At 34.2% G+C, this 72,089-nt stretch overlaps 1 protein-coding gene and 1 long non-coding RNA gene across 2 annotated transcripts in view; both read right to left on the bottom strand.

The window, feature by feature from the left end:
- Positions 1-35,224: 35,224 nt before the first annotated feature.
- LOC148240481 (uncharacterized) lies at positions 35,225-50,396 on the bottom strand. Its single transcript, XR_015814127.1, has 3 exons — positions 50,234-50,396; positions 46,588-46,667; positions 35,225-35,872 (listed from the first exon to the last, which is right to left on the bottom strand). It is a non-coding gene; the product is annotated as an uncharacterized LOC148240481 (long non-coding RNA).
- Positions 50,397-69,931: 19,535 nt separating this feature from the next.
- LOC110814500 (proteasome subunit beta type-2-A) overlaps positions 69,932-72,089 on the bottom strand; it is a 4,860-nt gene continuing 2,702 nt past the window's right edge. The window contains exon 3 of the mRNA XM_022041975.2: positions 69,932-70,530. Within this exon, the coding sequence (XP_021897667.1) occupies positions 70,198-70,530 (333 nt within the window). The 3' untranslated portion in view covers positions 69,932-70,197. The remainder of the gene's footprint in view (positions 70,531-72,089) is intronic.

Genomic DNA, 72,089 nt, shown 5'->3' with positions numbered 1-72,089 from the left:
TATGTACGGGTCCGTCCACTCTTTCCCATGGTACCTAGTAAGCCTTTCCTATATATATATATATATATATATATCCATATCATCAATCAATTGTCAATTTCATACTAATATTTCATATTCACAAATCAACAGTAGGTTATACAAACAGACGATATGTACATTAAGAACATAATTGAGATATTTTATTTCAGAATAGACCAACACAGAAATGTATAGTGAGATAAACCAAACAACCGAGAAAATAATCAAAACCATTAATTAAATACGCATAATATAATAGTAGGTAATTCAAGCAGTACAGGAAAAGAAATAGTGAATAAAAAAATATGAATCGATCAATTTCGGCTCCACTACCTGTAATTATTTTCAGATTTTTTAAATTTTTACAAAACACAAGATATATGATTATTAAGCATCAATTTACTGTAATAGAGAATATGGTGAGAGATTTTTACTCAGACTGGTGTTTTGAAATATTGTGCTATCTACTACGCCTCTTGACGGTCCCCGGATTTCCTGAATTTTTCATACGAAAATTAAAATACTTGTCACGTACCCAAAAATATCCCAAAAGGTCAAAATCAGTGTTGAAAAATCTTTACAGCAAATTTTAGGGTTCCGGCAGGGCAGCACCGCCATACTCTGGTGCCAGCTCTGCAGCCCACAATGGTGGTTTGCCTCGGCTTGGCCGGTTTTACACGTATCCCTGCGAAAAAATATGTTAGGAAGGCTCAGTTGGTCGAAAAAATAAAAAAACGGCACCAACCAGCAGGGGGGTCTCTGAGTGCGGCGACTCCGCTGGTCCTCATCTGCAGTTGGAGTTCTTCTTCGGCTAACCTGCACTAAAAAGAGACGAGGAACACGATCAAAGAAGCGTGTGAAGCGAAAAACGGAAAGGAGGTCATCGGAGAGAGTATTGGATTTTGGCCGCGGCAGCTCAACCGAGCTTGGCCCACGATTTCCAGCTCACTCGCCGCCCCTTTTGCTCCGATATGGCCACAAGGAGGCTCGGAATTGAATTTTGAATGGGAGAGAGAAAGTTTTACCTTTTTTTACGGTCGGCAGTGGTCGGCCTTTTTTTTGGCATCTGGTTCTTCTTCTTCGACGAGGGCTGGTGCAGTTAGGGTTAGGGTTCCCTGGAATGAGATGCTTAAATACCCTCCTTGTGTCGATCTGGGCCGTCCATTCGGTAACACGTGACCCTCTTTCGTCCCTTGGATCTATCTTAATCGGAGAATGAATCTGGTCTGCACGATCGGATTGAATTTGACCGTTCGATTGTGTTTAAAGAGAAAATACATCTGGACCGTTCACACACGCAGGATGAGATCTAGACCGTCGAATTGCTGGTACGTGGATCGCTTGCATGGCCTCCCGCGTGGTGCCGATGTCAGGGGGGTTGCCATGCGACTTGCTCTAGTTCGCTAGGGCTGCTGACCGGGTTGTCCCACATCGCCAAACTTCTCCTTTTTACAATTTAACCTCTTGTTTTTAGATTTTCTTTCAAAAACATTCATTCATATTCAAAATTTTACCAATTTTTTTCAAAATTATTTTTAATTCCGTACATAATTCATTTTTTTTTTTCAAAAATTTAATAAAATTTAAATTAAAATAAAATAAATTAATTGTTTATAAATTTTTTTATAAATAAAAAGTTTATTTCGGACCGATTTTCGAGCATGAGTATTACGTAATTAAATAAATAAAATTTCAAACTATACAAAAATCTAATCATGCTAAAATAGTAATTATTATTTTGATAATAACTAATGACTTTATTTGAACATAAATAATAATTAACAATACTATTTTTTTTTTGTATTTTGTTAAAAAATATTTGTTTTAGATAATAAACTAATTCTATAGAGTTGATAACTCGAGTTTGAATTCTAGTTCTTATTGTGTTTGCAATTAAAATATAAAGCCCATATCCCCATTTTATCTAAACTTAAAATATAAAAAGCATAAGATAAAATTAATGTGTAATATATTGATTGGTGTATTTAAAATAATAATATATGTTATGGGAAATAATAATAATAATAATAATAATAATATATTTTGTTATGATGAGGATGATAATGATAATGATAATAATAATATAGATGAAAGGTTCTAGCAAGCAATAGGTTGCAAATTTGAATTGGATTTTTGCACTTAATTTAATAAGGTAAATTAAATTTGTTTCATATGATAGGATTTGGGTTTTTAAAATATGAAAAATTATTAGCTAAAATAACTTCTATGCACTACAAAAAGGCCATAAGAAAAAGGTTTATTCCTTTTGGGTCACATTAATAATTGTTATTAATTAACCTAATTAAATTAATTAACATAATTATCGTTAACGTTGGCCACTCATTCACTTACAAGGCCAGATTTACAATTCACATTTATTATTATTTCCTTGGTTGAATTTTTAGACTAATTATATCCAATATTTCCAATCCTACATAATTAGTTAATTAATTAATTAATTGATTAGCCTCTAAATCAATGCCTAACAATTAAGATTAACACTATCTATTTTGATAATTATAGAAAATAATTATAAAATGTGTAGGAATTATTGTTATTATATGAAGAAAAGAAAACAATGTTTGTGAATTTGGTTGCCTTTTCGTGCAAGGCATTTGGATAATTTTAAGTCTTCCAAGTGTGTAAAGAATCTTAGATTAGAGGTGATATGAGTTATGTAACCATCATCCACATTTTTGTTATTATTATAATTACTTCTGTAATCAATATATATACATATATATATATATATATGTGCAGTTTGATTAGTACAAAATTTTTATAACGTTTTTTAAAAAATAGACAAAAGTAGTCCAAATTTTTTATTACAATAACATATAACTCAATCAAATTCATTAGTTATATGTATTTATTATATATATAAAATTGAATTTGGGATTATTAAAAGAAATCAAGTTATTGCCAACCTCACTATAGATTTATATATATAATTATTTGACATGGTCAGCATTAGGCCCACCCAAATAGAATTAATCAACTTTTCTACTTGTTGTTTTCTTGATTTTTAAAAATTTTATATATTTTTTTTTATCATAAGTTCCAAATGATGACATATACCATACTTTACACTTCATAAGATAGAGGTTGCCCCACAAACTATATTATATAAGCACAAATTTTAGCCTCTAAAATTCGTGATTCTTCTAATTAATACCCGGATAAAGAAAGTATATAAGTATTAATTTACAAAAATATGTGTGTGTATATATATATATATATATATATATATATGTATAAAGAATGTGCATGGGGTAATCATTGACCATAAAGCAAGAGAGGATCAGACAATGGCTTCCAAAAGGGCCAAAAAGAAAAGCAATGAAAGATGCCTTTTAACATGATTATCATTTATATTCATTAATTATAAAACAAATTATTTCTTATAAATTAAATTAAAATTATTTATTAAAAATAATTATATATGGTGGATACTCCTGTTTTGTTGGATGACATCATATTATACTTATTTTTTATCATGAAAAAATTTATTATACAAAATAGTTTTATATAATTGAGTTGAAATAACATGGCTATAATTGACAAAGACATCAATTTATTTAAGAGCTTCAAATGTTAATCAAATTCATATTTTCTAATATTTGAAATATTGATAAAAAAATCTCGAGTTTAATATAAATATAATATAATTTAATCATATTTTTAGAAAACAAAAAATACATATTTTAAAAATTTAACATAAATATATAAGAAAATAAATGCTTAAGATAATGCTACTAAACATCATCGGTATATGGTATATATGTACATGAAATAGACTACTTTATAGTTTATTAAGTAACAATTACGACTTCAATATTAAATACGAATAAGTTTATTTGTAGGATTAGGTTTTTAACAACAAATCCATCCTTATTGAACTTAAGTCACCCATTGGGAGGTAATAGCAACTTTAATATTAAATAAAAAAATTTCTATTTATACAAAAAAAAAATATTACAAAAAAATAGTATTTAGTAATAGCAACTTTTAGTAGAAGTTATTGCTATAGTAAAAATATGTTATGTAAAAATCCGGAACTTGAAAGAAATGAATTTACATTCTAAATGCGGAAGAAAACAATAAAATTAGGGTTTACATTCTTTACACAGTAAATTAAAATGTCTAATAGAGCTACTGGAATGTCCGTTCTACAGCAGTTTATAAAAAAAAGGCAAATCAATGATTGGAAGTAAATAAATAAATGTTCTATGGGGTTAATCTATACTAGCACTTAATGGGGTCTGGGAGGTAAACTACTCAAAACCTTATTACTAATCGGGATCTGAATCTTGGTCTTCTTAATATGAAATAGTTAATAGAGGGATGAGTTACACTAGTCCAATAAGAATATCATACTAATCACTGATACGAAAAACTGAAGATTGGTAAAAATCATAAAACAACTAATGAAACTCTTATTTTATGTAAATTCATTTAATATTAAAATGTTTATTCCATATTGACCATTACGAGTTTACCAAAATCAACATAATAAGACAAATAGTCATATAACATTATGATTTTATGTACAAGTGAACGAGATCAGCAATTCTCCTTTTTACTTGCTTACTAGAACCACTGGAGATCCATAGGGATATTCCCCTATCCGTAAAACTAATATATAGATTTTTCAATTAACCCGGTCGTTTCTATATCTCGTCTGGTAATGGATGCCAAAGATTCTATCACCTTGATATCCCGTCCGGTATGAGGGTGAACTATATCTCCCAAATCCTTCCAATTTGGGACTTCTCAGTCTCGTCCGACTGAGATAATATCGACAGTAGGGTTTCCTATGTATTGGGTCTGTCTACTTTTTTTCAAGGTATCCAGTAAGTCTTTCTTACGTGGGATCACACCATAAACTGATTACCAGTTACGTGCCAATATCTTAGGTTTCTTAATTAATGATAAATCATGCAAATAGACAATATGTATATAAAGAATATAATTGAGACATTTATTGCAGGACAAATAAGAAAAAAGAAATGTGCAATGAAGTAAATCAAATAACCGAGGAAACGATCAAAACCGTCAATTTAGTACGCATAATATAACACTAAGTAATTTAAGCAGTACAGAAAAATAAACACTGAATTAGGACAAATATAAACTGATCAGTTTCAACTCCATTAGTGACCTATAATTATTTTTAGAATTTTTTTAATTTTTACAAAATACAAGATTATCGATTATTTAAGCCTTAATTTACCATAACAGGGAATAGGATGAGGGATCCTTAGCGGGATCGGTGTCCGAAATACCGTGCTATCTACTGCGCCTCTTGACGATCCCCGAATTTTTTGAATTTTTTATGTAGAGATTAAAATACTCATCATGTGCCCAAAAATACCATAAAAGCCAAAATCAGTGTTGAAAAACCTTTACAGCAAATTTTAGGGTTTCGGCATGGCGGCGGTTCGCTTCAGCCTGAACAGTTTCGGCCAGTTTAGGCCGGTTTTGGCAAGTTTTATACGTATCCCTGCGAAAAAATATGTTAGAGAGCCGTACGGCAAATTTTAGGGTTTCGGCATGGCGGCGGTTCGCTTTAGCCTGAACAGTTTCGGCCAGTTTAGGCCGGTTTTGGCAAGTTTTATACGTATCCCTGCGAAAAAACATGTTAGAGAGCCTTAGTTGATCAGAAAAGTCAAAAAACTGAAACCTATCGGTCGGGAGGTCTTGGTGCGACGGCTCCGCCGGTCATCCTTGGCGGCTGGGTTCTTCTTTGGCTAACCTGCACCAGCAAAGGATGGTGAACATGGTGGTCAAAAAATTGTGTGAAACGGGAAACAGGAATAGGCTCATCGGAGAGGGTTTTGGATTTTGACTGCGGCGGCTCGGTCGAGCTTTACCCTTAGTTTTCAGCTCACCCATTGATCCTTTGGCTCCGATATGGCCACAGGGAGGCTCGAGATGGAATTCCGAGAGGGATGAGAAAAAATACTTATTTCGGCATCGGCAGTGGCTCTAATGCGGCAGTGACGGTAGTTGATTTTGTTATTGGCTGCCCTTCTTCTTCTTCTCCAGTGAGGGCTGGTGCAGCTAGGGTTAGGGTTCCTTGTAATGCGATATTTAAATACCCTCCCCATGTCGATTCGAACCGTTTGTGCGAAAATACGTGGTCCTCTCTCATCAGTTAGATCTCTCTTATTTGGAAAATAAATATGAGTTGCATGATTGGATTGAGTCTGACCGTTCGATCGCACATGAAGAGAAAACGTACCTGAACCATCCATGCGCATGAGACGTGATCTAGACCGTCGGATCACCAGACACACAAATCGCTCACGTGGCCTCCTGTGTGGAGCCGATGTTTGCGTGTTTTTCTACGCTGTATGCTCTGGTTCGCTGTGGCCACTGACTGAATCATCCAACGTGGCTGAATTTCCCATGTTTTGAAGTTTTCTTTCAAAAACATCCCTCTTATTAAAAATTTCACATATTTTTTCTCAAAATTATTTTTAATTTCATTCCTAATTCATTTTTTCTCAAAATTTAATAATATTTAATTAAAAATAAAAATTTCATTATTTATATATTTATTGAATGAAAAAAATAATTATTTTGGGCTAAATTTTTGGGCTTGGGTATTACAACTCTCCTCCCTTTAAGAAAAAATTTGGTCTCTCAAATTTGGTACCCTCTCACTTAGTCAAACAGTTGGGGCTACTGGACCCTAAAGTCTGATTCTCGCTCCCAAGTGGTCTTTTTTGTGAGTGATTCTGCCATATGATCTTGACAAAGGGAATTTCTCTATTACAAAGTACTCTACTCTTCCGGTCTACAATGCCTACCGGTATCTTCTCATAGGATAGATACTTCTGAAGTGAAAGGTGCTCGTGAGATAGTATATATGAGGGGTTCGGGTTATACTTGCATAACATAAATACATGAAACACATTATGAACTCTAAATAGCTCTGGAGGTAGTACTAGTCTGTAGGCGGACATACCAATCCTGTCTAAGATTTCAAATGGTCCATTGAACTAGAAATTTAATTTATTTCTCTTACCAAACTTGCTGACTCCCTTGAAAGGGATGACCTTAAGAAACACCCGATCACCTTTTTTAAATTCCAAATCTCTCATCTGGGTGTCCACATAACTCTTTTGCCTACTCTGAGCTGTCTGAATGTTTTTTTTGATTTTAACTATCTTATTTGTAGTCTCCTCTACAAGATCTGGAACAATAATTTTCTATCACCCATCTCTTCCCAATAGATAGGCGACCTACAGAGTTGGCCATATAATGCCTCATATGGGACCATGCCGATACTTACTTGATAGTTGTTATTGTAGGCGAACTCTACCAAGGGTAGGTGATCATCCCAATAGCTCCCGAAGTATAGAATACAAGCTCGGAGCATATCATCTAGTGTGCGAATCGTCCTTTCTGATTGTTCATTAGTTTGAGGGTGGAATACAGTCTGAGGGACAATTTCGTTCCCATTGCTTGCTGAAAAGTAGACCAAAATTGAGAGGTGAACTTGGGGTCTCTGTTAGATACCACTATCACCGAAACTCCATGTAATCTGATTATCTCCCGGATATAAATTCTTGCTAGCTTGTCTAAGGGGTCGGTCATTTTGATTGCCAAGAAGTGATAGGACTTGGTGAGTTGGTCGACAATTACCCAAATAACATCATGTCCTGAGCGTGCTTTAGGCAACTCTCTCACAAAATCCATGGGGTTGTGTTCCTATTTCTACTATGGGATCGGTAATGGTTGAAGTAGCCCACTTGGGCGTTGATGCTCTATCTTAACCTTTTGAAATACAAGACACTTGGAGACAAAACCATCTATCTCTCTTTTCATCCCACTCCACCAAAAATGGGGTCGCATACTTTGATACATCTTAGTACTTTCAGGATGCATGGCGAATTTTGAGCTATATGCCTCTATCATGATGTCCCTTTTCAGTTCATTATCATTTAGAACACACACCCTGTCCTGAAACATGAGAAACCCATTGATAGAGACCCAGAATCTGGGATTTACTCCCTGTTCTGCATTCTTCCTGAGAGCTGCTAGGGTGAAATCAGTTAGTTAGGCTTCCTTTATTCTTTGAATCAGTTTGGGTTGGACAGTAAGATGGGCCAGACATGTAACCATCTTCAAGTCCTGAAGCCATATTTGCTGTGCAGCTCCTATTACCCTGCATTTAGAAACAATTAGGTATGCCAACATACTTACACTTTTTCTGCTGAGCACATCAGCTACCACATTACCCTTACTTGGGTGATACAAGATCTTATAATCGTAGTCCTTGAGGAGCTCTATCCAATTCCTCTTATGCATGTAGAGATCATTTTGAGTGAATATATGCTTCAAGCTCTTATGGTATGTGTAAATCTCAAAAGTCTCCCCATACAACTAATGGCGCCAGATCTTCAAGGCGTGGATGATAGGGCAAGTTCCAGGTCATGAGTGGGGTGATTCTTTTCATGACTCTTCAATTACCTAAACCCATATGTTATAACCTTTCCATGCTGCATTAGAACACAATCCAATCCCAGATAGGAGGCATCACTATACACTGTGTATCCATCCATCCTACTTGGTAGAGCCAAAATAGGTACGGTAGTTAACTGCTTCTTGAGTTCTGTAAAACTCCTTCACTCCTTGTTCTACTCAAATTTAACGTTCTTCTTTGTAAGTCGGGTCAAAGGAGTGACTATACTCGAAAATCATTCCACAAACCTGTGGTAATAACTTGTTATTCTTAGAAAGCTACGAATTTCCTTAACCGAAGTCAAGTTTTCCCAAGTACTGCCTCAATATTCTCGGGATTCACTGACACTCAATCTTTTAATATCATATACCCTAGGAAGGTAGTCTGCTCGAGTCAAAACTCACACTTACTCAAATTTGTATACAACATCTTTTTCTGAGAATCTGTAAAACCTGAGTAAGGTGATACGCTGTTCCTCTTTGCTATTTGAATAGAGTAGGAAATCATCTATAAACACAATGATGAACTGATCCATAAATTCCCTAAAAACTCAAGTTCATCAAGTTCATAAACATAGTTGGCACGTTGGTTAGTTCAAAAGGCATGACCAGAAATTTATAGTGCCCGTACCTGGTTCTAAAAGCTGTATTGGGAATGTCCTCTACTTTGATCTTCACCTGAGGTAACCCGAATGCAAGTCTATCTTAAAGAAAACCTATGCACTCTGTAACTTGTCAAAAAGGTCATCAATTCTGGGGAGTAGGTACTTGTCCTTGATTGTGACTCTATTCAATCCCCTATAGTGAATACTTAATCTCAAGGTCCTATCCCCTTATCTTGCAAACGTGACTCCAACACCCCAAGGAGATACATTGTGTTGGATGAACCCACCATCCTACAATTCTTTGATATGTTTCCTTAACTCTTCCATCTCAACATGACTCATGCGGTAAAGGGTAACTAAGATGAGTTGGGTGTCAGGCTGGAGATTTATGGTGAATTCAACTTCTCTATCCACTGAAAATCCGGGTAGTTCATCAAGGAATACTTACAAAAATTCTCAAACTACAAGGATCTCTTGAACGCAAACTTCTTTCTTAGGTTTACCTAATGTAGAAAAGACAACTGATTTAAAGTGCCATATAACCAGAAAATTTCCATTAGGGAATAATAGTTAAAACTTTTATTAACTTGTAAATGAATATTCATTAAGATGATTGAATTCAATCTTTTTGTGAAAATAATTTACGATGGCGTGATATACTGCTAACTAGTTCATTTCCAGAATTACATCAAAATCTCCCGTGTCTATCTCTATTAAATCTACACTCAATTTCTTGTATACTATGTCTACGATACAAGCTTTGTATATGACATCCTCTATTAGTGTCCTACTTCTAAGAATAGACACAAACAACACAGAATTAAGATTCTCAGGAAATACATTCAAGTTTTTTACAAAAGTATGTGAGACCAACGAATGTGAAACACCAGTATCAATCAAAACATGTGCAATGTGATTACAGATAGTGTACGTACCCTGTATCACGTCCGAGTTAGCTTCAGCATCTTGCTAGGTGAGGTTGTAAGCTCTGCCCTAGATAAGAAGTTTGGCCTAATTATGATTTCACAAGCACTCTCTCGCGTAGTGTTGGACACTCTCACATATGCAGTAGATGTTATTGAGGCAATAACATGGTTGATCCTACCGCGTTCTGTTGCTGGAGCTTGAGTCACAAGCCTATGCCTCTTGTTCTGCTGAACTAGTGTAGTGGGTGATAGTCTGCAGTGTGGAACTGGGGGTCTGGAATTTTTCACTGCTAGAGAGAAGATGTGAATGTTCCTATCTATTAGCTGTGTTTTGGTCATAACGGCTGAACAAGGACTGAGCTAGAACACATACAACTATTATCTAATTTCAAGATGGGGACCCCACTCGAACTTTCTTGCCTTTCTTTCTTCATCCATCATACTCTCGGGGGAATACCGATTCAACTCTAAGAACCTTCGGGCATACTCTAACACAGTTATATTACCTTGGACCAGGTGTATAAACTCTATTTCTTTTAAATACTGAAGGTGCTATGAGAGGTACTCTGCATTGAAGGCTATCAGGAACTGTTCCCAAGTGACTGAAATGAGCAGGGTGGCTTGCTTCAGCTACCACCAATAACCTACCTCTCCCACGAGCATGTAGGTGGCAAGTACTACCTTCTGTTTAGGAACCATTCCAAGAGTCGCAAATGCCTTCTCTGTCTCAGCTAACCAATACTCGGTCTTTTCGAAAGAGAATGCCCCTATAAAGGAAGATGAGTTTAGTCTCTTATACCTCTCAATGTAACCTATGGGTGGAATCGGGTCCTGGTGAAGAGGGACTGGATTGTGTTGAGGAGGGACTGAGTGGCCCTATGGAGGCACGTGGTTGTATGGTGGAGGTACCAGATTGTACTGTGTTAGTATCAGATGATATGGTGGTGGAGAAGGGCTGTAAGGGGATGGCACCAGATCTTTTTGCTGCAAGGGTGGCTCGAACTGTAGCAATGGTAGTGGGTGAGACAGCTCCCTCCTTTCTTTCTAAACCTGTTGGGTAGAGATAAGTCTCTCCAGCATCTCAAAGAGTTGATCGACATCCTCTCAAAATGACCCATTTGGGCTGCTCAGTTTAGTGGGAGCCTTCATCTCTTCATATCCTTATACCTGCATTTCACAAAAAAGGGTTGAGCGATAGATTGTATTTTGGTGTTTTTAAATATGTGTAAGGAATTGTTTCGAAGAACGCGGCTATGATGCCAACTATAAAAGCCCATAACTTAAAGAAAATGAATTTATATTCTAAATGTGAAAACAAACAATAAAGTTAAGGTTTACATTCCTTACGTAATAAATTAAAAATTCCAATAAGGCTATTGGAATGTCCCTTCTACAGTGGTTTATAAAACAAAAGGCAAATCAATGATTGAAAACAAATAAATAAATGTCTTAGGGGGTTAACCTCCACTAGTACTTGATAGGGTACGGGAAGTAAACTACTCACAACTCTCTTACTGATTGGAATCTGGATCTTGGTATTCTTGATCTGAAATAGTTAATAGAAGGGTAAACTACATTAGCTCAGTAAGAATATCACACTAATCACTGATATAGAAAGATAAAGGTTGGTAAAAATTACAAAAAAACTAATAGAACTCTTACTTTAAGTAAATTCATTTAACATTAAAATGTTTATTCCATACTGACCATTACGAGTTTACCAAAATCAACCTATTAAGGCAAATACTCATATAACATTATGACTTTATGTATATATGAACGAGATCAGCAATTCTCCTTTTTACATGCGTTTTGGAACCACTGGGGGTCCATAGAGATATTCTCCTACCCGTTAACCTAATATCTAGATTTATCAATTAAGCTGGTCGTTCTCATTTCCCGTTCGGTAATGGGCGCCAAAGATACTATTGCCTTGATATCCCGTCCGGTATGAGCGTGAACTATATCTCCTAAATCCTTCTAATTTGGGACTTCTCAGCCCCGTTCGACTGAAATAATGTCGACAATAGGATTCTCTATATACTGGGTCCGTCTACCTTTTCCCAAGGTATCCAGTAAGTCTTTCTTACGTGGGATCACACCATAAACTGACCAGTTATATGCCAATATCTTATGTTTCTAAATTAATGATAAATCGTGCAAATAGGCGATACATACATCAAGAACATAATTAAGACATTTATTATAGGAAAAACCAGAAAAAGGAAATGTGCAATGAAGTAAATTAAACAACCGAGAAAACAATCAAAACCATCAATTTAGTACGCATAATATAACAGTAAATAATTTAAAAAATACGAAAAAATAAACAGTGAATCAAGGCAAAAATGAACTAACCGGTTTCAACTCTACTAGTGACCCGTAATTATTTTAAATTTTTTTATAATTTTCATAAAACACAAGATTATCGATTATTTAAGTATCAATTTACCATAATAGGGAATAAAGTGCGGGATCTTTACCCCAATCTGTGTTTGAAATACTGTGCTATTTACTGCGCCTCCTGACAGTCCTCAAATTTTCTAAATTTTTCTTGTGAAAATTAAAATACCTGTCACATACCCAAAAATACCCCAAAAGGAAACAATTGGTGTTGAAAAACCTTTCAGGCAAATTTCAGGGTTCCGACATAGCAGTGCTGCCGTGCTTCGGTGCTAGCTCCATCGCGTACGGCTGCGGTTCATCTCGGGCTTGCTAGTTTCAGTCGGTTTTGGCTGGTTTTACACATATTCCTATAAAAAAATAAGTTAGGGAGACTTGGTTGGCTAGAAACTTCAAAAATCTGAAACCTACCAATGAGGGGGTCTTTGGGTGCAGCGGCTCTGCTGGTCCTCCTTCGCGATTGGAGTTCCTCTTTGGCTAATCTGCACTAGAAAAAGACGGTGAACACGATGCTAAAAAAATCCCGTGAAACAAAAAATGGGAAGGGGGTCATTGAAGAGGGTTTTGAGTTTTGGCCGCAACGGTTCAACCGAGCTTTATCCATAGTTTCTGGCTCATCCATTGATCTTTTGGCTCCAATATGGCTACAGGGAGGCTTGTGATGGAATTTCAAACGGGAGGGGAAAAAGTACATGTTTCGGTGTCGACGATGGCTCTCGTGCGGTGGTGGCTCTGGTGCGGCGGTGACGATGGTTGTTTTCTTTTTCGGTCGCCCTTTTTTTTCTTCTCCGGTGAGGGCTAGTGCGGTTGGGGTTATGGTTCCTTGGAACGCGATGCTTAAATTCCCTCATCGTGTCGATCTGGACCTTTTGTGTAGGAATATGTGACCCTCTCTCGTCTGTTGGATCTCTCATATTTGGAAAATGAATCTGGGCTGCACAATTGGATTGAGAGTGACCGTTCGATTATGCTTGAAGGAAAAATATATATGCGCCGTTTGTGCGCGCGAGATGTGATTTGGACCATCGGATTGCTAAGCACGCGGATCGCCTGTGTGGCTTCCAACGTGGTGCCAATCTCAGCGTTTTTTGCCATGCAGCGTGCCCTAGTTCGCCTTGGCCGCTAACTGGACTGTTCCACGTGGTCGAATTTCTTATGTTTTCAATTTTTTTTTTCAAAAATACCCCAATTATTCAAAATATCACCTATTTTCTTCAAAATTATTTTTAATTTCATCCTTAATTTATTTTTTCTCAAAAATTTAATAATATTCAATTAAAAATAAAATTTTTATTATTTATATATTTATTAAATAAAAAAACAATTATCTTGGGCCAAAATTTTCGGCTCGGGTATTACATACTATCTAAACAACCTATATTAAATGATATTTAAGAGGCATTTATTTCCCTTAACCAAATTTCAAAGAAGATTATCATTTCTTTGTCTCTTCAAATTCGATAATAACTTAGAACTTCATGAGTATTCCCATAACTCTTCGATATTTTCTAGGGTCTCAAAGAATATATTAAAGAGAAATTTCTAGTGCCACTTGGAGCATTTCTCATGTTAATTGTATGACTTTATTTATAGTAATTAATTCTTGGATATACTCATATGTATTATACTAACATATATGTGATAGATATACTAACATAATTAGTTATGTCATTGAACTTAGTGATAAGTTATTAACATCATATTATAATTTAGTGATAGATCAATATATATCATAATATAATAATATTAAAGAATGTTCAAATACGGGTATTCATTAGTTGGTTTATACCAGAAAGCTGGGTTGAATTAGTGTGTTTGTTTTTTACCATTCGGATTGAGTAAATGTAAAGATCCAAAATTTAATTGAATAATAATATTCAAATGTATAAGATATTAGTAGAAGTAATTAAAAATTTAGAGTTTATATTTCTTGCACAGTTTAATTAGAATGCTCAATAGGGTTACAGGAATGTCCCTTGAAGGAAATTAAAATAACAGAAAGAAAAATATAACTATAGACCTATGGGGTCGACCTCCCTTGCGCAACTCTGATGGGAAACGGGAAGCAACCTCTAATTGTTAACTTTCTTACTGCTCAAGATCCAGATCTTGGTCGTCCTAATATGAAACTGTTAATGAAAGGGGATGAGCTACACTTGACTACTGATACGGAAAATCAAAGGTTGGTAAAAATCACAAAACAACCAATGATGCTATTTTTCTCTTTAGGTAAATTAATTTAATCTTAAAAAATATTAATTTCATACTCACCTTTGAAGTTCTCAAATACTATTTATGAAGGAAAAAATTAAGTTAGCAATACATTATACACTCTAAGAACTAACAATAATCAAACTTTACCTTTGTACTTACTTAATGATGCCGCTGGGGGTCCATAGGGGTTCTCATTACATGTGGATGTAATATCCAATCTATTAATCAACCGACCGTCCCCATACCCCAATCCGATAATGGGTGGCAAACTTACCACTGCCTCAATATCCCGTTCGGTATGAGTGTGAACAAAAATACTTCGCAACCCCTTCTGGTATGGAACTTCTCAACCTCATTCGACTAGGGTAACATCCAAGGTAGGATTTGTCCTATGTATCGGGTCCATACACCCTTTCCCATGATACCAGGTAAGTCTTTTAGTTTGATAACGTTAACTAACACATACAAGTCAACATCATCATTTAGCCACCTATTACATACAACAATCTCATTTTATAATTACAGGATAAGAGGATGATAATTAAATAGACAATGTAATTTAATACACGATAATTAAAGAAGGTGAAATCAAGACATTCATTCAAATCAGTTAACTGATAGGGATAAAATGGTTGAGTAAACTAATAAGTGAGAAATCAATTAAACATAATAAATTAAAGTGGATGTAGTAGCGGTAAGCAAACAAAGTAGTATTACAATAAATAAGCAGTACAGATAAAGTAGAACAATTACACAATGACCAATTATTGGCTCAATTAGTGACTTGTATTTAACTAATCAGGGGTTGCCAATATTTATAAATTTCTCTGTTTATTATTTATTAAATTTTAATTAACCATAATAGGAGAAAGAATGAGGGATTCTTACCCCTGTTCGGTGTTAAAAACACTTTCTTTTTCACTGCACTTTTCAGTTCCTAGATTTTTTGAATTTTTTTTCGAAAATAAAAAACACGCGTCAAATATCCTGAAAATACTTGAAAAATAGCTAAAAAGGGTTTAAAATTTTTTTGAGGCCGATTTAGGGTTCTGACACGGCAGCACTACCGTGCTCTAGCACCGGCTCTGCTGCCTACAGTGGTGTCTCTTCTCAGTCTGGCCGGTTTCAGCCTGTCCTATGCGAAAACATGCAAAAATCGAGGTTAAGTGGCCTCTTGTTGGTGGAAAAAGAGAAAAAAACTAAGACTTACTGGGGGGTGGGGTTTCTGGTGTGACGGCTCCACCGTTCCTCCCTCAGAGTCGGAGTTTTTTTTTATTGCCCTGCACTAGAAACAAGTTAGAAATTCAATGGTCAAAAAATAGAACAAAATGGGAAGGGGATTCAGGCTCATTGGAGAGGTTTTAGGTCGTGTGTGCGGCAGTTCGGCCAAGCTTCGCCCTTTGTTTTTGGTTTCTCCTTTGGTTTTTCAGTGCTGATATGGGTTTAGGGTGGCTTAAAATCGAAATACGAATCCAAAGGAAAGAAAAAACTCACCTTCCGGCGTTGACAAGGGTCCGGTGTGGCAGTGACGGTGGTCGTCTTCTCTTCCGGTCGCCCTTATTCTTCTTTTCCGACGAGCTGGTTGCGACTAGGGTTAAGGTTTCGGTGAAAAAAGGAGTTTAAATTCTCCTCCATTCTTTAATTTGGGTCGTCTGTTCGAGGATGTGTGGCCCAATCTCCGCCGTTAAATCCATCTTATTTGGGAAACGAATCAGCACTGTACGATCGAATGCATCAGGATTGTATGATCGCGCTTGAAGGAGAAATAAATTTGGGTCGTTTATGCGCGTAGGAGTGAATTTGAGCCATTGGATCGGTTGGCACACGGATTGACTGTGTGGCTTCCTGCATGGACACATCTGCGTGTCTACCATGGGGTGCACGACGATTGGCCGTGTTGCTGATGTGACGGTCCTACGTGGCTGCTTTTATATTTTTTTCATTTTTGCCACAGTTTTTGAATTTTCTTCTTTAAATAGGTCATTTTTTATTTCCAGTTTGGACCTGACTTTTGAAAATTATTTTTAAATACACCCAAAATGTATATTTCTTCAAAATTTCTAATAAAAATTAAAGTTTAAAGTTTTTAATTTTATTATTAATATAATTTTAATTATCCCAGGTTCGGGTGTTATAACTCTCTCCCCTTAAGCAAATTTGGTCCCTCAAATTTGCCGCTCTCCCACTAGTTAAACAATTGAGGGTACTGGGTCTTGAAGTTTGATTCCAACTCCCAAGTAGCCTCATCCTGGGAGTGATTCTACCATATGACCTTAATAAAAAAAATTTCTTTATTGTGAAACACTATGTTTTTCCAGTCTAAAATACTAACTAGTACCTCATCGTAAGATAAATCCTCTTAGAATGAAAGTGGCCAATAAGACAAGACTTGTGAGGGGTCCGGATTGTACTTGCGTAGCATTGACAAACGAAATACGTTATAGACTCTGGTTAGTTCTAGAGGTAGTGCTAGCTTGCCGGTGGATGTCCCAATCCTGTCCAAGATCTCAAACGGTTCGATAAACCAGGAGTTCAGCTTCCTCATCTTTCCAAGCCCGGTGATACCCTTAAAGGGGGTGACCTTAAGGACTACTTGATCGCCTTTCTCAAATTTTAAATCTCTTATTCGGGTGTCCGTATAACTTTTCTGTCTACTTTGAGCCGTTTGGATGTTTCTCCTGATTTTAACTATCTTTGTTGTGGTGTCATCTAAAAGATCTAGACCAATCAATTTTTTATCACCCACCTCTTCTTAACAAATCAAAGATCGATAGGTTCGATGATACAATAACTCATACGGAGCCATGCCAATACTTGCTTAATAACTGTTATTGTAGGCGAACTGTATCAGGGTAGGTGGTCATCCCAATGTCCTCCAAAATTTAGAACATAAGCCCTGAGCATATCCTCCAGTATACGAATTGTTCGCTCTGATTGTCCATATATTTGAGGATGGAATGCTATACTAAGAGATAATTTTGTCCCCATCGCTTATTGAAAACTCGTCCAAAACTGAGAGGTGAACCTGGCGTCCCTATCTAATACCATTGTCACCAGAACTCCATATAGCCTGACTATCTCCCGAATATAGATTCTACCTAGCTTGTCCAAGGGGTCAGTCATTCTGATGGACAAAAAATGAGAGGACTTAGTGAATCGATCAATAATTACCCAGATTGCATCATACCCCGAGCGTGCCCTAAACAACCTTATTATAAAGTCCATGGTGATATATTTCCACTTTTACTCTGAGATTGGTAATGGTTGAAGTAACCCGCCTGAGCGTTGATGCTTTATCTTGACCTATTGACATACAAGGCACTTGGAGACGAAATTAGCGATTTCACTTTTCATCCTGTTCTACCAAAATCGGGGTCGCATGCTTTGATAAATCTTAGTACTTCCCGGATGCATGGTGAACTTCTCTGTCATGATATCATTTTTCAGTTAATTTCATTTGAAACACATAACCTGTCTTGGAACCTGAGCAACCCATCAACAAAGACTCATAATTCTAAGTTTAAACCCTATTTTATATCCTTTCTGATAGCTACTAGAGTGGGATCGATAAGTTGAGCTTCCTTTATTCTCTGAATTAATATGGGTTGGACTACTAGATGGGTCAAACATGTGGCCATTTTCAAATCCTAAAGCTGTATCTGCTGCGTAGCCTTTATTACCCTGCACTAAAAAACTATTATGTGAGCTAACATACTTGCATTCTTCCAACTAAGAGCATTAACCACAATATTACTCTTGCCTGGGTGATACAAGATCTTACAATTGTAGTCCTTGAGGAACTCTATCTAATGCCTCTAGTGCATGTTGAGATCTTTGTGAGTGAATATATGTTTTAAACTCTTATGGTCCATATAAATTTTAAATGTCTCCCTATATAAGTAGTGGCACCAGATCTTCATAGCGTGGATAATAGCGGTAAGTTCCAAGTCGTGGGTAGGGTAATTCTTCTCATAAGTTTTCAACTGCCGGGACCCATAAACGATGACCTTTCTGTGCTGCATCAAAACATTGTCTAGTCCTTGATAGGATGCATCCTTGTATATTGTATATCCACATCTTCCATTCGGTAGAGCCAAGACTAGCACTGTAGTTAGTCATTTCTTGAGTTCTATAAAGCTCCTTTCATATTTATCATTCCACTCAAACTTGACATTTTTCTTCATAAGTCGGGTCAGGGGAGAAGCTATGCTTGAAAACCCTTTTATAAACCTGCGGTAATAACTTGCCATACCCAAAAGAGCTTCGTACTTCCTTAACTGAAGTCAATTGGTTCCAACCCATCACAACATCAATCTTCTTGGGATTTACTGACACTCCATCTTTTGATATTATGTGCCTCAGAAAGGAAGTCTGCTCAAGCCAAAACTCACACTTACTCAATTTTGCATATAGTTTCTTTTTCCTGAGAACCTGTAAGACTTGAGTCAGATGCTGAACGTGTTCGTCCCTACTCTTCAAATAGACGAGAATATCATCAATAAATACTATGATGAACTGATCTAAGAACGGCCTAAAAACCCTGTTCATCAAGTTCATAAAGATCGTAGGTGAATTAGTTAACCCGAATGGAATAACCAAGAACTCATAATGCCCATACTGGGTTTTGAAGACTGTTTTAGGGATGTCTTCCGCCTTGATCTTTACCTAATGGTATCTCAAATGCAAGTCAATCTTAAAGAAAATCTGAGCACCCTGTAACAGGTTGAAAAGATCATCAATCCTGGTGAGGGGGTACTTGTTCTTGATTCCGACCCTATTCAATTCCTTATAGTCAATACACAACCTCAAAGACCCATTAGCTTTCCTTGCGAACGTGACTCCAGCACCTGAGGGAGATATACTATGTCGGATGAACCCATTATCCTGTAATTCTTTGATCTATTTCCTTAATTCTTCCATCTCAACACAATTCATTCAGTATGGGGCAACTGAGATGGGCTGGGTGTCAGGCTGAAGATATATGGCAAATTCAACTTCTCGATCTACTGGATGTCTTAGTAGTTCATCAGGGAATATGTATGAAAAATCTCGGACAATAGGAATTTTTTGAATGCAAATTTCTTTCTTAGGCTTGCCTAACATAGAAAAGAATAGTTGAGTTAAGACATCTGATAAATAATGCAGTTACTATGTGAATAATGTCTAAAACTTTTATTAATTTGTGAAAGACTGTTCATTAGGAATGTTGAATACAAGTTTCTTATGAAAATAGTCCACAGTGGCATGATACGCCGCTAACCAGTTTATTTTCATAATTACATCAACATCCCCTGTACCCAGTGCTATCAGATCTACACTCAATTTCCTACATGCTATTTCTATGATACAAGCTTTGTATATAATATCTCCTAATAGTGTCCCATTCCTAGGTGTAGACACAAACAGTATAAAATCAAGACTTTCAGATAACACATTTAAATTTTTAGTAAAAGCATGTGAAACAAAATAATGTGAAACACTAGTATCAATTAAAACATGTGCAAGGTGGTTGTAAATAGTGTACGTACCCTATATCACGTCCAGATTGGCTTCAACATCCTGTTGGGTGAGGGTATAAACTCTGCCCTAAACTGCAGGTTTGGCTTGATTCTGATTTTGCGGGCACTCTCTCATGTAATATTGGTCACTCTCGTATATGCAGCAGGTATTGTTAAGGCAATAGCATGGTCAGTTCTCATGGTCCTTACTACAGTGCTAACAAGTCTTGCTGCGTCTTGGGTCCATCACGGGTGGAGTTGGGTCCTGCTGAAGGGGAAGTGGATTATGCTGGGAAGGGATCGGGTGGCCCTGTGGCAACACCTGCTTGTATTGCGGGGGCACCAGATTGTGCTGTGGTGGTATTGGATGATATGGTAGAGAAGCAGAGTTGTACCGTGGTTGCACTGGATCCTCTCATTGTGGAGGTGGCTCATATTGTGGTAGTGGTGGAGGAGGATCAAATAGCTCCCTCATCTCTTCCCTAGCTTGCTGGGTAGAGATGAGTCTCTCTAACATATCGAAGAGTCGATCGACATCCTCTCGAAGTGATCCCTTCCGAGCTGCGCTATTTAGCAGGGGTCTTCCTCTCCTCATGTCCTTGTACTTATATTTACAACAAAGGGCTGATATTTGTGTTGCATTCAATTACTCTAATCTTTTGTGCAAGGAATGATTTTGAAGAACGTGACGCTGATACCAACTATAAAGGCTCAAAATTTTAATGAATAAAAATATTGAAATTTATAAGATATTAGCGAAAGTAATTAAAAATTTAGGGTTTACATTGTTTGCACAGTTTAATCAGATTGCCCAATAGGGCTACAGAAATGTCCCTTGAAGGAAATTAAAATAACAGAAAGAAAAGTGTAACAAGAAACCTATGGGGTCAATCTCCGCTATGCATCTCTGATAGGAAATGGGAGACAACCTCTAATTGCTAACTTTTTTGCCGCTCAGGATCTGGATCTTGGTCGTCCTGATCTTAGATGGTTAATAAAGAGAGCTATTTTTCTCTTTAGGTAAATTCATTTAATTTAAAAAAAGTGTTAATTTCATACTCACCTTTTAAGTTCTCAAATACTATTTATGAAGGAAAGAATCAAGGTAGCAATACATTATACATTTTAAGAACCAACAATAATCAAACTTTACCTTTTCATTTACTTACCGGTGCGCTGTGGGTCCATAGGGGTTCTCACTACACGTGGATGCAATATCCAATCTATTAATCAACCTGCCATCTCAATACCTCATCCGATAATGAGTTCCAAATGTAGCACTACCTCAATACCATGTTCGGTATGAGTGTGAACAAAAATACTTCGCAATCCTTTTCCGTATGGGACTTCTTAGCCCCATTCGACTGAGGTAACGTCCACAGTAGGGTTTGCCCTATGTACCGAGTCTATACATCCTTTCCTATGACACCTGGTAAGCCTTTTGGTTTGATAACGTCAACTAACACATCTAAGTCCATATCATCATTTAGCCACCCATTACATGCAACAATCTCATTTTATAATTACAGGATAATAAGATGATAATTAAATAGATAATATAATTTAATACATGATAATTAAAGAAAGCAAAATCAAGACATTCATTCAAAGCAATTAACTGATAGGCATAAAATGGTTGAGTAAACTAATAAATGAAAAATCAATTAAACCCAATTAATTAAAGTGCATGTAGTAAAGGTAAGAAAATAAAATAGTATAAAACTAAATAAGCAGTACAAATAAACTAGGACAATTACCCAATGATCAATTACCAGCTCCATCGATGACTTGTATTTAATTAATCAAGGGTTGCAAATATTTATAAATTTTATCGTTTATTATTTATCATACTTTAATTAATCATAACGGGAGAAAGGATGAGAGATTCTTACTTCGGTTCGGTGTTCAAAACATCGCATTTTTCACTACATTTTCCGTCGGTTCCCAGTTCTCGAATTTCTTAGGTTTTTCTGCGAAAATCAAAAACATGCATCAAATATTCCAGAAATACTCAAAAAAGGCCAAAAAAGGTTTTGGCATGGCGGCACCATCGTACTCCAACGCTGGCTCTGTTTCCTACGTGGTGCCTCCTCTTGGTTTTGCCAGTTTCGACCGATTTTGCGCAAAAACCTGCTAAACTCGAGGTTAAGTGGCATCTGTTGGCAGAAAATGAAAAAAAAAATAGAGACTTACTAGCAGGTAGGGTTTTCAGTGCAGCAGCTCCACTGTTCCTCCCTCGGGGTCGGTATTTTTTTTTCGGTTGTCCTGCACTATAAACAAATCAGGAATTCAATGGTTGAAAAATTGAAGGGAACAAGAAGGGGATTCGGGCTCACCAAAGGGGTTTTGGGTAGTGGGTGCGGTAGCTCGGTCGAGCTTCGCCCTCTGTTTCCGAGTTCTCCTTTGATTTTTCTGTGCCGATATGGGTTTGGGATGGTTTAAAATCGAAATATGAATCAAAAGAGAAGAAAACACTCACCTTCCAGTGTCAGTGAGGGTCCTGGTGTAGTAGTGACAATGGTCGGCTTCTCTTCCGGCCGCCCTTCTTCTTCTTCAGCGAGCTGGTTGTGGATAGGGTTAGGGTTTCAGTGGAAGAGGAGTTTAAATACTCATCATCCTTCAATTCGGGTCGTCTATTCGAGGATGCGTGACCCAATCTTCGTCGTTAGATCTATCTTATTTGAGAAATGAATCAGGACCACACGATCGAATGTATCTGGACCATACAATCGAGGCTGAATGGGAAACGAATATGGGCTATTCATGTGCGTGGGGGTGAATTTGGGCCATTGGATCGGTTGGCACGTGAATTGTTTTTGTGGTTTCCTGCGTGGACGCGTATCCGCGTGTCTGCCACGTGGCACACGATGACTGGCTGCGTTACTGGTGTGGCGGTCCTACGTGGCCACTTTTCCATTTTTTTAATTTTTGAAATAGTTTTCTTTTTTTTTTCAAATAAGTCCTTTCTTATTTCCAGTTTGGCCCTGATTTTTGAAAATTATTTTTAAATACACAAAAAATGTATCTTTCTTCAAAATTTCTAAGAAAAATTAAAAATTAAAGTTTTTAATTTTATTATTAATATAATTTTAATTATCTCGAGCTTAAATCCTGGGCTCGGGTGTTATAGTAAAAATTGGTTTAGGTATTCTATAATAAAGAGAAAGAAAATCATGGTATTAAAGAGGAAATAAATCAAGTTATTAAAAAGAAAGAAAACAGTGGCATTAAAGGTGCTAAAGAGGAATAAAAAACTATGATATTAAAGAGGAAGAAAATAAGTGATGTGAGCATGGAAATAGACCATAAAGAGAAGACCCTATCCAAAGGAAGAGGAAAATAAGTCCAATCCATTAACCCAAGGGCATAATGGTCTCATCAACTTACTTCAAATACATGATGGAACGAGGTAAGAAAAGTAAACAATCAACCAAGAAAACAGGGAAGACCATATTTATCATAGTTAGGAATTTAGACTTTAATTTAATTAATTTCTTTTGTAATTGTACTTAGTTAATTTTAATTAATTTCCTATGTAATCGCACTTAGTTAGGAATTTATACTTTAATTTTAATTAATTTCTTATGTAATTACAATTTTAAATTAGGAGACCTTTTAGTTTCTTTTTTTATTCACGTGACCTACCCTATAAATAGGTCATTATGTCTTCACTGTGAGCATTCGAAAATTACCTCAATAATATTAAGAGTGTTTTCTTTAAGAGAGGTTCTTCTACCTTCTTGTTGAGTAAGAGTAGATTTACTAAGCAAGGTATGACCTTGTGATGTTTTTCTATTCTATTTCTTTTATTTACAGTGACCTTAGTTCATATTACTCTTGATAACAAGTTAAGTAGAGAGAATTTCTATAGGATCAATTCATTTGATGCCTTTAAATAAAATTGTGTGAGTTCCTGATTATGCTGGTTGATGTTAGGTTCTGCATCAATCAGGATGTTAAAGAGAAAATAAATCATGATATTAAAAAAAAATAAATCAAATTAAAATTATATTATTTGTAATTAATTAATTAATTAATTTTTTCATTCCATAAAATCTGTATATGTAAAACTGTTTTGTTCAATAGAATACACATCAATCAAACCATTCTTAATATGGTACTAGAGTTTTATGTTAAGAAATCCCTAAACTCTTATATAAACTCGATTTGACCTTTACTACCGAAATAAAAAAACCTAAAAGGAGTTAGCCTTCATAATCAACCACCACCCTCTTATCCGTAGGACTGACCACCTCCACCACTAGTTAGCTTTCATAGTTAACCCTAAAATTAGCTGCTGTTCCCTGTAGCTGATAATCTCCGACAACTATCCACAAGCACATATTGTCATGCACAGCTCTCTCTATGGCCTTTATCACAACGAAACATGAACAACTTCACGCAACCATGTGTTTTGAGTAAAATCCTTCTAATAATTTTTTTCTTTTAATAATTAACTACTATCTAATTCCTAAAGGATTTTAGAGAGTATGTCTCGAGTTGTGGAAATAAATCCCAACATGACAAGTTTAGATCTTAATAAATTCAGAGTGGAGATTAAAAGATTAAGGATTCGACTTGAGTCCCTGAAGAAATAAATATGTATTGATTTATCGGCACACTTAGGTATGGCTTCTATTTTAAAGGAACTAAAGAAATCAAATAAATTATTTGAAAATTCTTAGATTATAAACTCATGAACCACATATCATATTATCAATACTTCTAAATATTTTTATACATATGTTCTGTGCTCGAGTAATAAAAAGATTATCAATATAAATGGTTTTCTCAATATTGTTGCAGGTAAAGGCAACATTAAGCTTAACCCCTTATCTTAAAAAATTTGCTATATGTTCCTAAATTACACATCAATATTGTGTCATTACGTAAATTATATCATAAGATCTGAATTGCAAAATAATATTTCATTATTCTCAATGTGTCTTTTAAGACTAGAATTTGGGAGAGATGATTTGATGTATTAAGGCCAAACACATACTTTACTACTTAGATACACCGAAGAGAAACTTTTCAACCATTACCATCAACCCTATAGCACAAAATTTGGCTTCATCATAAGACACTTGGACACCCATCATTTTTTATTTTAAAGGTTATGTTTTCTCTATTATTTACAAATTCAAAATATGAAAATTTACACTGCGATATCTATGAATTTGTATAATATAAGTGTCTAACATTTCCTAAGAAGTTCAGTTCCATTTTCATAGTAATATTTGGAAATTATATCACATGCTTAATATTTCTGGAGCTCAATGGTTTGTATTATTTATTAATGATTGCACTAGAGTCCCTCGGTTATTTTTATTCAAGGTTAAATATGATGTTAGTAACATAATACTCCGATTTTATAACATGATAAAAACTCAATTTGGAACATCCAAAAAAAAATTTCATACTGCTAATGCCAAAAAATTTTTAATCACATACTTTTATCATTTTTCCACTAAGAAGGAATTCTTCATTAATCATCATACATCCATACTCTACAACAAAATGGAGTAGTAGAATCTAAAAATAGTCACCTTTTAACCACCACAAGAACTTGTTTTTTTTTTTTCTTTCGAGAGCAATGTCCCAAAAGAATATTGAAGTGAAGCTATCCTCATTACCATCTGCATTATTAATCGCCTACCCATAAGTGTTATTGACTTTAAAAGTTGTCTTGAGATACTTCAACAATTTTGCCAGCAGTAAGTGTTGTAAACCATTTAATCCCTTGTATATTTAAGTGTGTTGCATTTCTTCATATTCGTTCTCATTAAAGAGGAAAATTAGATCTCTAGTTCCTAAAATGTGTATTTATCGAGCACTCATCGATTAAAAAAGAGTACAAATATTAAAATCTACCGCCCAAAAATTCTATGTGTTTGTGGATGTCGTATTTATTGAATAAAAATCTTACTTTACCCAATTTTATCTTCAGAGGGAGCCTGTATTAAAAGATGGATAACCTACCATCTTTGCCACATACCTCAAAACTATCACTATAAGAGAATATCTAGAGTCCACCAAAAAATTCACTAAAATAAGAGAATGTTTATAGCCCATTCAAAACTTCATCACCACAAAAAAAATTTTAAAATCCATAAACTCAAAAAATATACTAAACCTTAAATTTTATTAAGTGAATACAAGGAAGAAGAGGTTGCGTATTAAGGTAAACCTGATCCAAGAATCTAACATTCATCTTGAAAATGAGGTAAGTCATAGAAAATTTATACAATCCATGATAATGATGTATTTATTCCACATCGCAAATGTATAAAAGAATGCACTAAACATCCTATATATCATACATTGCAATTTATGTTATTTAATAAATTCTCATTTGCTCATAAAAATTTTCTCACAAATTTAAGTAATGAATATATCTTTAAAATATTATATAAGGCAATGTCCTACAAAAAATGAAAAAATGTTGAGTATGGAAATGCAGGCAAGTACTTGAAAAGGACCAGACTTGGGAAATAGTTGATCTACCAAAAGACAAAAGACCAATAAGACACAAGATGAATACCACTGGCAATTGAAAGATATAAAGTGAGACTAGTGGCAAAAAGACTATACATAAATATATGAAATATACAACTAGGAGATATTCGCAACAATAGTCAAGATAAATATTGTGCGAATCTTGATATCATTCGCTACCTATTTTGACAGGCAATTATCACAATTTGATGTAAAAATGCATTTTCGCATGGATATTTAGAGGGAGAAATCTACACGGATATTCCATTAAATTTTGATAGAGGAACATGACCATGTAAGGTATGCAAAGTAAAAAAAAAAGTGCTATATGAATTTAAACAATCACCAATAGCATAGTTTAGTAGGTTTACAAGGGTGATGATAAATATGATATTTAAGCATAGTTAAGGATACCATATTCTTTTCATCAAACACTCAAAGATAGGGGGTGTTATAGCTCTTTTAGTATACGTTGATGACATTATTGTAACATGAAATGATGAGAAGGAACAACAAACATTAAAATGATGCATAACAAAAGAATTCAAAATCAAGGAACTAAGCAAGTTGAAGTATTTTTCTGAGAATTGAAGTTGCTCGCTCTAAATTTGAAATTTTTATTTCTTAACTGAAATACACTCATGAATTGTTAAAAGACACTAGTAGGATAACATGTGAACCAAGTAACAGTTTTGTTGGTCCTAAGCACAAATTAGGAATAATAGAGGAAGATGCACTAGTAAATGAGAAAATGTTTTAGAAATTAGTTGGAAGATTGATATAACTATCTCACACAAGATCAGACATTGTTTATGTAGTAAATGTTATAAGTCAATTCATGCACAATTTGAAAGAAATGCACTTACAAACAGCTTGTAAAGTACTACGATACTTTAAAAAGTCACTAAAAAATGAATTATGTTTAAGAAAAATGAAAAATTACTTCTAAAAGCCTATACTTATGTAAATTATACACGATTGGTTATAGACAGAAGTTCTACTACATGCTATTGTACCTTCTTTGAAGACAATTCAATCATTTAAAAAAGTAAAAAACAAAATGTCGTTATAAGATCAAGTGTAGAATCAAAGTTTCAGGCAATGGTACAAGATGTATGTGAACTACTGTGGACAAAAAGAGTCTTGAAAGATCTTAATATTAAGTGAAAAATCTTATGTGCTTATATTATGATAACAAATCGGCCATAAGCATCATTCACAATCTGGTGCAATAGGACTGAACTAAATGCATTGAGATTGATAGATATTTCATTAAAGAAAAACTTGACAATGACTTAATATGTACGCTATATATGCCCATAAAATTCTCAACTAGCAGACACGTTAACTAAAAGTATATCAAACCCATGTTTGAAACTCTTATTAGCAAGGTAAGAATGAATAACATCTATTCTTTAGCTTGAGGGAAAGTGTTAATGAGGAAGAAAATTATAATATTAATGAAAGAGTGTATTAAGGTGTTAAAGAGGAAGAAATTCATGGTATTAAAGAAGAAGTAAATCAATGTACCAAAGGAGGAAGAAAATTGTAGTATTAAAGAAAAAATAAATTAATGTGTTAAAGAAGAAGAAAATTATACTATTAAAGAGAAAGTAAATCAATGTGTTAAAGAGAAAGAAGTTCATTGTATTAAAAAAGAAGTAAATCAATATATTAAAAGAGGAAAAAATCATAGTATTAAAGAGGAAAAAAATCAAAGTGTTAGAATGGAATAAATTAGGGTATTGGAAAGGAAGTGAACCAAATTAAATGGAATAATTGAAATTAACTGTTTATTTCCTTTTTCTTTATATAAAACCTGTATATATAGGGCTTTAATATTCAATTGGAATACACATCCATCAAAATCATTCTTAACATTATAAATCAAGAAATCTGGTCTAGATCGGTCAAGTTTCAATCTAAATCAATTACTTTTTTTAAGTTAAATGAGAAAAAAAGCTAAGAAGAGGATTCATGTATATAACTAACTCCTAATTTCTATTTTCCAACTTTCTAACACACCTTCCATTTTCCATTTTCCATTTTCTTTTTTCCCTTTCAACTACAAAAGAAAAACAGAAGGAAAAATCGAAAAACTAAAAACACAATGATCTATCTCCAATGCAGCCTCAACTTCAGTACTGCCTCTACTTAATATACCACCTTTGCTTCAAGTCTCCATTTCTTTTAGCTCCAATGTTGCCTCTAGTGAGCGGTGATATTTTTTTTTTCATTTTTTTTTCATTTTTGTTTGAATAATAATTTTGATGTATGATGGATTAGTTTGTAAAGGCCCACAATTAGTTAAATAATAATATTAAAATTTATTAATTTTATAGAAGTAATTTAGAATTTCGGGTTACATTCCTTACCCAGTGTAATTGAAATGCCCAATAAAGATACGACAATACCTCTTAAAAAACATTAAAAAAAAGGTGTAAATTGGAAACCTATATAATCAACCTCTACTGCATAACAGGAAACAAACTTTTTGTTAATTTTCTTGCTGTTCAGGACCTAGATCTTGGTCATCCTGATATGAAATGGTTATTAATAAGGAGGTGAGCTACATTAATTCAGTAAGAATACCAACACTTTACCACTGATATGGAAAAATTAAATTTTTGTAGAAATCGTAAAACAACCAATGGATCTTATTTTTTTTTTAAGTAAATTCATTTAACTTTAAAAACTTTATTCCTCACTCACCTTTAAGTTCCGAGATACCATTTATGAAGAAAAGTACTAGAATAGTAATTCACATCATACATTCTAAAAGACCAACAGTAATCAATATTTACATTTTTTACTTACTTATCGGTGTCGCTGGGGGTCCATAGGGGTTCTCATTATACGTGGATTAAATATCCATTCTATTACTCAACCAGCCATCCCCATACCAGGTCCAGTAATGGACACCAAACACATTATCGCTTTAATACCTCATCTGGTAATGAGCGTAATCGAATAATTTTCAACCCTTTCAGTATGAGATTTCTCAGCTCCGTTCAACTATGTACTAGGTCCGTACACCCTTTCCCATGGCACTTGATAAGCCCCTTTAATTTTTGGCACGTTGCATACACATACTAGTCCCTATTACCATTTAGCCACCAAATACATGCAATACTCACATTTCAAAATTATAGGACAATAGGACAATCCTTTAATAGGCAACATAAATTAATACTCAATAATTTAAGAAAACATAATTATGACATTCGTTCCAAACTAAATTAATAGATAAAGATAAAAATGGTTGAATAAACTAAACAAACAAGAAAAGTAATCAAAACTAATAAATTAAAGTACACAAAATTATAGTAAGCAAGTAAAGCAATATAACAATAAATAGGCAACACAGATAAGATAGGGACAATTATACACTTATCGATTATTGGTTCCATCGGTGACCTACATTGAATTAATCAAGGGATCGCCAACATTTATAATTTTTCATTTATTATTTATTAAGCTCTAATTTAATCGTAACGGGAGAAAGGATGAGGGATTCATACCCTGGGTCGATGTTTGAAACATCGCTTTTTCTACTATGCTTCTCGGTGGTTCCTGCTTCTTGGATTTATTGAGTTTTTTTGTGAAAACCAAAACATACATTAAATATCGTGGAAATACGCAAAAAAGGCCAAAAGGGTTAAAATTCTCTCGGGGGCCTATTTAGGGTTCCGACATGATGGCGGCACCGTGCTCTTGCATCAGTTCCGCTGCCTACGGTGGCTCCCCCTCTCGGTCAGGCCAGTTTTGGTTGGTTTTGGGTGAAAATCTGGGTGATTTGGGGTTAAGTGGCTTCTGTTGGTGGAAAAATGAGGAAAATTGAAACTTACTAGCAATTTGGAGTTTCTGGTATGGTAGCTCCACTGCTCCTCCCTCGCGGTCACAGTTCTTATTCAATTGTCCTGTACCGAAAATATGTTAGATAACTTATGGTCAAGAAGCGAAAGAGAATGGAAAAAGGATTCGGGCTCACCATAAGAGTTTTTTAGTTTTGGGTACAGCGACTCAACCGAGCTCTGCCCTTTGTTTCTGGCTTTTTCTTTGGTTTTCTGGCATCGATAAGGGTTTGGGATAGTTTAGAATGAAAAATGGAATAATAAAAAAAAAAATTCACTTACCGGCATCAGTTTGGGTCTCCAGTGTGGTAACGACGGTGACCGGATTCCTCTCATCCGATGACTAGTTTGCTTTTCGACCGCCCTTCTTCTTCTTCTCCGGTGGTCTCAGTGGCTAGGGTTTTGGGAAGCCAGGTAGCGAGGTTTAAATACCTCATCGGGTTCAATCTGGGTCGTCCGTGCAGGGACACGTGGAGTAGCAAGGGCCGTTTGATTGCGTCTAATGAAAAAAATGATCTAGACCGTCCAATTGGAGGCACGCAAGTCGTTCAATCAAGCCTATTCAGAGAATCGATCTCGACTGTTCATGCGTGCGGGAGAGGTCCTGAGCTGCTTGATCGCCTTGGCACGCGGATCGTCTACGTGGCTTCCCGCATGGAACTGGGCTAGTGTGTCCGACATGTGGCACACGACGATTCATCGCGCTGCTGATGTGGCTGTCCCACGTGGCTGTATTTTTTTTTTTTTACGATTTGACCAATATTTTTTAATTTTTCTTTTAAATATACCCTCCATTTATTTACAGTTTGGCTCCTAACTTTTGAAAATTATTTCAAACGCGTTCAAAATGCATATAATTTAAAAAAATTCAAAAAAAAATTAAATTTAAAATTTTTAAAATTATTATTAAAATAATTTTTATCATCTCGAGCCTAAATCCCTGGCTCGGGGTGTTACATAGTTTATCGGTGATTGTTGTTACATAGAAATGTGAGGTGGGTTTAATATATATGAGATGGTTTGATTTTATACATACACAATTTATCCATATTGCACGCTTAGATAAAATGATTAAGGGAAAAATAAAGCAAAAATAAGAATACAAAGATTAAAAAGAAAAAAGAAAATAAGCAATAAGTTGAATAAATAGAAATTTAAAAAAATGAAAACACATTACTATTCTAAATTGAAACAAGATTAAAATTTTTCGATCTAGTCTGAATAAAAAATAGTCAGGTCTCCAATTTAAATAATTTTTGTATTCGAATTTGAGATTAATACAGTACATGTAGTCCAGTTTTAAATAGATGAATATTAGTGTGTTAAAACTGAAATCATTAACCAATGTTTAAAGATCTTTTTGAAAGTCTAATTCTAATGGTAAACATCTATTCTACCAAACCTTTATTGAAGAATTTGAAGTGGTTTCAAAATAATTTTTAGATATAATATGACAAAAGGTTTCACTCACTATATATATTTTTTTTAATAACTAAGTAAGAAGAAAATCAATGTAGTAACAAAAGATGGAATCTTTACTCATGCTACAAGAGGTTGATAACTCAATACTTGCTCCAAGAAAGAGCTGAGAAAATACATTATTGAAAATTCAGAAATTTATATATAATAAGTAAAGGGTAAACTTGTAGAGCTGTATGTATTATATCAGTCACAACAAATTATTTTAATTCTTCTATGAAAATAATATTTATTAAATCTACTAGCTAGTGAATTTTCTTTAAAAAGATTTTTAGACATTAAAATTTTTTATTTAATAAAAAAATATGGAGTAAGATAATATTGATATATGCTTTATAAGATGTTTTATTAAAAAAAACGTGTGGATTTAAATTATCAAACAAAATAATTAGTGATGCAGTTTGTTACGTGTTGCAGTGGGGGTGGGGAAGAAGAAGACAAAGAGGGAAAAAGGGCAAGCAATTATGAATTTTGGATTAAAAAATAATTACATCATACAAAAAAGACACTTCTTCTATTTCTTCCTGTTTTTAGTACCCAATTGCATCATTTTTATTTTGTTGGGTTTGGAATTTATTTTCCAAAATAACAATATCAATGATGATTAAGTTTGTTCTAATCCATACTGAAAAATTAATTTCCATTTTTACTTCAAAAAAATAATTAATAAAAAGCTAATATTCTTTACTTTTTCTAATAATTTTGCTTCATACATATATATATATATATATGAATTTAAGCGAGATCCACATACTTTATGCAACTTAATATAATTAGGTATATAGTAAAGTAAAAACCTTTATTTCCAATATTACACGCAATATAGTAAAAATGATTTTTGATTATAACTTTCCCATATATGTTTATAAGTATTTCTTCCGCCTATTTTGTAGCTATTTATGAGTTATTAAGGTTCTCCGGATTAATAATTTGATATAAGAATTCATGTAGAAGGTAATTTTTACTAAAAATCCAAAATATATTTTTAATAATAAAGACGAAAATATCATAACATCTTTAATTATATAAGAAAGTACCTGAGAGAGATGTATTTATTGGCAAGAGTTGAACAGAAAGAAAATCGTTTTGGTAATGTATACTATACATTATAACTAAGTGCAATATGACATATCCACCACTATACCTATATAGTTACTTCATGCAATATCTAACGTATCGAGGAACCTTCATGGAAATTTCCAATATATCACTCCCAAAATAAAATCATCCTTTGGAGATATTTCTAAATTTTATTTGAGGTGACTACTAATTTCTTTCGTTCATATCAATTATATATATATATATATAATTGATCTTTATGTATTTTCTAATTTCTACTATTTTGTTTACGTATAATTTCAAATATATTCTATGGTAAATCGAGATGCTAATTTATTGAATTTCTATTATCACATAATAGGATATATATTCTAAATAAGTAATACACACACACACACACACGTCTATATATATATATATATACATTATTTCATTTATAAGTTATTTACTGTACGTACTAAAAGCTAATATGTATTTATATAACTGTAAATTAGTGAGAATTTTCTATGACAATAACAAAGAAATAATACAATCTGCATTAAGTTACTATTTACTTTATTCTTGATATTTTGATGATAACTGTACAATCGGATCCCGAACTTTTAGTAGTCTTTTCCTCTTTCTATATATATATATATATATATATATATGTATATCAAGATCATATAATTAAATTAAAATAATCCAAGATCTGGTATATGTGTATACATACATCATTACGTGAATGATTAAGAATATGATGAGAATGCTGCATGGGACGTGGCTCCTAATTAATTAAAACAGATATTATATATTATATATGATATATGTATGTGGGAAAATAATAAGATGTAGTAGCTAGATTGTTATATATATATATATATGTATATATTTATATATATGTTCACAAAATGGAATCCACATCAGTAGGTGAGTCATGAGTCACGGCTCACAAACAAGAGAAGAGATAAGGATACGGATTCATATAGAAGCCAAAACAAATAAAGGCATGAGGGAGGACGATTAGCAGATTAATTAGTTGATTTTATCTTCTAATTTGAATGTTAAGTGCACCTAACACTACTACTTATTATGAGAAACCCAACAAATTTCACAACATTATATATAATTGAATATGTATAGATAGAATCTTTACATCTTTAATTAATCAAAAAATTAAACAAATGTCTTTATATGTATAAACACAGCTTGACAGATGTATTACATATGAGCTAGCTAGCCCTTTGAACCCCTAATTAATTAACTAAAAATAGGATATTATTTAAAAAATAACAAATTAAGATTGCTTATCTTAATTAGTATTAGCTTAATCAATTTTGTATATCTATCTTTCTTATGCACGATTGGTGTAACGATGAGTTGATCGAAAGGATTCTATTAGTTAATTTATTTTTAAATAAATATTATCTATTTATCTAAATTATTTGTCCTAGCAACAATTCTATTATTATTAGTATTATTCTTTTTTAATAAAAATCATAATGAGATTATTGAAAAATTTTATCTAGTACATCATTTGGAATCGGACCCTTAAAACTATTCTTGCTAGCCCATTTACCTAGTATATGGGGCCTTTTCGTTGAACTCTCTAGGGATCCAACTAAAATTATAAAAATCAAATAAATTTTAGAAATCCTAGCTTTTAATATGATTTTTTCAAATTCTATGTTCTAGTAATCCATCTTCATTCATGTAAGGGATGATGATAATCTTGGAATAAAAGCAAATCTATATCTTCCCAAGGTTTTCCGCTTTGGTGAGTATTAAAACATTAAAGAATTGCTTTACTTTCTGCTATGAGTAGGTCAAAGGTATTTTCGTATTCGATCCAAATATGATTTATTTCATCATATTCTCAAACACATGATGTAATGGTATGATTAATGTTGATTATTGCATCACAAAAGATTTGAGTGCATTTTTTTGTTGTTGTCTATTTTGATATCTCTAACTGATCGTGTTTGATCCTTGTTTTAAAAGAGAGTTTTTTTTTTTTTCATAAAGTTAAAGGATGAATGCTTTGTATTTGCCAACTGTTTTGTTTTCATCTTCCTCTAAGTATGCTTGTTGAGTCTAGGTATTTTTCTCCATTTCCATACTTGATTGATAAGAATAAAAGATTATAATAAAACTTCCCACCTATTTATTTATTGGCTTTGTGTTACTACTAAAAAAAAAAAAAAGGAATCATCTAATGTACGTGGGTTGAAGACATCAATTCTTAGCTCCATTTAATGCTTAACCATAAAGCTTTTATAACATGACAATTTAGGAAAAAATGTTCATAGGATTCTTCACATGTTTCATAAAGTAAACAGAGTTGACTATTAGGGACATTTTATATACTTGGTAGACTATAGTTAAAAAGTATTCAACAAAAGATTTTGTGCCTTTCCCAAGTCTAAGCTTTTCAGAGTTATTTGAGGAGTGTTAGTTCAAGTTCTGCTCTAATAAGAGAAGAGGCTTGCTTTCATTTTCTTATGGGCTTCCTTGCTTGATCGAAGCCTTTCTTCCTTTCTTATCCATTCTTGAACAAAGAGTGAAAAGATTTGTTTGAGTCTTTTAACTATTCTTTTTGTAATAAACTCATTTAACATCATAATACTCTTCCCAAGTGGTCCAAGTTCATCTAAATTACTTGGATTTTATCTTAACACTCATGGCCATATGCCTTTTCTCTTGAATGGACTTGCCGCATGCTTTCTTCTTTTTGTTGCCCATGAAGTCCTCTTGGCTGCCAATATCTTTCTCTGATTGACTTGAATTATATTTAGGATGACTTATGCCATCCATGTTCAGATTATTCCCTTATTCCTCGAAAAGATTTGTCCTTGAATCTGGACCTAAATCAAAATGAGAAAGATTAGAAACGTTAAATATAGCAGAGATAACATATTCACCTGACAAGTTTATTTTGTAGGTATTGTCATTAATATGCTTAAAAACTTGAAAACGACCATCTCTTGTAGGATCCGACTTAGATTTTCTTTGTTTTGGAAATATTTCATTTCTCATATGTACTAGACCTAATCACTAAGTCGAAATATGACTTGTTTTCTTCCTTTATTGGTGTTACAAGTATATGACTCGTTTTCTTTTCTAAATGTTATCGCACATTTTCATATATAGCCTTAACTAATTACGCACTCTATTGCCCATCAGTATTAGAAAGTTCCTACAATAGTAAAGGCGTTAAATCAAGACGGGTCAAATGATTAAAACTTACACAATTTCAAAAGGTGCTAAACTTATGGAAAAGTGAATATTCATATTATAAGCAAATTCAACTAAAGGTAAACAATCCTCCCAAGTTTTTAAATTTCACCTACCAACAAGATTTATCACTTTTATTTGTCCATCTATTTGCAGATTACAAGTAGTAAAAAATAGTAATTTAATATCTAACTTGTTCCGTAAGATACACTAGAAGTGACCCCAAAACTTGACATCTTTATCCTTGATAATAGTCCTACAGATAACATGTAAATGAACAACATCCTTAAAGAATAAATTAGTGATATTTATTGTGTCGTCTATTTTATGACACGTAATGAAATGTACTATTTTATTGAATCGATCCATTACAATAAATACCCTGTTACTCCCTCTTCTAGTCCTTAATAGCCTTAAAATTAAATCCATAAAAATACTTGTCTAAGTTGCAGTAAGAATAGGTAGAATATTATATAAACCATGAGGTACAGACCTAGATCTGGCTTGCCTACATGTGATGAATCTTTTAAAAATTCTCTCTACGTCCTTTCATATATTAGGTAATAAAATGCTTATGCAAGATGTCTACAGTTTTAACTATCCCAAATTGTCTCATAAGTCCCCTATCATGTGCCTTATAAATTAGTAATTCCCTTAAAAAGCAGATATGCACACATAATTTTTCATCCTTAAGTAGAAAATCATTATCTATAAAACTTTTAGAATGCATCATGTTCATATGCCTTATAGAAATTAGCAAAATATTATCCTTTAGCACATAAATCCTTAATGTACTCTAAACCTAGCAATTTTGAACTAAATGTTGAGATTTAACATACCTTCTCAACAAAGCATTTGCTAGGACATTGTCTTTACCCTTCTTATATTTTAATCACATAGGAAAATGACTCGATAAATTCTACCCACATACTATGTAACGCCCCATCCTAAAGATGGGACATTACCACCACTAATCATCCCAATTTGAGAACATTCTCCGTCATGCTGCAAATATCTACCATTTCATTCTTCAGAAGTAACAATCACTCCCTATCAATTAAACTTCTATAGAGTACATGGTCAATTCACATAGTTCGATGTTATAACAATTATAATCTCAAGGTTGATATAGTGTGTGCACTCATATGTATCAAACAAGCATCTTATACTAGCGTGCGTCCATTCCTTAAGTGTGGGGCTCCATCGCTAAGCCTTCCGATTTCGACTTCGAATCTAACACATCTGAAAACAATAGTAATGAGCATCAATAGGCCCAGTAAGAAAATATAGAACTTAAGATTATAGTATGGAAACCAAGAAATTTCTCACCCCAACACTCCTCACTGAGACCCTCACTCCCACCTATCCACTCTCCTATCTCTACCCTAAAATGGCCACTTCCCCCGAACTTCGTTACATATAGCTACTCAATTGCACCTACTGTTTACTCCTACTAACACCAAAATACTCCTACACCCCACACTCATAGCTGCAGTCCTGAAGACCTATACATACTCACAGTTCACCTATGTTCACCACTCAACCTTAGTATCGGAACTAATTAGTCCTTACCGACCACACATCCACCCCTTCCACTCATCCGACCTAGAGAGGCCACCCACACACATCACTTAGTCAGTTATCCCTTAATCACCATGGGGCAACGACCTGTAAAGACCCCACCTACACACCCCCGCCCACACTAACACCAGCAACTACCTAGCCTAGAAAGACCACACACACCTAGTCCACTTCCATCTCAATAACCACCAACGGCCTGTATAGGCCACCCCTACACATGAGGTACCATACAACATGGCTTCCTCCTACACAACTCTCGGCCAGTGAAGGCCCTCCACATATTCAGCACCCAACCTGCCACCACAACCATAGGGGCCATGCACACTCATACACATACCCGATCACGTAAACTCACCTACTCAGTCCCTACCATGCTCAGCTTGTAATGGCCACAAACACACACACCAGATGCCACACTAGAATGCTCACTTACACTGTCACACTTGGCCTGTAATGGCCACACACACACACACCATATGCCATACTAGAATGCTCACTTACATTGTCACACTTGGCCTGTATTGGCCACACACACACACCGGCCGCGTCACAGCTCTTTTGGAGCCACACACTCACACACGCACCCTAAACCGCCTACATTCAACAACTCAATACTTATAATCCTCGGCTAGTGTCTACCATACATGCACATACCAGACGCCAGCCTGAGCCACTCGCTCACACAGTCACACGTGGCTTGTAATGGCCACACACACACATCGACCACATTACGGCTTCTTCCTCACTCCAAAACACTCAATCTGCCTCTTTTACTCAGATCCTATGACCTTACCTAGCCTACACAACTTCCACTCAACCTATACTCTCATCGGACCGCTTATACTTTATCTACAACAAACCTCTTCACAATAGAGATTATTACATCCACACTCATCTTAATCACCTCATCCGCACTGCTCCTCCCTTACTCCCGATCACCTCATTCGACCAATTTTCAGGAAAAAAGAAAATACTGATAGAATCGATCTTGCTTTACCATACTGAGTCAGAAACCCTAAATTCCCTTACCTCTTACCTCTGTTTCCTCTCCCTTAGCCACAGCTCACTCAACTCCTCCGGTCTTTCGAATTCTCCCTGCGATTTCACTCTCCCTCGTTGTCTTCTTCACTTCTCCCCTGTATCTCCCTCGGTCGTTCTCCTATCATTTTTCTCTCTTTTTTTTTCTTTTATATTTCCTCAACCTATTTATACTTACCTTAAGGCTCATCCTAATCGTCCCTTTCTTTTCCCCTAATATAATCTACACCATCCATTTCACTATTCCCTCTCTCTGTTATTTTATTTATTTATTTTAATATGCTTGAGATGATCATTTAATGACTCACTATATATAAGTATATCATCAAAATAAACAATTTACCAAGATACTTTCATATAACATGATTCATTAATCGCATAAAAGTGCTAGGGGCATTAGTTAGCCGAAAAGGCATAATCAACCACTCATACATACCATAAATAGTTTTAAAGGTAATTTTTCACTCACTTTTAGCTTTTATCTTGATTTGAAGGTAACCACTCTTTAAATATATCTTAATGAAGAAGCTAGCTCCATTCAACTGATCAAATATGTTATCATCAAGTTATTTTGTTTACTGCTCGACAGTTTATGCACATCCTTTACAACTCGTTGACATTAGGACTTAAGCTTTCCTCTACATGGCCCTTCTCCAACAACTCCACCCCTTTTCTCTGAAGTTCTTTCGTCTCTTTAGAGTTACTTTGGCATCCTAGTTAGTTGGGAATTGATAAATTAAGGATAAAGTCAATCAAGTGCTCAATTCATTATAACAGTGGTAATCCTTCAGGTATATCTTCTGGAAACATGTGTTCCAACTCCTACAAAAGAGACACGACAACACTGGGTAAAGAGGGGTTAACATTAGTTAAGTTTAAGTAAGTCTTTTTATATCAAAGTATAATTAAACTCTTTTTTTTCACACAAAGAACTATTTAACTCTCTCTCTCTCTCTCTCTCTCTCTCTCTCTTTTTTTCTCTCTTTCTCTCTCTCTCTTTTTCTTTCTTTCCTACTGAGCCTTTATTTTTCTTTTGGGCTTATTTCTTGCTCATTATGCCTTCGTTTATCTTGATGGCATCTTTTCCACTCATTAAGTCTTCACTTTTCTTTTAGGACTCTTTGTCATTGGCCCTTCACTTTTCTTTTTGGCCTATTTTATTTCTTTTTATTTGAAAATTTAGAATAACTTTTAAGAGAGTTAAATTTTGAATTGATCATCGAACACTTCTTTAGTTGTTAATGAGATAAAAGTATGATTCCTAAAATTGTCATGGGTAACACACCTGTTGTATTGCCATGGCCTCCCATGTAAAATATGAATTTCATGTATGGGTATGACATCACAGCAGATTTCATCCTAATATCTCCCTATAGCGAAGGATACCATCACTTATTTGTTGACCTTCACTTCTCTACATTTATTTAGTCACTATAACTTGTAGGGGTTAGGATATTTAGTGCATGTTAAGCCCAATTTCTCCACGAGTGTAGTGTTGGCTATATTGGTGCAGTTTCCTCCATCAATGATCATACTGCACATTTTTTCATTCACATAATAACATGTATGGAATATGTTCTCTCTTTAATAATTGTCTTTTTCTTTAGCTGGGATATTGAATGCTCTTCGAATGACAAGAAATTCTCTCTTCACGATATACTCATGTTCTTCATTGACGTCCTCCAGTGGTGGTATACTATCATTTTCTTTGCTTTGATAGTCACCATCACTATCAATCTTGTCATTATTATTTAGGCATTGAGAAACAATATATCTGATGCTAGGAACTTAAAGCATTTTATTTTACTATGCTTTTGAGATAGGTTAGGTGTCTTACCTTTAGGATCAATAGGTTTTGAGTTATCATTTTTCATGCTAGCTCCCTTTTTTTTTCCTTATTTGGCCACTTCGAGTTTTAGGAAGGGGAAGCGTGTGACATGCCTTTTTTTTATACTTGAACTATCTTTCTATTTTTGTGACCATATGCACCATGTTATCTAACTTTAAGTAGTGTTACAACTCCATGATATTGACGATTTCTATATTTAGACTTCCTAAGAATCTTGCCAGGGTAGCCTCGAGATTTTCTTCTGTGTTGGCCCTAATTATGGCCATCATCTCCATATAATAGTTCTCGACGGGCATAGATACCTATGTTAAAACATCATTATTTCTGGTGCACTTCTCTATAATTATAAGAGGATACAAACTTTTTTCTCATGATGGCTTTCATTTTCCTCAATGTGGAGATATGTTGTTCTCCTATATGTTATTTAGTGAAGATTAAGTGGTTCCACTAGACTACAACATAATCAATGAACTTTATAATTACTAGTTTTATCTTCATCTCACTATAGTTATGCCAATCAAACACTAGCTCTACTTTTCTTTCCCATTCAATGTTTGGCATGATTCATTCTATTGAATGATGGGATCTTTATTTTATCAAGCTGATGTTGTTGTCTCTTCGATCTTCCTCCCAGTCATTGTTAAAGAACCCAGTCTCATCTTCTTGGACTCAATTTATAGGTCATGGGGCATTAGGGGGTCTCGTGTCCGTCTTCATCACGCCCCATTCTAAGTCCGTCCATTGCTCTACTAATCCAGATAATCTTTTCTTGCATTGTTTCTATGAAGAGTCTTATATTAATGGGTATTAAATTTTCACTTGGTTGTGACATTTTAAGAAAGATTCATGCAAGAATATTAGTAAAAGAAATTCACCTCTCTTACCGATTCTCTACCTTAGCTCAAATTCTTTTTCACCCTTTTTTGAGTTCACCCGCTCTTGTCTTTTACTTCTTAATCTTCTTCCCATAAGTTGAGTTTATGATAGAATCCTCTTAAATCAAGGTACTCAAGTTTTATTTTAAGACACCCTGAGAAACCCTAAGGAAAAATGTTAACACAATTTAAGTAAGAGTTTAACATACAAATTATAAGTAAAGTGCGTTTATATTTTAATTTAAGTAATTAGAATTAGTTATCTAGTAATGTCTTAGAACTAAAGCACAATGAAGGAAACAAACTTAAGGTGCAAGAAACCATAAGTTTGAATATGATGTATGGACTCGATTTAGTCCCTAAGGAGGAAACAAAAAATGTCCCTATAGTCTAATCCCAATGAACGTTACACTCTAAGATGATGATGAAGTCTAGTGTTAATTAAATGCCTATGTATAGATACACATTGATTTGAGATGAAAACAAAAGAGGAAAACTTTTTTTGAGGTGGTAAAATTTTGGCCTTGCACAAATATAAAAAAAAAAAAAGTTTACTTTTTGACAAGTAGTTGAACAAGCGCAAGTATGAATCGATTCAAGTGAATAAAATAAGATGATGATGTTGATGATAATGCCCAATTGTAAATTAACAAATAAAGAAAACTTCAAGTGATTTGCTTCTTGCTTGGATATCTTTTTTTTCCTACAATGGATGATGAAGAATGAAAGTGCAAGGATAAAAAAAAGACAAAGATAGTAAGGTTTATTTCGAGTCTAAGCTCTGACACTAAATGATGTGAAATCTAGATCAACAATGCAATCCAAAACTCACACAATTTTAATTAGCACCAAACACTTATTTCTTAAATAAACTCTTCCCACTTAACCCGCTATCAATAAATATAGGAATAAGGTAATTAAAAAATTAAAGAATTGATAAAATGCCACAAGAGTTACCTTGATAAGTTGAACCAATTTCTTGCTCAACGAGAATAATGAAGAATACCTCACAAGTTAAAAGCTAAAATTTTGTAATTTTATTGTTTTGAAATTTGATGCTCCCAACCATGAATTGAAGGTTTAGTTATAGTTGTAGGCCATGTGCATTATAAAAAAATAAATCTTATAAACTAATTGTAAAACTTACATAAGAAATCAAATTAAAAGTATAATAGAAATGATATTACAATTAAGAAAATTACAACCATAATAGTGTAGATATGCCATCCTTTTGAGGAAACCTGTTACATGGTGAAGATCTCTCATTAGCTATAGAGATTTTTTGGTGTGAAAAACATGAAAACTTAGGGCTAGCTGGGGGGAATTAAACTTGCCGCCAATTATTTCTAAACCTATGAGGTTTAGGATCCTTTAAAGCTTTAGATTTGGTCTCCTTTTCCTTAGCTTGTGAGGTCAATTTTAGGAGAATTAAAGTGATTATCAATTCTTTTTAAAGGAATCTAATTGGTCGCAATTTTAAGAAAATATGGGGAAAGAAAAAGTAAAATTCCCTTTAAGAAAACATTTCTCTCGAGTTAGGAAGGATCTTCGCACATGGAAAGATTATCTTTCCTTCTTCCCACGTTTCCTTTTTTTACTTGGAGTAACATTTATGTTCCATCATTCCGTTGGCTGAATGGGCTTACTCTCATCTTCTTATGGGCTTTCTTGCTTGATCTAATCTATTTTTCCTCACTTATCCATTCTCAAATAAAGAGTTAAAAGACTTGTTTAAGTCTTTGGCCCTTGCTCTTGTAATAGGCCGACTTGGTATTATAATACTCTTTTTAAGTGATCCAAGTCCATCTAAATTGCTTGGATCTTATCTTGAACCCTTATGGCCCCATGTTTTCTCTCTTGAATGGACCTTACCACATGCTTTATTCCCTTGGCCGCTCATGAAGTCCTATTGGCTATCCATGAAGTCCTTTTGGTTACCCATATCTTTCTCTCATTGGCTTGAATTGTGTTTGGGATGGCTTATGTCATCATGCTCACATCACTTTTATTTAATATGGTTGAGGAAGGTTAAAGATATCGTATGAGAAGTCTTTTGAGGTATCTGTTGGGGGGAGGGAGGCTTTGACAAAATCATAATCTTTAAATTTTTAAATGACAAATTATATTTTTGTGATTTGAATAAGGGAGAAAGATACAATTTAAAAAGGTTTTTTAGATGTCTTTATCCCGTTTGAAGCCTTAAAGTCAACTTCATCAGTTTTTTGATAAGTTTAGGTATTAAAGAGAATAAAATGTCATTCTTGACAAATTAATATTAAATGTGAAGTCTCTAACATATCAATGTTTTACCTTTTCTTCTTAATCCTTAGGAGAAAATACAGACTTCACAACAATTTGATAGAAATTTTTTTATAAATTATCCTCTAACTTATCCACCTATAAGTTTAAGGCATTTTCTATTGGGGCTTAGGTTATTCTAATTCATTTAACCCTATTAGCCTTAGTGTTTTACATGTCTCACTCAAAATGCTTATGCGTATTGCAAAAATGATAAGGGAATTCTAAGGAAATTTCTATTAGGAGGTTGTGAAAATAATATGAAATTATTATTATGTCAATTAGTAAAGGTTTATAGGAGCAAAGAATTAGTAAATCCAGGTTTAAGTAGCATTTCTAGAATGAAAGAGGACATTCATTGAAATAAATGTTGAAATTTAGTTAGGATGTAGAGTTCCCTTGATAGGAAGTGATTTGTCATATCTATGATCATTATTCATTATTTTTGTATCTATTTAGCTCACTTCAAAGACGTGCTTCTCATATATGGAAAAACATCATAGAAGGTCATGAGTTTGAAGACTCTTTAGATAAATTTGCCAAGGAGTTTATTGGCCTATATACGGGTGATAGGAAAAAAAAAAATTCTTTTAAGAATTCTTCATATAGCTTAATTGCAAGATGTAACTATTTAAAATTTAACTCATGGAAAAAGTTATATATTGATTATCAAAAAGTGTTAAAGATCAATGATTATATTGGCTCTAGAAATCCTACTTTAAATGGTTCTAATAAAGTTAATTACAAGTTCAAAGGGCTCAAAATTGTTGAGAGCAATTTGCTTTTAATGAAGCTAAGCTTTTCCAATATGCCTTATCCCATTTCATGTCAATTTTTAGAGGAAAATATGTTTTTTTTTTATTTAAGGAGACCTAACCTAACTTTTTCTTATGTTAATAGGCTAATACAAATGTTGATATCTTAAACCAAGAATTACATAATCCTTTTTTAGCTATGTAATACTAAATCTTTAAATACTATTTTATCTAATGTCTTTTCAATGTCATTATAGTTGCAAAACATTTTAATAATATGATCATTGTGGCTATAGAAATTAGTCATTTCCCTGATACTTTACTAGTACTAAATCATAAAATATGAAAGCTTGATATGTTTTTCGAAGTTTGTTCCATTAGTTTGTGTAATTTCAGTTCAAAATCTTGTCCAAGGTATTTGAGGCCTGGATTAGGCCAATTTTACATTGTATTATAGGTCATAATAGTGAAGTTTCATTCCTATGATGAACACATTTGACGATATCATTTTTACTCAAGAAATCATTCACTTTACTAGGATAATATGAACTTTTTTTCTGTAAAGTTTGATTTGATAAGAGCTTATGATTGTTTAATTGGGGGTTTCTCAAGTAAGCTCTTATTACTATGAGTTTCTCTACTGTCCAATTAAGCCTATGGTGTAATCAGTGGAGTTTATGAGCTTTTTGCTTGTTTTGAATATTATGAAGCTTCTAAAACTTTTAAATTAGTTGTGACCTTAGACAAAGGAATGTTCCTTATTCTTTTTTTTTTAATCTATATGGGGCCTTTATACTTGCTTATATATGATAAGTTAAAATCTCAAGTAAAAACCATTTAAAGTTGGCAATGGTGGTGCACCCTTATTTCATTTTTATTTTTGTTGATGAACTGATTCTGTTTAGAAACGATTTTAAGGTCGCACTGATGGTGGAAACTTTGAACAATTTTTATATCGTGTTTAGTTAGAATCTTAATTATCACAAGTTAGAAATTTCTTTTCCTTCACTATAATAGTGTTGTTGGGGATTTGTAAGGTTAATAATATTCAAACTACTTTGGATTTGAAAAAAGTACCTCGTTGTTCAAGTGATTTACACAATAATTACTAAAGCCACATTCCAAGAAATTATTGATATAGTGAGTTTAAGGTTAACTAGTGAAAAATAAAAATTATTGAATTTTGCAGCACAATCTACCATTATCAATAGGGTTATATGACCATTCTTTCATATATTATGTAAACCATTTTTATTCCCAGTACCATGAAAACTTGATGATGCTATAAATAAAAAACATTCTCTAAGTTGCTTCTAATAGCAAGGGCTTAAATCATATTAGCTGAACATAATATGCTCTCCAATTATAGAGGTTTGGATATTCGAACTACTAGATACCATATTAGTCTCTCTTATAAAATTATTTTTTGAAGTGATCATATACCCTAACTTTTTTCTGATATAAGCTTTGAGTGGGATATACTTTAAGATAAGCTCTATCTTACAAAAAAAAAAAAAAACCTTCAGATTCTTTTATAATAAAGAGCATTATAAAAATTGTTAAACATATATTGGCAAGCTTGAAATGACATATTGGAAATGGTAACAATGTTTCTATACAAACTTGGATGGCTTAATAAGGGACTCCTCTATTTGGATAATATGAACATTCAAATCGTGGAGGAAAATCAACGAGTCATGATCATGTTAGCACTTATAATATATGGAATTTAATAATTTTATTAGTTTACCTCTTTATTTATAGGAGTAGGTCCCGATCATTCCTATAAATTTTTATATTGACGATAAAAGGAGTTGTTGATGTTTGTTTATGGAAAATTTCTATTGGCATTGTATTAGAATAAAAATACTTTTCAGATTCGTAGATCTGTAAAAAACTAAACATACAATTTCGTACTGAATTAATGAAAAATATAAGCGAGAGCATACCTGGATCCATCGTAAAAAAATTGTTCGCGTCTGGTGGTAAAATCTTCTGAATCAACATGATGTCTAACAACTAGTTTTTTCTGGTGACAGAATTTAAAAAAAATAAAATGACAACTTTATGATTTAGGGACCATAACTGCCTTTTATATCGACAAACTTTTGCAATATCTATTTCGTCCATCATAAAATGAGAATATTATAAAAATGATATCTGCACATTACAAGTTCATACTTAAACCTGATGGATTAAGACCTAATATTTTTTAACCATATTTGATCACTTTTAAACTAGTTCATTAAATTGATAGTTTGATATGCATACCAAGACCCACATTAAGGCCACATGTCAAAAAAAAATCTAACAATCTCCCACTTGGACTTTATGTGACACATTAACTATTTGTTAAATAACAGTATGGGTACTCAGAACTGTGTTATCAATACTTGAATGTATCACCAAACAATATCGTCCATCGATCATAATGACATAGGATCAAAGTGGCCTTCGCAACAGCTAATGTAGCTAAACCCATCAATGATTACGTATATCCAGTATAACCAAATGACATGGATCAAACATGGATGTGTAGCATATAAATTACGTATGATGTGATCTAAGCATGTCTATTTCTAACTAGTCATACCTTAACGTTAGTGAGATCAACTGTAAGAAAATTTAGAGATAGTATATGTAAAGAAAACCAAAACATAAAACTGGAATAAAATCATCTATATACATAAACAAAACCAAAATATAAAGTTTATGATATGTCTTACAAAATAAATGCAACTATGGTACAAGACTCCCACTAAAACTACGCATCATTTAGAGATATAACACCTATATGTGCAGTGTGCTCATGAAAGACCTTAGGTGTAATCCCTTAGTGAGCGAATCTACAATCATGGAGTTTGTTCTAATGTGCTCTATCAATATCTGCTGACTCTGAATTCTTTCTTTAATAACGAGGAACTTGATATTTATATGTTTTGATTTCGTTGAACTCTTGTTATTTTTGGAATATATAACTATAAATTTATTATTACAAAATAACTTTAATGGTCTTTATGTGCCATCAACAATACATAGCCCAATGATAAAATTTTATAGTTATATTCCTTGATTGGATGTCTCGTAATGAGTTACAAACTCTGTTGTCATATTAGAAGAAGCTACAAATGTTTATTTAACACTCTTTCTAGGAAATAGCTCCCCCAGTAAGCAAGTAAATATAGCTTGATATAGATTTTTTGTTGTCTTGACATCCGGCAAAATTAGAATCAGAATAACCAATGATCTCCAACTGATATGACATCTTGTATGTAAACATATAACATTTTATTCTCTATAGATACCAGATGACATTTTTGGTTGCTTTCTAATGATTCATACCTAAATTACTTAAATATCTATCTAACATCCCAACAATGTAAGTAATATCCAGACGCGTACAAATTTATGCATACATAAGACTCTCTACAGTTAAAGCGTAAAGAATCTTTTACATCTCTATAGCCTCTAAATCATTTTTGGGGCATTGACTTAGAGTTAACTTGTCCCCTTTAAACACAGGGGAGTAACCTGGTTTACAATCTTATATGTCAAACCTTTTAAGAATCTTTTTAATATAGCTCTTTTGTGATAATTCAAGAATACCCAGAGAGCAATCTTTGTGTATCTAGATCCCTAATACAAAAGAGGCATCCCCAAGATCTTTCATCTCAAATTTCTTTATCAATGTCTCAGTTTCGTGCAATAAACCTATATCACTACTAGTAAGCAGTACTTCATCGACATATAAACCTAAAAAAAATATAATTGCTCCCACTAAATTTGTGGTATACACAATCTTCCACTAAATTTATTTCAAAACCAAACGAGATGATGACTTGATGAAATTTATGATATCATTGATGGGAAACCCGCTTAAATTTATAGATGAATTTTTTTTAGTTTGCAAACTATTTGTTGTGCATCTCTGGATACAAAATTTTTTTGTTGCACCATATAAATCATCTCATTAATGTTACCATTGAGAAATACTGTCTTAACATCCATCTGATGTAACTCAAGATCAAAATGTGCTACTAAATCTATTATAGTTCTGAAAGATTTTTTTGACGAAATCGGAAAGAAAGTCTCATTATAACCGATGCCTACTTTCTGTGTAAAGCCCTTAGCGACAAGATGGGCCTTGTACCTCTTTACATTACTTTTCGAATCTCTCTTAATCTTAAATATCCATTTGCAACCAATGGGTTTCGTATCCTTAAACAATGGGATAAGATCCAACATCATTGTCCTTCAGAGACTTTATCTCTTCATTCATGACATCAATCCACTTTTGAGAGTTAGAACTTTCTATGGTTTGACGGAAGTTAATATGATCATCTTTTACTGTACCAATATCATACTCATGTTCTTGAAGATATACAATATAGTTATCTAGAATTGCACTTCTCCTCTCTCTAGTGGATCTTTTTAATGGCATAAGTTCTTGAGGGTATGAAATTTGTACTTCAGGAATAGTTTTATGAAAAGGAACAGGAGATATTATGACATTATCTTGATCTGGAGTTGCTTCTTGAACAATGTTAGGTATAAGAATCTGATCCTGATCATTGTCAAGAGCAACTGAGGGAATAAAATTAACATTCGCAGTAATACTTTTAGTAGAAAAGGAAGCTGAACAGAGAACACACAAAAAACAAATTAATTAATGTTCACATAAAACTATAAATCATAAAATTTAATAATAAATTTTAAATAAAGGTATATTCTCATTTCAAGATACTGAACATTCCATTAACACTCTATCTTTAAATAAAATATTAACTTGTAAGTGGTACCCTATAACAGTAATTAAATACAGATAGTAGAAATACATCAAATAAAAAAAATTTCATTTGGACCAATTTAAAATTCACATGTTATAATGAATAACTGTCACGTATTCATTATCACAAAAATGAAATGTAAAATGTTAAACATTAACCTTCATTTTCTTTTCTTCTTGTGGACCAAGCCCACATAACAAACACAAAAATAAAACCCAACAAGCCCAAAACCTTTTTTTTCTCTCATTTTTCCTCATGCAGCCTGTAATGGTTGCTTTCCTAATTGCTACAATAACGGCTAGAAATTTCCAGCTGTTACGCACGAGATTCAACAGCTGTTTCAGCTGCCGAACGGTTGCGTAACCGTTGGGATTTCTTCCTCATGCAGTGACTGTCGACCGTTGCTTTTTTTTTTCTTTTGCTTCATATATATGTATATATATACATACTAAACTCGTATATATACATATATTTTTCTAAACTTCTATATACATATATTTCTAATATTCATATGTATTTCTAATCCTCATATATATATATATATATATATTTCTTTTGCATATATGTTTCTAGATCTATATATATATATATGGATTCAACTAAACAAAAAATAAAATTCAGAAGCCAAAATTTTGAATCCAAAATCCAAAATCACAAAACAAAAAAATACTTGAATATAAAAAATCTAATACGAGAAATGCTCTAATACCAATTATTGGAATAAAAATACTTTTCAGATCCATAGATTTGTAAAAACTAAACATACAATCTCGTACTAAATTAATGAGAAATATAAGTAGAAACGTACCTGAATCCATCACAGAAGAATTGTTCGCGTCTGGCGGTAGAATCTTTTGAATCAACACGATACCTAACAATTAGTTTTTTCTGGTGACGGAATTTCAGAAAAATAAAATGGTAACCTTATAATTCGGGGACCATAACTGCCTTTTATATCGACAAATTTTTGTAATTCTCATTTCACCCATCATGAAAATGAGAATATTATAAAAATAGTATATGCGCATTACAAGCTCATACTAAAACCCGATGCATTAAGATCCAATATTGTTTAACCATATTTGATCACTTTTAAACGATCTCATTAAATTGATAATTTGATACGCATACCAAAACTCACATTAAGCTCACATGTTAGAAAAAATCTAACACAATGTAATATATAATATTCTTATAGTAGAAAAGAGTTGAAACTGAAATATTGTATCTAAACCAAAGTATTTTGGTTCCATCAGCATGAGTTACTAAAAACTTATCAATAAATTTGTTTCTTGGGTGGTCCCACTACATTTCACCTAGAGGTCCCTTCAACTAAAATTAAAAGTTGAAAATGTCTAAATAATCTTCATAACTTCTAGCTCGTTTGGCATGATAAGATTGTTTATTATCAACTAAATTGTACTTGTTATAGTAGGCATATTCACATCCACATCCAAATTGAATTAGTTTTTATTATTTTAGGTAAACTTGTTAATAAAGGTCTGCCTCTTCTTCACCTGATAATACTCTGTGTACAGAAATTAAAAGTTTTTTTTTTTTTTGTTTTAAAAAAATAATTACTCTTGATCTCTTATGCTATTCTATTCTTCTCTCTCGAAGGTGATAGAATTTCGAAATTCGTTGATAGTTAGATAGTGAATATTACTTTTCTCACGGTTGCCATTTTTTTTTTAACCTCAAATTCCTCTTAATCATTTAGTGTTGGTTGATGTTGTTGACATCTTTTCTTGTACCGGCTAGGCTTAACTTTTTATTTTGTTTGTATTTCTTCCTCATCCTCACCAAAAAAAAAAAAAATAGAAGAGAGAGGAATCGATTCAAATAACTCCAACGTAAGACCAAATTAAATGTGGGAAAGTTCCAAAATTATGGTTTCCCTTTTAATTAACACATCAACCTTAGTTAGTAACAATACAAGTGATTTTGTTTAATTATTATATCCTAATTACCACTTAATTAAGTCTAATTGGCATTTTTTTTGGGTCGATAAACAGTTAATTTAATATAAATTGTAAGGTATTATATAATACACATTACATATAAGCGTTTTTAAGTACCGACATATGCTTGACGATTTCGCCATACACGTACTTATAATTAATTTATGCGATACACAGCCTACCCACCATTAATAAACTCAATATTAAAATCTTAATTAATTAATTAGTCTCTTAATTAAATATATGTTGGTGTAAAAAGAACATTTTATTACTAACCACACCGTGCAAAATGAGATCACAATCTTGTCACGATCACCACAAATTCATTAATTTAATATTATAAAAAAAAAATTGCACACAACTAAAAGATTATTTAATTACCAAGCTATTCATTTTTTGTTTTAATTGTTTTCTTAATTGAGGCAGGCCGGATTTTATTACTTAAGAATATTCCTCCTCTCAAATTATACTTTTTTTATTTTATAAAATTTTAAAAAATTATTATATGATTTTATTATTCAAGAATATACCTCCCTCTCAAATAAATTAAAATTTAAAAAATTACTATAAGTTATATATAAATCCGAAAATATGAAACTAAAGAAGAAGAAGAATAACAATATTATACATATATATGTTTTTTTTTAAAAAAAAAATAAATATTTTATATAATAGTTTTAAATTTATAAGATAGTATGACTCACAATATTAAATATAATATATATGATTTGATTGATAATTCAGAGCATACTGTATATGAATACATTCAAAATGTTACAACATAATGTACTTAATATAATAGTAAAAATTATTTCGAAACTAATTTAAATTGTCTCTTATCATTTTCAAATTTTATATATTACAGTCTCGTTCATTATAATTTTAAAAAATAAAAAATATATATGTATGTATTTAATTTATATATACACAATGAAGATGAAAATTAATGTTTTTCTGATAAAGGAATTTTTAAAACCTAAAAGAAGAGGTTTAAATTTCTTTTTTAGTAGGCCTTTTTGAATGGTTTATCTATTAATGTACTAACTGATTTCTCAAAGAAAAGTAGCATTAACAAATTTTGAATAATTAAATTTGGAATAATGGTAATTAAAAATATTGAATTTGAATGAAAAATTGAAATAATATTTTTTAGATAACCTGATTTGTCCATAATGAAACCGTATAATTAAGAGATAATAAAAATTAATTTTATAGGAATTGGGAATTGTCAGCATCATGTATTTACCAACAAAACAAGCGCACAGAAGCAATGTGTGGGCTCTGACTCAGCTTCGACTATGACTCACAAACAAAACAATGCTGGCCCATGGACATGACATGATATGTTATGACATGACCCATGCATGTGCATAGTCATGGTATGGATGATGATGATGATAACGGACGATGATCACATATATGAACATGTTTGGATGTGGGCCATGGGGAGTTTGAAAAAGGGTGAAGATTTTTAGGTGATCTCATGTGACCCCACCAAACGAGGATGATGATGATAAGAACGATGGTGATGGAATGAGCCACCGGACACGGTGGGACCAAGCGGGTCCCAGTCCGCGTCAGCTCCACATGGCGCCGTGTTGGAGTTTGAATTTACACGCCACCAGAGTGAAAGTTAGTGGTGTGCTGAGGAGGTGGCTTCCAGACTTTTTATTTTATTTTATTTTTTAAACAAAAATATAAGCTTTCAAGTACTCCACTACTACTAATTCATGTTTTAAGTCATCTAATTTCATTTTTTTTCTTCTAATAATAAGTTTTTTAATTCATACTTAATTATTGAAAAGTAATTAATAAAAATAGTAATTTTTTTTAGTTTTAAAAATAAATACTAAAAATATTATAGAGATTTAATTGAAAGGTATGAAATTTTTTATCTAATATTTTTATATTTAATAAATTAATATTTTTATATATTTTTTTAAACTCAAAGGATTTATGACTTTCTAATTTATATATTGTTAGATATTTTAATAATTATACTTTTTTCTACATAATTTTTTAAATAAAAATAATTTTTTATTATATTATTTTCTAGTCATAGTACTTAAGTAAATATTTTTTAATAAAAAAAATTATGTAAAGAATAAAATAAAGTAAAACGCCAAAATTTGCAACAGATAAATTAACATTCAGGAACGATAATGGCAGCTGTCCTTAATAATAATAATAATAAAATTATTTAATTATGTAATAATATATATTTTTTTAAGGAAAAATACCTTTAAATTTAATAAAATCGTCCTTGATATATTAATTTTTTATTACATGTCTTTATGAGCAAAACATTATGGAGTTGTATAAGAACAACAAAATTTAAATTTTGTTACAGAAGAAATTAAAGTGGAGAGTTAGTACATAAAATAAACAATTACTTCAAATTTTACATTTAATTTTGTTGAATTTAGTTAGAAGATTATGGATATTAAAATCTTAAGAAATTTTTAATGAGATTTTAAAAATTTATTTTGGATTCCAATAATTTTAACAGAACTGGAAATACATTTTACATTGATAGAAATTTCAAATAAAATAAAAAGAGATGAACAAAGGTTTTAGCGCAAATCTAAATCAAATTTCAAGCCTTAGCCACTAGTTATATGTAAAATTCTAATTCTAAAATCATAAATTATCCAATTTTATCATACTAAGCATGTAGATAATGAATTTAAGATCTATCAAAATTAAAACCGAAAGTAAATAAAATCATTTGAATGCTACAAGATAATGCTAAAAGTGGGATTAAGCTTCTAGGATAGATATTAAGAAAAATAATTTTAGCCAAGTCGAGAAAGTAACCAACCCCAATGAAAATGTCAATAACTATTTTGAGAAATTGGAGGCTATGTTCTATGTAAGTTTCCTATTCATCAAGTGTCATGGGAGAATATATATGTTAAATTTAAGTTATATATGTTGAATATTATTATTTATTTATTTATGTTTATCCTATTTCAGTTGTCCTAATCTTTAGCACATATAGTAATTTGTTGCCTAAAAGGTGAAAACTTTTTGGGTTTATTAAGATATTTGAATAACAAGCTGAGAAACATGAATGATGAATATTATGGAGATAAAGAGGGAACATTTTATTTCTGGTCATCTTCACATGAGCAATTAAGCCTAATTTGGCATCTTGAATTTTGCAAACTGTAGTTTTTATAGAAATTTCATAACCCTTTTCTTGTAGTTGACTAATGTTTAGAAGGTTGGTCTTCAAATCAGGAACAAAAAGGATATTTGAAATTGTATGAGTAAAATCTCCATAAATTTGAATTAGTACTTGCTCTTTTTCCATGACTGCAACTTTGGAGTTGTTCCCAAGCTTAACATTATCCTAGAAAGATTCATCAACAATGGAGAAAACTGACTTATCTCCACTCATATGATTAGAGAAAACTGTGTTAAGATACCATAGGTTCTTGTTAGTTTCTTCCTTAATGTGATAAACCATCAATAATGATGTATCTTCTTCCTCTTTTTTTGCAAAGTTAGATTCTTCTCCATGTACTTTAGACAAATTTGTTCGTCATTCTGACTTATAATGACCATATTTATGGCATCTATAACATTTAATTCCGGATTTGTCTAATGATTTTGAGTTGTAGCCACCTCGTCCCTTTCTTTTGCTTTAAAACTTATTTTCTTTGTGTTGTCCTTGTCGATTATTACTGCATCTACCTCTGTCTCTGCCTCTGCTTTTGTTATTTCCTCTGCTACTGCATCAACCTCCAGTTCGATTATCTGTTGAATGATTTTTTATTGAGGCCTTCAATGTTAGCTCTTCATTTTCTTGTTTATTAATCTTTTGTTCATGTATCAACAAAGATCTCTGTGACTCATCAAGTGAAACCATATCAATATCATGATATTCTTCTATGACACAAACCACAAAATTAAATTTTGGTGTCATAGTTCAAAGAATACTTCCAACAATTGTAACTTCTTATGTCTTATCACTGTGAATTTGCATTTTGTTGACTATTGTCATCACCCGTGAAAAATAGTCTGAAACTGACTCTTCGACTTTCATTCGTAGAGTTTCAAACTTTGAACGAAGTGCTTGAAGCTGCTACCTCTTTGCTCTTGTTGATCCTTGATATTTCTTTTTCATGGAGTCCCAAATCTGCCTGTAGGTTTCTTTTGAAAGAATAGTTTCTAAGATTGAGCGATCAATTGCTTGGAAAAGATAACTCTTCGCCTTGAGATCTTTTAGTCGTTGCACTTCTAATTTAGTTCTTTGTGTATCAGTTATTGTTGTGCTAGCTGCTGGTTCAGAAATTCCTACAGAGACGACTTGCCTGTACTATTTGGATCTGAAGAATTCTCCATTAGCATGCTCCAATGATCATAATGACCATCGAAGCGAGGAATTACTAGTTGAACATAAGTCTCGGTTGCCATTGATTTGCTACTGCAAAAATAAAGATATTGCTTCATCACTCTTATCTCACGTCACTCTCTTTCTTTATGTCTTAATTATTCACTCTTAAAACCAACTAGTGGCTCTGATACCGCAAAAAACAAAGGCTGTTATAAGCTAAAACAGAGTGAATGAATCTTAGACTTTATTCAATAGGCTGGAATCTCACTTCACACTAATTGTTTTGTCCCTTAGGAAGCTCAATCAATTCCCATGTATTATTTCTTACAATTGCTGCAATTTCTTCATCTATTGCCTTTCGCCACTTTGAGTCTTTAACAACCACATCAAAAGTCGTAGAATCATAGTCTAAAAACAAAGCAAAGTGAATAAATGGATCTTCAGACTGATCAATTCCAGTTACCTCATAATCTATCATCCATGCAGGTCGTCTCCTAATACGTTGAGGTCGGTCCACTTCTTGTGTATGAGCTAAGATTGATGATTGAGCTGGAACAAGTGGAATTAATTATTGTTCAGTCTCTATTTCTTGATGTTTTTCTTCTTCAAAATCCACTGGAATATGTTGCTGAGTTTCTTTTTCATTCCATGGCCAGGTTGTGTCTTCATCAAAAATCACATCAGGGCTATTAACAATTTTCTTGTTGTTAGGATTATAAAGTTTATAAGCTTTCAAATGATTACTAACACCAAGAAAAATGCATTTTTCTCCTTTATCATCCAACTTCTTCCTCTGCATATCTGGAATATGGGCATACGCAATACACCCAAAAATTCTAAAATGGTCAACATTTGGTTTTTATCCGCTCCATGCTTCTTCCAGAGTCTTATCTTGGACAGCAAATGTAGGACTCCTGTTCAGTATATGAATCCTCCAGGCAACAGCTTCAGACCAAAATCTTTTTGGAATATTATCAACATACTTCGCACCATGTTGAGGATTGTTCGATTCCTTCGCTCACAAACACTATTTTATTGAGGTGTGTAAGCTGTTATAAGTTGCCTCTTGACTTAATTGTTTTCACAAAAGCTCATAAATTGTAAAGACCCGAAACTTAAATAGAAATAAATTCATAAATTAAATGCATAAATGATTAATAGAGTCAAACTTTACATTTTTTACACAATAATTTAGAATGGCCAATAGAGCTACAAGAATGTGTATTCTAAAAGACAAACAGAAATTAAAGAAATAAAATGAAAAGCGAATAACTAAGCATTTTAAAACAATGTTCACTAGCACTTGAAGGGAGTTCAGGTGGTGCACTACTCACAACCCTCTTGTTGATCGGGATCTGGATCTTGATCTTCTTGATCTGAAATAATTAATAAAAGAGTGAAGTACACTAGCCTAGTAAGAATATCATAATAATCACAGATACGAAAAACTGAAGATTAGTAAAAATTCGAAAAATAATTAATGAATCCCTTGCTTTATTTAAATACATTTAAACTTGAATACATTTGTTTAATGCTTACCATAATAAGTTTTTCAAAGACAACCTATGAAAACTCATATTCATACACTTTTTAGTTTCACATATAAGAGAACAAGAGACAATAACTTTCCTTTCTTACTTACTTACTGGTACCCCTAAGAGTCTATAGGGGTGTCCCCTCTACCCATAAATACGATATCTAATTTAAACAATTAATCGGCCGTCCCCATACCCTGTCTGATAATAGGCGCCAAATATTTTATCGCCTTGATACCCCGTTCGGTATGAAAGTGAACCATATCTCCTAAACATTTCTGGTAAGGGACGTCCCAACTCCATCCAACTGAGGTAATGTTCATGGTAGGGTTCCCTATGTACTAGACCCATCCACTTTTTCCCGGGTACCCAGTAAGTCTTTCACATACAGATTTTCATCAATAAAATAACCAACCACGTAATACCAATATCTCATTATATATTCACAGATCAATAAAACAATATTTAAGAAAATAGTATGATTTCATACCTCAACAATTAAGAAATGTAATTGGGGTATTTATTTCAAATTAATGAATCAGATAAAGATCACAATCAGACAATCAATAAATAAGAAAAATAATTTAAAAGTAATAATTTTAATCATACGGTAGATCAATTAAACAAGTAGAATAGTACAGAAAAATAAACGAAAAATCAAGATAGTTGTGAACTAACCGGTTCCGACTCCATTAGTAATATGTAGCTATTTTTTAGGATTTTTTAATTTTTTATAAAAATATAAAATTATATATCGTTAAGCCTCAATTTACTATAACGAAGAATAAGGTGAGGTATGTAATGGCCCTAGAATTTAAATGAAGATGTATGTATTAAAAATCTTAAATGCGGAAGCGTAATAAAAATTTTGATTAACATCCCTTACACAATAACTAAAAACGTATTCAAAATATGAAAGAATAAGCTAGTTAAAAGAGATACTTGAAATAAAAGCTATAAATAGAGCTATAAAGTCCTTAGGCGTCTAACTCGCCATCTTCCTGCGGAACGGGCTCGGGAACCTCGTCTTCCTGATATGAAATGGTTAAGTAAGGAATGAGCTACACTAGCCTAATAAAGACATCACACTATCTCATTGCCACAGAAGTAAAGGTCGGTAGAAAACAAAAACGACCAATTGAGCATAATTTATAACAAACTTATTTATTAACATAAAAACCTTTAATGTCCACTTACCTCGGTGAGATTCATGAAAATAACCTATGAAAACAAAATCATGACAATCATCATAAAATCATATACACTTTCTAATAGAACACATGTCCTACTTTGCACTTCAATAATCAGACAATAAATTTCATCTTTTACCAACCTACCAGTATCCACGGGGATCCATAGGAGGGGTTCCCGCTACACGTGAACTATTAACATTAATAACCTGATTCCAGGGCCGTCCCCATACCCTGTCCGGTATGGGTGCCAAAACCATAAACCTCAATACCCCGTCCAGTATGAGGGTGAAATGGGCCGTCCCCATACCCCGTCCGATCACGATTTATTAGGGATTAAATCTGGGCCGTCCGTACGCGTGAGATCTGGGCCATCCGTGCGCACATTTGATCTGGGTCGTCCGATCGCGCGCACGCAGATCACCCACGTGCCCTGTCCCGTGTCAGCGTTTCCTTGCCACGCGGCGTGTCCTGGTTGGCGGGGGCTGCTGACCGGGCTGCTGACGTAGCTGCTGACATGGCACAACTTTTTTAAATTACGTTTTGACCCCCAGTTTCTGATTTTCTTTTCAAAAACACTCCCATAATCCAAATTTTCACCCCTTCTTTCCCAAAATCAATTTCAATTAAATCCAAAAAATAATTTTACCCTATTTTATCATTATTATTATTTTTATTTTCATTAAATTAAATTAAATTAAATTAAAATCTTATAAATTAAATATATAAAAAATTAAACTAAAATTCAAATATAAAAATAAAAATAATAATTTGGGTGTTACAACTCTTCCCCCCTTAAAGAATTTGGTCCCCCAAATTTGACTCTTACTCTTGGTAGAACAAATAGGGATATTGGGCTCTAAAATCTGATTCTAGCTCCCAGGTAGCCTCCCTAGGCGTGTGGTTCTGCCACACGACCTTTACAAATGATATTTCTCGGTTGCGGAGTATCCTGCTCTTTCGGTCTGTGATGCTGACTGGTACTTCTTCGTAAGATAAGTCCTCTTAGAGTAGAAGCGGTTCATGAGCCAAGACATGAGAGGGGTCCGGGTTGTACTTGCGTAGCATGGATACGTGGAACACATTGTGGACTCTAGAGAGCTATGGAGGCAGTGCTAGTCTGTAGGTAGCAGTACCAATCCTGTCTAAGATTTCAAAAGGTCCAATAAATCGGGGGTTTAATTTTCCCCTCCTACCGAACCTACTAATTCTTTTGAAATGAGTGACCTTAAGAAATACCCGGTCGCCTTTCTCAAACGCTAGGTCTCTCCTCTGGGTATCTGCATAACTCTTCTGCCTACTCTGAGCTGTCTGAATATTCTTTCTGATTTTAAATATTTTGGACGTGGTCTCCTCTACCAACTCCGGACCGAACAATCTTCTATTGCCCACTTCCTTCCAATAAATCGGTGATCTGCACGGGCACCCATATAACGCCTCATATGGAGCCATGCCGATACTTGCTTGGTAGCTGTTATTGTAGGCAAACTCTATCAAGGGTAGATGGTCGTCCCAATGGCCCCCGGAGTCAAGGACACAAGCTTGGAGCATATCCTCAAGCGTATGAATTGTCCTCTCTGATTGTCCATCAGTCTGGGGGTGGAAGGTAGTACTAAGAGACAACTTTGTTCCCATAGCTTGCTGAAAGCTGCTCCAAAACCGAGAGGTGAACCTGGGATCCCTGTTGGACACTACTGTTACTGGAACCCCATGCAATCTGACTATCTCTCGGATATACATCTTTGCCAACTTGTCCAATGAATCGATCATCCTGATGGCTAGGAAGTGGGAAGACTTGGTAAGTCGGTCAACAATTACCCATATGGCATCATGTCCTGAACGTGCCTTGGGTAGCCCCGATACGAAGTCCATGGTGATATGTTCTCACTTCCACTCCGGGATCGGTAAAGGCTGAAGTAACCCATCTGGGCGCTAATGCTCTACCTTGACCTGCTGACATACCAAGCATTTAGATACAAATTCGGCTATGTCTCTCTTCATCCCATTCCACCAAAACTCTGGTCGCATGCTTTGGTACATTTTGGTGCTTCCTGGATGCATGGAAAACTTCGAGCTATGGGACTTCGTCATGATGTCTCTTTTTAACTCACTGTCATCTGGGACACACACCCTGTCTTGGAAACGAAGTAATCCATCGGCAGAGATTCAGAATTCTGAGCTCACTCCCTGTTCTGCATCCTTCTTGCGGGCTACCAGGGCGGGGTCGACTGACTGGGCTTCCCTTATTCTCTGGATTAACTCGGGCTGGACTGTTAGGCGGCCCAAACATGTGACTCTCTTCAGATCCTGAAGTCAAACCTGTTGCATGGCCCCAATTGGCCTACATTCTGAAACCATCAAATGGGCTAAGATACCTGCACTTTTCCTGCTGAGAGCATCTGCTACCACGTTGCCCTTACCCGGATGGTATAAGATATCACAATCATAGTCCTTAAGGAGTTCCATCCACATTCTCTGACGCATGTTAAGATCTTTATGAGTGAATATGTGTTTCAAACTCTTATGATCGGTATAGATCTGAAAGGTCTCTCCGTACAAATAATGGCACCAGGTTTTCAAGGCGTGTATGATTGCGGCAAGCTCTAAGTCATGGGTGGAATAGTTCTTCTCTGCTTTTTAAGTAGACTAAGATGTCATCAATGAACACAATAACAAATTGATCCAAGAACTCTCTGAAAACCCTGTTCATCAGATCCATAAAGATTGTCGGGGCATTGGTTAGCCCAAATGACATGACCAGGAACTCATAATGTCCGTACTTGGTTCGGAAGGTCGTCTTGGGGATGTCTTCTGTTTTTATCTTCACCTGATGGTAACTTGATTGCAGGTCTATTTTAGAGAAGACCTGTGCACCCTGCAGCTGATCGAAGAGGTCATCAATCCGGAGAAGGGGATACTTGTTCTTGATCGTGATCTTGTTCAATCCTCTGTAATCAATGCACAGTCTCAACGTTCCATCTCCCTTCCTTGCAAAAGTGACTCCGCCACCCCAAGGGGACACACTGTGTCTAATAAACCCACTGTTTTGTAATTCAGTGATTTGTTTCCTCATATCTTCCATCTTAATGCGGCTCATGCGGTAAGGAGCAACCGAAATGGGCTGGGTACCTAGCTGTAGATCTATAGTGAACTCAACTTCCCTGTCCACTGACAGACCGGGCAGTTCGTCTGAAAACACATCTGGAAAGTCTCGGACTACCGGAATCTCTTGAATACAAATTTTTTTCTTGGGCTTGCCTAGTCAAAGAAAATATCAAGATTAAGGCACTAGAAGTTAAGAAAACTTGCCATCAAGGAATAAGTACTAAATGATTTTATTAATTTGTAAATGGCTCCTCGTTAGGAGGATTAAATACAACTTTCTTGTTAAAGCAATCTATGGTGGCGTGATACGCCGCCAGCCAATCCATTCCTAAGATTACATCAAAATCCCCCATGTCTAACCCTATAAGGTCTACACTCAGTTTTCTATTTGCTATCTCCACGACACAAGCCCTGTAGATAACTTCTCCTAGTAGTGTTTCACCTCCGGCAGTAGACACAAACAACAATGAATCAAGTTTATTAGGTGATACATTAATTTTGAAAGCAAAAACATGTGAAACAAAGGAATGTGATGCACCAATGTCAAATAAAACATGAGCAATATGGTCACATATAGTATACATACCCTGTACCACATCCGGGTCGGCGTCGGCATCCTACTGGGTAAGGTTGTAAGCTCTGCCCTGGATATGAGGCCTTTCTTGATTCTGGTTCCTCGGGCATTCTCTTGCATAATGCTTGGCACTGCCACATATGCGACAGGTGTTGTTGAGGCAGTAGCATGGTCGGTCCCCGTGATCTCTGCCGCAGTGCTAACAGATCTTCCCACGTGCTGCCCCTGGAGCCTGAGGAGGGGCCTGGATGGCTGGTCTGGGCCTCTTATTTGGTTGGGCAGGCGCAGTAGGTGCTGGCCTGTGGAACGGAGCTGAGGGTCGGGAACTCCCTCCTGGCTGAGGACGGGTGTTGAAGCTCCTTTCCACGATCTGTGCCTTTGCTAGGACTGCTGAATATGTCTTGAGTTCCAGTACCAACAAGTGTTGCCTGATCTCCGGGCGGAGGCCCCACTGGAATCTCCTAGCCTTTCGGCCCTCATCCATCAATGTCTCCGGGGAGTATCGGCCTAGCTCTAGGAACTTACGAGCATATTGCGATATTGTCATGTTTCCCTGGACCAGTTGGACAAACTCCATTTCCTTTAGGTGTCAGATGTGCTCAGGGAGATACTTCGCATAGAAGGCCGTTAAGAACTGCTTCCAAGTGACTGGTGTAGGCAGGGTGGTCTGCTTGAGCTCCCACCAACGTCCTGCTTCCCCTACTAGCATGTAGGAAGCAAGGGTAGCTCTCTACTCAGGAACTACTCCCAAGGTCCTGAAAGCTCTCTCAGTCTCCGCCAGCTAGTACTGGGTCTCTTCAAAAGAGGATCCCCCTGCAAAGGTGGAAGGGTTCAGTCTCCTGTACCTCTCTATGTAGCTTGGGTTGATCAAGGAAGGAGCGGGGTCCCGTGGAAGAGGGAATGGGCCCGACTGGGGATAGACTGGGGGGTCTTGTGGTGGCACCTGCTGATATGATGGGGGCACTGGACTGTATTGTGGCGGTGCTGGGTAGTATCGTGGTTGGGGCACCGGGTTGTACTGCGGCAGTGGTGCCAGGTGGTACTGTGGAGGAGCAGGCTCGTGCCGGGGTGGCTCGGGATCAGCCTGCTATAGCGAAGGCTCAACCTGCGGTAGTATAGGAGGGTCGGGTAACTGCCTTCTCTCCTCTCGCCCTCGCTGGGCAGCTATGAACCCTTCCATCATCTCAAATAATCTGTCTACTTCCTCCCAAAGTAAATTATCCCGGGCCGCTCGGTTTAGTGGGGGTCTTCCTCTCCTTATTTCCTTGCACCAGCATTTCATAAGGAATGGTTGAGTAACGATTTATCAGTGAGTATTTCTCTAAGCATTATTGTGTAAGGGATGGGTCCGAGGAACGCGGCTTTGATACCAACTGTAACGGCTCCGGAATTTAAATGAAGATGTATATATTAAAAATCTTAAATGCGGAAACGTAATAAAAATTTTGATTAACATCCCTTACACAATAACCAAAAACGTACTCAAAACATGAAAGAGTAAGCTAATTAAAAGAGATACTCGAAATAAAAACTATAAATAGAGCTATAAAGTCCTTACGCGTCTAACTCGCCGTCTTCCTGCGGAACGGGCTCGCGAACCTCGTCTTCCTGCGGAATGGGCTCGCGAACCTCGTCTTCCTGATATGAAATGGTTAAGTAAGGAATAAACTACACTAGCTCAGTAAAGACATCACACTATCTCACTGCCACAGAAGTAAAGGTCGGTAGAAAACAAAAACGACCAATGGAGCATAATTTATAACAAACTCATTTATTAACATAAAAACCTTTAATGTCCACTTACCTCGGTGAGATTCATGAAAATAACCTATGAAAACAAAATCATGACAATCATCATAAAATCATATATACTTTGTAACAGAACACATGTCCTACTTTGCACTTCAATAATCAGACAATAAATTTTCTCTTTTACCAGTCTACTAATATCCATGGGGATCTATAGGGGGGTTCCTGCTACACGTGAACCATTAACATTAATAACCTGATTCCAGGGCCGTCCCCATACCCTGTCCGATCGCGCGCACGCGGATCGCCCACGTGGCCCGTCCTGTGTCAGTGTTTCCTTACCACGCGGCGTGTCCTAGTTGGCCGGGGCTGCTGATCGAGCTGCTGACGTGGCACAACTTTTTCAAATTGTGTTTTGACCCCCGGTTTCCGATTTTCTTTTCAAAAACACCCCCATAATCTAAATTTTCATCCATTTTTCCAAAATCAATTTCAATTAAATCCAAAAAATAATTTTACCCTATTTTATCATTATTTTTATTTTTATTTTCATTAAATTAAATTAAATTAAATTAAATTAAAATCTTATAAATTAAATATATAAAAAATTAAACTAAAATTCAAATACAAAAATAAAAATAATAATTTGGGTGTTACAAGGTATCCTTCCCGAATCAGCATTTCGAAACGTCGCGCTGTCTGTTACGCCTCATAACGGATACAAAATTTTTTGAACTTTTCATATAGAATCCAAAACACTTGTCACACCTATAAATACTACAGAAACTCAAAATCGGTACCCAAAACTCTTTCCGGCCAATTTTGGAGTTCCAGCATGGCGGCGGCGCCGTGCTCTAGTGCTGGCTCCGCTGTCCATGGTGATGGTTCATCTCAGCCTGGCCGGTTTTCGTTGATTTTGGCTGTATGCCTACAGAAAAATACGTTAGGGGCTTCGGTTAGCCGAAAAATCACAAAAAATCGAACCTATCAGTAGAGGGAACCTCCATATGTGGCGACTCCGCCGGTCCTCTTTCGCGGCTGAGGTTTTTTCTTCGTTTAACTTGTACAGAAAAGGACGGTGAACATAATGATCGAAAAATTATGTGAAACAGGAATCGAGAAGGCTCGTCGGGAGAATTTTGGAGTTTTTGCTGTGGCAGCTTCGCCGAACTTTACCCGCAGTTTCCAGCTCACCCACCGTTCCTCTTGCTCTTATTTGGCGACATGGGTGCTCAAATCGAATTCCGAGCGGGTAGAAAAAAATTTTATTTTTTTTGGCAGTCAGCGGTGGCTCTGGTGCGGCGGCAGTTGGTGGTCGGCCTTCTTCTCCGGCGTCTAGTTATTCTTTTCCGGCGAGGGCTGACGCCTAGGGTTTGGGTTTCTGTGTGATGCGAAGTATTTATACTCATCACGCGTTGATCTGAACCGTTCATCGCGATCGATCTCGTCTGTCCGATCGCGCATAAGGAGGAGATGAATCTGGAACGTCCATCGCGATTTGATCTCGACTGTCCGATCACGCTTAAGGGAGAAACGAATCCGAACCGTCCACGCACGCAGAATTGATCATGGGCTGTCCAATCGCGAGGCACGCGGATCGCCAACGTGGCCTCCCACGTGGCACCGATGTCAGCGTGCCTCACCACGCAGCGTGCTCCGGTTCGTCGGGACTGCTACGTGGCCGAACTTTTTCTATTTGTATTTCAACCCCTTGTTTCTAATTTTTCTTTCAAAAACACAATCTGAACCCAAATTTTGACTCATTTTTTTCAAAATTATTTTCGATTATATCCATAATATATTTTTTCAATAAATTCAACAAAATTAAATTAAATTAATTTAAAAATAAATTTTTATTTATTTTTAAATTATTAAAATTGATCCCGAACTAAATTTCGGGCTCAAGTATTACATAAATTCTTGTGAAATAAATTTCCCACCGCGATTAGTGCGAAGAACTTTTATTGGGCTGCCAAATTCTTTCTCAACAAGTACTTTAAAAGTTTTAAATGCTGCAGATGCTTCAGATTTTTTTTGCAAAAAATACGCCCATATTTTTTTTGACTAAAATCATCAATGAAGGTTATAAAATATCTTTTACTACCGCTGGAACTCGATTTTATTGGTCCACAGAGATATGAATGAACCAATTCCAGCACTTTCTTTGATCTCCATGATTTGCCTTGTGGAAAAGGATTGCGGGGTTGGTTGCTAACAACACAATTTTCACAAATTTCAGAAGAGGATGCAGTAATTTGAGGAAGCCCGACCACCATGTTCTCTTAATGAATCTTTCCGGCACATGCTTCACTATAACTAATTCCAGCTTTTTTATTTTTATTTTTTGCTCTCCATGATTTGCCTTGTGGAAAGGGATTGTGGCGTTGCTCGCTAACAAGACAAATTTTTACAAATTTCAGAAAGGGATGCAGTAATTTGAGGAAGCCCGACCACCATGTTCATTAGAAATTGCTTGACTGACACGTGTTGTTGCTGCTGCTGCTACAAAATTCTTGATAAAAGTTACACAATTAGCTGCTCAAAATTCATGTCCTATTTTTTTTTTAATTGGATGTCAAATCGGCTTTCTTGCATGAAGACTTAGATGAACATGTATTTGTTGATCAATATAACCAAATCAATATTGTAAAATTGATAATTTAAAGAATTATTTGATACATATAAAATTAAAATAGAATTATAGAGACTCATTTATGACTTAAAATAATCACTATTTTGGACAACTGATATGGATTTATAATTTAGATTGAAAATAGATATTAAAAAATATACTTCCAATATGATTCTACATAACTCTTAAGGTATATATAGTTTTTTTTTTTTTTTTTTTTTTTTTTTTAAAAAAAAAAAGAAAACTGCATCTAATTAATGTTTAGTCAATGCAGACAGGAGCAGTAAATTCAATTATATATTTTAGTCAATAGTTTGAATTCTTGGTTATCCGGAAGGAGTGTAAAACTCGAAAGGCTGATGAAGAAAGAGAGAAATAATTTTCAAAAAGCATACGTGTAAAAAATCAATAATATTTATAGTTGTTGAAAATACAAAAATCTGAAAAGATGAAAAAGGAGAGTCCACGTGCACTCCTTAAAACTTGAGTCTTCGGACTGCGTTTATAGCGAAAAAGGGAAAGTAAATTCAACCTCCTCTTCAAAAGTCAAAACATACACACACAAAAATCTTGAATTTTTAGGGTTTTTGAACGTGGAAGATTTCTTTGATGATTTTCTTTTTTTTTGACTTTTATTTGTTTAAAGCTGGATTTTCTTTTAATACTTGGAATTTAAATATCTTAGTATCATATAGAATGATGATAAAAGCAAATTATAACAGAAAACACCCAGTTAAATTAATAATTATTATTTTACTATATTTCATGGAAAGAAATTATATAATCTGTTCCCAATACCACGTAAAATATCTAATTTTTATTGCCTAATGATTATTATTCAAAAAAAAAAAAAAAAAACACAAGATGGTTTCAGATTAATCTGACATTCTTTAATTCAGATTTGGCCAACCAATTAAACTTGGTGGTATATGATTTAAGGTGTTAATGGTCGTAGTGACATGAACTAATTTTTAACATTTTTCAAAGTACCAAGGAATTATCCTCAACCGCCAAAAGCTAACATACATCAATTATGTTCTCTTGATAAACATTCAACTAATTATTTTCTTTCAAACCAACAGACTGTCAAAAATAATATATCTAATTTTCTTCTTCTTCTTCTTCTTCTTCTTCTCCTTCCCTGCCCTGAAGATTACAAAACCACCCCTAGTAACTGAGACATATTAAGTCACACTTTTACATACCCGCTCGCAATTGTCTCCCCCCCCCCTATCATTACCACAAAACTTCACATATCTAAATCTACAATGACACTTGTGCAAATAGTTAATAATAGAAACGCCTCTAAATGATCATCACATAAATACATGCACCTTTGGAGGTGCCTCAAAACCACAAACTAATCCACTTTAGCCATCCCTCTGTTGAGCATATTAGGCACTTTACCCTACCTACCTACCTTTTATAACTTACATGCTATTTAACCCATGAACCTACACCAGTTTGTCTTTAAAGTATATCCTTGTTTAAGGCTGCCTATCCAATTTCATTAAGAAACTTTTTCAATACATGAAGCTCAATAGAAAATGGATCTTCTCAATCGAATATCTCTGATACTCACCTTTCCAGTATCCAGAACTAATATCTCCAAATAAAAAAGTTCTTCGGTATCTCTCCAACTACCCACCACCAGGCTTCCATCTCTTTTTAGGAGATAACTTGTCTCTCACAAGACAAAATGAATCCTCTTAAAAGCCTTTAAGCTCCTTACAAGGAATTCTTAATAATGCTTCATGTTTTTTATTATGCCCATTAACAATTTAAGCAGAGACATCCAAGAAACATGCAACATCACTAATGTCTATTTAACCAAGGTCAGTCTTGCTCCAATTGAGAGGTGTTTTGCCTTCTGCAATGATTTTTTCAAACATCGATTGCCACGTAGCTTTAAGGTATTCTTAGATACGTGTAAGAGATGGAGCCCACCGGATATTTGATCCCTTCTTTATGTCACTACGACTACCTAGCCCCAAGCTTCCAACTCTTTTTGGGAGAAAAACCACCTCCCCTGCATCAAAATGAATCTTCCTAGAAGCTTCTAAACTACTCCACAAAAAAATTATTAATAATGTTCTCCATGTTTTTTGTTATGCCCATTGATAATTTAAGTAGAGACGTGAAAAAGACAAGTAAAATCATTAATGTGTATCTAGCTAAACTCTTGCCCTAACTGAGAGATCATTCACTTTCCACAATAATAATATTTTCTTTGTTTTTTTCAAAACATTGACTGTCATGCAGTAATTTATTTCAAATTAACACCCAATGCGTTCCTTGATTACGTGTAAGAGAGAAAGTACACTTGATATTTGTTACTCCTAACAGATTCTTTAATCCACCCATCATTAACACCATCCAAATTAAGTTATTTTTCATAGTTAATTTTAAGTTTCAAAGCTAGCTCAAACTATTTGAAAAATTCTTTTTATAACTAATATTTCATCAACCTTTAACATTACAAGAGATCAAGTTATCATTAACAAACTGCCACGGATATAACCTATGGTTATTACTCCTTAAAAAATACCCAAAACTAAACTTAATGCTAGAGCCTTGTGAAAAACACAAGCTAAACCTTCTCCTATTAAGTCAAACAGAAAGGGTGATGTATGATCACCTTGCATGAATCCTTTCTCATCGAAAATTCCACTTTTTCTATTTTTTGTTAAAATTCATTTTCCTCATTATTTGATCTAAGACAGACCATTCAATTGTAACATAAGCTCCCAAAATCAATCTTCAACATATATCTTCCGGCCTTCCATGCTTCAATAGATTCTGTACCTCGGAAGCATTAGAACGACATCCAACATTTGCCTCAGTTTACAAGAGAAAATTAAGATCTTCTGAAGAAACTTTATTACTTTCCTCAGCTTCCAGCAAGGCCAACATACCCACACTCCATCTAATCTCCGTGACTTAATGAAAATATTAACTTTTTTATATCTTTTTTAAACCATTTTACCCTCTACCCCCAAGAGTCACCATAATTCCTAAAATTTTGACCTAATCTTGTCCCAATTCCAATTATCTCTATGCAACTAATCCTGTCTTCTTGCTCCTATCTTCTTGTCGCCTTACCCACTTCCTCTGAAGAAACCTAATCTTATAACTAACTAAACTCACATTTCTCTTCTTCCGAATTCTAGCCTTATTCTTTTACCACTTCGATTTTTGAGCAATCTTTAAACTCTTCACCTGTTTTAACACTAAAATATTCCATTTTTCCTTCGTGAAGACCTTAAATAATTACATTTCTACAGTCACATTAAACAGACACAAAGGTTCACAAAGTATGTACTATGATTGATGCATATGTGTTCTTGTTAAGAGGATGTATTACGATTGATGCATATGTGTTACCTAATTAATAAAATATTTATATTTTTATCCAAAATAAAAGAAAAGAATATACTCATAGGTAAAACTTTAGCATGGTAAAATGTTACAGCTGCAGATAGATATAGCATTCACTTTCTAAATCAAATGGAAAATTCAACAAATAAAAAAAGTTAAAGGTAAGTGCAGGTGATGTAGTTTATCAAAAGAAAAGAAGTGCAGCTGACCTGGTTTTGAGCTGCTGAATATAATGTTTAATATTGGTCTTGTTCAAGTAAATCAGACAACCCTTGGAAGAAAAAAAGTAAAATTCCAAAAGAAACCTCAGATTGCAGGAGCTGGGACATCTTTGACAGATTCCCGCCAGGCATATTCTCTTGCTCCATCTTTATCGACAATCTTGATCACAAAGTTTGGTGGTGCCACAACTAACCTAGACCGAATCTCCATTATGCATTTGTCAACTAAATCGATTGCTTCTTCTAGTGACATGCCGCTGTGGTAGTGTCTATCCATCATGGAGAGCGAAAAATAGGAGCCATAACCGAATGCTGCCTTGTCAACCTTGTGAAGGGTAGCAATATAATCAATGTAGTAGAGAGAAAGACCAGTCCCCTTGTCATAGCCAGCCATAAGAATGTTCACAAAGTATGGATTCTGAAAAACCAGATGTTGCAATCAGATATCTTGCATTTGTATGCTAATTATAAAAGATATTTATGTGAGTATAACTAGTAGGTCCCATGCCAAGTAGTTAGGTGAACAGATAAAAGGTAGAAACAAACAAGAATTTTGTAATTAATAACAGTAGAAAAACGAATTGCAAGTAAAATTAGGTAGTCTGCGTGTTACTCGGTTCACTTCAAGCCTTCAAATATCAGCCACTTAAATTTCTATTCATTTGGATGCCTCCGTACTAGTCAGGCAAAAGGTCAGAGTACCTTCTGCACTCTTTTCGTTCCAATTGTACATGATATTTTGCGGTATCCAACAAAAAATTCATGCTTAGTTCTCATATATATTATTTTCAGGATAAACTACAGTTTCGCAGCTCCCTGCGAAACTCAATTTCTATTCACTTGCAAGCCTCCCACTAGTCAAGAAAAAGCTGTGAGGACCTTGCTCTACTCTTTTCATTCCAAATGTGCATGAGATTTTGCAAGAGAAAAACAGTGCATGCTTATGTTCATTTATATAGTTTTTGTAATAAGTTACATTTTTATTCTCTGTGATTTGACTTTATTGCAATTCAAACCCTCTAGTTTGTTTTTTGATAACTAAGTCCTATGATTTGATCTTCTTACAATATATAAAATCATCAGTTTTTAAAACTATTATCTTACAATATTTTGGTATTCTTCCTGTAATTTTAATTTGTTTATCCTTGAACATTCACTTGTTCGCATTTAGAAGTTTAGACGTGCAGATGTTCTCTAAAAAATTAACGATCTCATGTAATATATCAAAAAATCAAACGACTGAACTGTCACAAAAAGATCACAATATTTTAATTACAAGAAGACCACACAGCCAAAAGTAAAACCGTACTGTCCTAATGTTCATCTTTTATTTGGTTTCCTTCACATTTACATGTAGTTTTTTGTTTTTTATTTAATGAAACATCTTATATATAGTTTTACTTGTGAGCTTAGTTGAACTGGGTTGCTCTGAGGTATGAACTAGCATGTGTCAATGCCAAGGTTTGAGTAACCAGCCACTACATGTTTACATTTTCAATCAAATGAAGATAGCGGGACAAACACTAGATAGCATTTACAGATATGTGGACCAATAAAACTGATGGGAATGACAGCAAAAAGTGAGAAACTTAACTACAAAGATAGCTGTTATAAAACCACGTCATAGTGCAGAATTTGAAGGCAAAGTTTACAAGAGATTTTCTCATAGCACGGATAGGACCTACTCATATATCTCAGTCATTTTTTTTTTCTTTGAGAAATATTTCCTTTTCAATATTTAATGTAATATGTGTTGTGTCAATAAATAGTATGTTAACTAAAATTAGTAGTGCGTTGAACTTTTCAGTTTCCAGGAAAGTTTGAATTTTTCTAAGGCAATTATCTATTGTAACAAACTGCTCCTACCTTCTTGGTAGCAGCTATTCTATAATCCTGGTAGCCTCTAAAAGGCTAATCTGATATTGATCTTCAAATTTCTATCTTCTTGGTAGAAAGCCTTGCCTTTCTCATATTGAT

Source organism: Carica papaya, chromosome 8 (genome assembly GCF_054855325.1).
Source record: "Carica papaya isolate Zhongbai chromosome 8, ASM5485532v1, whole genome shotgun sequence".
NCBI lineage: Eukaryota > Viridiplantae > Streptophyta > Magnoliopsida > Brassicales > Caricaceae > Carica > Carica papaya.
The sequence above is the reverse complement of the archived record's forward strand: the minus strand, read 5'-3'. Positions and strand labels throughout refer to the sequence as shown.